The 68,163-nt window shown below is 46.1% G+C and overlaps 2 protein-coding genes across 2 annotated transcripts; both read right to left on the bottom strand.

Moving 5' to 3' along the window:
- Positions 1-46,219: 46,219 nt before the first annotated feature.
- On the bottom strand, positions 46,220-47,806 carry LOC124647656 (RHOMBOID-like protein 2). The gene is made up of 5 exons (XM_047187562.1): positions 47,499-47,806; positions 47,235-47,398; positions 46,980-47,143; positions 46,598-46,851; positions 46,220-46,507 (listed from the first exon to the last, which is right to left on the bottom strand). Exons 1-5 carry the CDS (start codon positions 47,804-47,806, stop codon positions 46,396-46,398), a joined length of 1,002 nt encoding a protein of 333 aa, XP_047043518.1. The 3' UTR covers positions 46,220-46,395.
- Positions 47,807-53,141: 5,335 nt separating this feature from the next.
- Positions 53,142-54,639, bottom strand: LOC124646964. The gene is made up of 2 exons (XM_047186989.1): positions 54,480-54,639; positions 53,142-54,387 (listed from the first exon to the last, which is right to left on the bottom strand). The coding sequence occupies exon 2, from the start codon at positions 54,340-54,342 to the stop codon at positions 53,236-53,238; it is 1,107 nt and encodes a 368-aa protein (XP_047042945.1). The 5' UTR covers positions 54,343-54,387; positions 54,480-54,639; the 3' UTR covers positions 53,142-53,235.
- Positions 54,640-68,163: the final 13,524 nt, after the last annotated feature.

Raw genomic sequence — 68,163 nt, forward strand, 5'->3', positions numbered from 1 at the left:
TTTTTACTGGCCAATTTAAAATCGGCCTCCATATCTCACTGCCCATCCTCCCACATGCTTGGGAAATACTTCTTGAGATGTTGGCCATTGACGTCCACTGGGAACTTCACACCATCCAACTGTTCAAGCATGTAGGCATTGCCCTTCGTAACCTGGATGACTTTGTAAGGACCGTGCCAATTAGGAGACCATTTGCCGTATGCTTTATCCCTGGTTCCTAGTGGCAACACGGCTTCCCATACTAGATCACCAACTTGAAACTCCTTTGGTCTTACCTTTTTATTGTATGCCCGAGCTACCCTTGCTTTGTTTTCTTTAATCTTCTCTAACGACCAAAGTCTAAGTTCCGTTGCATCCTCAATAGAGTCACTCATCAGGGTTGCATATTCCTCAGGTGTCAGGTCATTCTGAAACGTGACACGTCTCGATCCAGCCGTAATTTCCCAAGGTAATACGGCCTCCTGCCCATAGACGAGCTGGTATGGCGAAGTCTTTATAGCTCCATGGCATGACATGCGATAGGCCCACAAAGCCTCTGATAACGTCTCATGCCACACCCTGGGGTTCTCCTCGATCTTCCTCTTAATCAGCTTGATCAGGCTTTGATTGGATGCTTCGGCTTGCCCATTGGCTTGAGCGTAGTATGGAGATGATCGGATTAGCTTAATCCCCATGTCATCGCAGAACTTTCTGAATTCTTTAGAGACAAAAACCGAACCTCCATCGGTCGTGATGGTCTGGGGAATCCCGAACCTATGAATGACATGTTCTTTGACAAATTGGATAACATCTTCCGATTTTACTTTCTTCATGGGTACGGCCTCCACCCATTTGGTGAAATAATCTGTAATGGCCAGAATCCACTCGTGGTTTTTGCTTGACGGAGGATGTATCTTGCCGATCATATCCATGCCCCAACCTCGAAATGGCCAAGGTTTGATGATGGGGTTCATTGCTGACGCGGGTACCTGATGTCTACGGGAGCTTCTATTCTTGTAGACAGTGTTGGGCCTCCAAGAGCAGAGGTTTGTAGAACAGCAGCAAGTTTCCCTTAAGTGGATCACCCAAGGTTTATCGATCTCGGGGAGGAAGAGGTCAAAGATATCCCTCTCATGCAACCCTGCAACCACAAAGCAAGAAGTCTCTTGTGTCCCCAACACACCTAATAGGTGCACTAGTTCGGCGAAGAGATAGTGAAATACGGGTGGTATGAATAAGTAGTAGCAACGGCACCGGAAAAGTGCTTTGCCCGAGGACGAGTAAACAAGCGAGTAGTAACGCAGCAGTAGTAACACGAGTAAAACAAGTAAACAAGCAGCGATAGCAATATTTAGGAACAAGGCCTAGGGATTACACTTTCACTAGTGGACACTCTCAACATTGATCACATAGCGGAATAGATAAATGCATACTCTACACTTTTGTTGGATGATGAACACATTGCGTAGGATTACACGAACCCTCAATGCCGGAGTTAACAAGCTCCACAATAATGCTCATATTTTAGTAACCTTTAGTGTAAGATAGATCAAAAGACTAAACCAAGTACTAGCATAGCATGCACACTCGTCACCTTCATGCATATGTAGGAGGAATAGATCACATCAATATTATCATAGAAATAGTTAACTTCGCAATCTACAAGAGATCATGATCATAGCATAAACCAAGTACTAACACGGTGCACACACTTGTCACCTTTGCACACATGCGAGGAGGAATAAAACTACTTTAATAACATTGCTAGAGTAGCACATAGATAAATTGTGATACAAACACATTGCAATCATAAAGAGATATAAATAAGCACCTCACTATGCCATTCAACAGTGAATAAGTATTCTGTGAAATATAGCCTAAGAGACCCACACGGTGCACACACTCGTCACCTTTACACACGTGGGACAAGGAGTCTCCGGAGATCACATAAGTAAAACTCACTTGACTAGCATAGTGACATCTAGATTACAAGCATCATCATATGAATCTCAATCATGTAAGGCAGCTCATGAGATTATTGTATTGAAGTACATAGGAGAGAGATTAACCACATAGCTACCGGTACAGCCCCGAGCCTCGATGGAGAACTACTCCTCCTCATGGGAGCAGCAGCGGTGATGAAGATGGCGGTGGAGATGGCAGCGGTGTCGATGGAGAAGCCTTCCGGGGGCACTTCCCCGCTCCGGCAGGGTGCCGGAACAGAGACTCCTGTCCCCCAGATCTTGGCTTCGCGATGGCGGCGGCTCTGGAAGGTTTTCCGTATCGTGGTTCTTCGTCTCAGGGGTTTCGCGACAGAGGCTTTATATAGGCGAAGAGGCGGCGCAGGAGGGTCGAAGGGGTGGCCACACCATAGGCTGGCGCGGCCAGGGCCCAGGCCGCGCCACCCTATCATCTGGGGCCCACATGGCCCCCCTCTGGCGGCTCTCGGGTGTTCTGGATGCTTCCGGTGAAAATAGGAACCCGGGTCTTCGTTTCGTCCAATTCCGAGAATATTTCGTTACTAGGATTTCTGAAACCAAAAACAGCAGAAAACGTGAACCGGCACTTCGGCATCTTGTTAATAGGTTAGTTCCGGAAAATGCACGAATATGACATAAAGTGTGCATAAAACATGTAGGTATCATCAATAATATGGCATAGAACATAAGAAATTATCGATACGTCGGAGACGTATCAAGCATCCCCAAGCTTAGTTCTCGCTCGTCCCGAGCGAGTAAAACGATAACAAAGATAATTTCTGAAGTGACATGCCATCATAAACTTGATCATATTGTAAACATATGTAATGAATGCAGCGATCAAAACAATGGTGATGACATGAGTAAACAAGTGAATCATAAAGCAAAGACTTTTCATGAATAGTACTTAAAGACAAGCATCAATAAGTCTTGCATAAGAGTTAACTCATAAAGCAATAAATCAAAGTAAAGGCATTGAAGCAACACAATGGAAGATTAAGTTTCAGAGGTTGCTTTCAACTTGTAACATGTATATCTCATGGATAATTGTCAACATAGAGTAATATAACAAGTGCAATATGCAAGGATGTAGGAATCAATGCACAGTTCACACAAGTGTTTGCTTCTTGAGGTGGAGAGAAATAGGTGAACTGACTCAACATAAAAGTAAAAGATAGGTCCTTCAAAGAGGAAAGCATCGATTGCTATATTTGTGCTAGAGCTTTGGTTTTGAAAACATAAAGAGAGCATAAAAGTAAAATTTTGAGAGGTGTTTGTTGTTTTCAACGAATGGTAGTGGGCACTCTAACTACCTCATCAACCAGACTTTCAAGAGCGGCTCCCATGAAGGACGTTATCTCTACCCAGCAAGGTAGATCATCCCTCTTTCTCTTTTGTTTACACATGTACTTTAGTTTAGTTTTTCTTTATTTATGGATGACACTCCTCCCAACCTTTTGCTTACACAAGCCATGGCTAACCGAATCCTCGGGTGCCTTCCAACAATCACATACCATGAAGGAGTGTCTATTTGCAAAATTAAGTTGCTTACTGATGAATCGGAGCAAAACATGTGAAGAGAATTATTAATGCAAGTTAATTAATTGGGGCTGGGAACCCCATTGCCAGCTCTTTTTGCAAAATTATTGGATAAGCGGATGAAGCCACTAGTCCATTGTGAAAGTCTGTCAAAAGTAAATGACAAGATTGAAAGATAAAACACCACATACTTCCTCATGAGCTATAAAACATTGACAGAAATAAGAGATGATAAATTTTGAATTATTTAAAGGTAGCACTCAAGCAATTTACTTTGGAATGGCGGAGAAATACCATGTAGTAGGTAGGTATGGTGGACACAAATGGCATAGTGGTTGGCTCAAGTATTTTGGATGCATGAGAAGTATTCCCTCTCGATACAAGGTTTAGGCTAGCAAGGTTATTTGAAACAAACACAAGGATGAACGGTACAGCAAAACTCACATAAAAGACATATGGTAAACATTATAAGACTCCATACCGTCTTCCTTGTTGTTCAAAACTCAATACTAGATGTTATCTAGACTCTAGAGAAACCAAATATGCAAACCAAATTAGCAAGCTCTAAGTATTTCTTCATTAATGGGTGCAAAGTATATGATGCAAGAGCTTAAACATGAGCACAACAATTGCCAAGTATCAAATTATCCAAGACATTTTATCAATTACCACATGTAGCATTTCCCGTTTCCAACTATATAATTATTAACGAAGCAGTTCAACCTTCGCCATGAACATTATGAGCTAAGAACACATGTGTTCATATGAACCAGCGGAGCGTGTCTCTCTCCCACACAAGCATGATGGATCATATTTTATTCAAACAAAAACAAAAACAAAAACACACAGACGCTTCAAGTAAAGTACATAAGATGTGACCGAATAAAAATATAGTTTCAAGAGAAGAAACCTGATAATTTGTCGATGAAGAAGGGGATGCATTGGGCATCCCCAAGCTTAGATGCTTGAGTCTTCTTGAAATATGCAGGGATGAACCACCGGGGCATCCCCAAGCTTAGACTTTTCACTCTTCTTGATCGTAGTATATCATCCTCCTCTCTTGACCCTTGAAAACTTCCTTCACACCAAACTCGAAACAAACTCATTAGAGGGTTAGTGCATAATCAAAAATTCACATGTTCAGAGGTGACACAATCATTCTTAACACTTCTGGACATTGCACAAAGCTACTGGAAGCTAATGGAACAAAGAAATCCACCCAACACAGCGAAAGAAGCAATGCGAAATAAAAGGCAGAATCTGTCAAAACAGAACAGTCCGTAAAGACGAATTTTATTGAGGCACCAGACTTGATCAGATGAAAATGCCCAAATTGAATGAAAGTTGCGTACATATCTGAGGATCACTCACGTAAATTGGCATAATTTTATGAGTTGCCTACAGAGAATTAGGCCCAGATTCGTGACAGCAAGAAATCTGTTTCTGCGCAGTAATCCAAATCTAGTATGAACCTTACTATCAAAGACTTTACTTGGCACAACAATGCAACAAAACTAAGATAAGGAGAGGTTGCTATAGTAGTAACAACTTCCAAGACTCAAATATAAAACAAAGGTGCAGAAGTAAAATAAAACATGGGTTATCTCCCAAGAAGTGCTTTCTTTATAGCCATTAAGATGGGCTCAGCAGTTTTAATGATGCACTCGCAAGAGATAGTATTTGAAGCAAAAGAGAGCATCAAGAGGCAAATTCAAAACACATTTAAGCCTAACATGCTTCCTATGAAAAGGAATCTTGTAAATAAACAAATTCATGACGCATGATGCAACAAGCATATAAAGATAAAACAAGTGTAACTTCAAAATTTTCAGCATATAGAGAGGTGTTTTAGTAACATGAAAACTTCTACAACCATATTTTCCTCTCTCATAATAACTTTCAGTGGCATCATGAAGAAATTCAACAATGTAACTATCACATAAAGCATTCTTATCATGAGTCTCATGCATAAAATTATTATTACTCCCAACATAAGCATAGTCATTTTTATTAATTGTAGCGGGAGCAAATTCAACAAAGTAGCTATCATTATTATTCTCATCAAGTGTAGGAGGCATAGTATAATCATAATAAAATTTACTCTCCATAGTAGGTGGCACCAAAAGACCGCTATCATTATAATCATCATATATGGGAGGCAAAGTATCATCAAAGTAAATTTTCTCCTCAATGCTTGGGGGACTAAAAAGATCATGCTCATCAGAACCAGCTTCCCCAAGCTTAGAACTTTCTATATCATTAGCAACAATGGTATTCAAAGTATTCATGCTAATATGTTCCATGGGTTTTTTAATTTTCGGATCAAACCATCCATGTCTTAAATCAGGAAATAGAATAAGAAGCTCATTGTTGTCCATTATGCCAAACTAGTGTAAACAAGAAACAAAAAGATGCAATTGCGGGATCTAAAGGAAATAGCTTCGAGCACACACACACAACGGCGACAGAAAAGTACTTTACCTGGGACTGGAGTATGAGTGCCTTTTACCTTTCCTCCCCGGCAACGGCACCAGAAAAGTGCTTGATGTCTACGGGAGCTTCTATTCTTGTAGACAGTGTTGGGCCTCCAAGAGCAGAGGTTTGTAGAACGGCGAGCAAGTTTCCCTTAAGTGGATCACCCAAGGTTTATCGATCTCGGGGAGGAAGAGGTCAAAGATATCCCTCTCATGCAACCCCGCAACCACAAAGCAAGAAGTCTCTTGTGTCCCCAACACACCTAATAGGTGCACTAGTTCGGCGAAGAGATAGTGAAATACAGGTGGTATGAATAAGTAGTAGCAACGGCACCGGAAAAGTGCTTTGCCCAGGACGAGTAAACAAGCGGTAGTAACGCAGCAAGTAGTAACGCGATAAAACAATGAAACAAGCAGCGATAGCGATATTTAGGAACAAGGCCTAGGGATTACACTTTCACTAGTGGACACTCTCAACATTGATCACATAACAGAATAGATAAATGCATACTCTACACTTTTGTTGGATGATGAACACATTGCGTAGGATTACACGAACCCTCAATGCCGGAGTTAACAAGCTCCACAATAATGCTCATATTTTAGTAACCTTTAGTGTAAGATAGATCAAAAGACTAAACCAAGTACTAGCATAGCATGCACACTGTCACCTTCATGCATATGTAGGAGGAATAGATCACATCAATATTATCATAGCAATAGTTAACTTCGCAATCTACAAGAGATCATGATCATAGCATAAACCAAGTACTAACACGGTGCACACACTCGTCACCTTTGCACACATGCGGGAGGAATAAAACTACTTTAATAACATTGCTAGAGTAGCACATAGATAAATTGTGATACAAACACATTGCAATCATAAAGAGATATAAATAAGCACCTCACTATGCCATTCAACGGTGAATAAGTATTCTGTGAAATATAGCCTAAGAGACCCACACGGTGCACACACTCGTCACCTTTACACACGTGGGACAAGGAGTCTCCGGAGATCACATAAGTAAAACTCACTTGACTAGCATAGTGACATCTAGATTACAAGCATCATCATATGAATCTCAATCATGTAAGGCAGCTCATGAGATTATTGTATTGAAGTACATAGGAGAGAGATTAACCACATAGCTACCGGTACAGCCCCGAGCCTCGATGGAGAACTACTCCCTCCTCATGGGAGCAAGCAGCGGTGATGAAGATGGCGGTGGAGATGGCAGCGGTGTCGATGGAGAAGCCTTCCGGGGCACTTCCCCGCTCCGGCGAGGTGCCGGAACGGAGACTCCTGTCCCCCGGATCTTGGCTTCGCGATGGCGGCGGCTCCGGAAGGTTTTCCGTATCGTGGTTCTTCGTCTCGTGGGTTTCACGACAGAGGCTTTATATAGGCGAAGAGGCGGCGCGGGAGGGTCGAAGGGGTGGCCACACCATAGGCTGGCGCGGCCGGGGCCCGGGCCGCGCCACCCTATCATCCAGGGCCCACGGGGCCCCTCCGGCGGCTCTCGGGTGTTCCGGATGCTTCCGGTGAAAATAGGAACCCGGGTCTTCGTTTCGTCCAATTCCGAGAATATTTCGTTACTAGGATTTCTGAAACCAAAAACAGCGAGAAAACGAGAACCGGCACTTCGGCATCTTGTTAATAGGTTAGTTCCAGAAAATGCACGAATATGACATAAAGTGTGCATAAAACATGTAGGTATCATCAATAATATGGCATAGAACATAAGAAATTATCGATACGTCGGAGACGTATCAGTACCATCTGGATTTTCCCGAACATCTGACACGCTTGGCATCCCTTGTAGTAGTTGAAGCAGTCTTCCAGCATGGTAGGCCAATAAAACCCTGATCGCCTAATTAACCACTTCATCTTATGAGCCGATTGGTGAGTTCCACGAGCGCCTTCATGCACCTCATGTAAGAGCCGATTAGACTCAGTTGGTCCCAGGCATTTAAGTAGTAACCCTTCCAACGTCCTGTAGAACATATCATCTCCTATAAGGACATATTTCATAGCCTTGTATCTTGTCCTTTTGGGTGCCCCCCGAGCCGAATCCTTCAAATAATTGAAGATATCGGTTCTCCAATCATCTTGTTCCAGGAACTGCACCTAAACTTCTGACCCGTCGGGTATGTACCCTGATGCCATCTGTGCGAGATCATTGGCGTCGGTATTCTGAGACCTTGGGACCCAATTGAAATCGATGTACCGAAAATGTGTCATCAGCTCACGACACTCCACCCAATATGAAAAAAGTGATTCACTCTCGCACTTGTATTCGTCCGTGAGTTGAGAGATCACCAACTTCGAGTCTCCAAAAGCTCCACCGCTTCGCCCCGGCTTCCAAAAGCAACTCCATCCCCTTGCGCACTGCCTCATACTCGGCCACATTGTTGGTGCAAGGGGCAGATAGCCCGATGGCGAAAGAATATGTTGCCCCCGAGGCGACACGAGCGGAATGCCGATGCCACAACCATCGTCACAAGCCGATCCATCGAAGAACATAGCCCACGCACGTACGGATAGTGCCGCTATATTAGTATTAATCCGCTCAGCTATAAGATCGGCCAACGCTTGTCCCTTGACCGCTTTCGCGAGGCTGATACCGAAGGTCGAACTCCGTCAGCGCAAACATCCACTTACCAAGCCGGCCTTTCAAAACAGGGGCCGATAGCATGTGCTTGACAACGTCCGACTTGCAGATGACGATGATCTCTGCCGTCAAAAGGATGTGATGGAGCTTGGTGCAGGTGAAGAACAGGCAAAGGCAAAGCTTCTCGACCTCAGGATACCTTGTCTCTGCGTCCAACATCCGTCTGCTGAGGTAGAAGACGACCTTTTCAACACCCTCATAAAGCTGCACCACCACCGAAGCGATGGACGTGTCAGCTACTGACAAGTAGATATAGAACGGCCTGTCTTGTTGGGGTGGAACTAGCACAGGCGGCGTCGTCAGATACCGCTTAATCTCGTCAAACGCCTGCTGCTGTTCTACCCCCCAGTGAAACGCCATGAACGGCTCGATTCGTCCTGACAGGTTAGAGATGAATCGTCGGACGAAGTTGATCTTGCCGATAAGACGTTGGAGCTCTTTCTTCGTGGTGGGCGGCTGCATGGTACGCACTGCCTCCTGACTTTTCAGGCCGATCTCAATTCCCCGTTCATGAACCAAAAAACCTAGGAACTGACCGGCCTTCACACCAAAGGCACACTTCTTCGGATTCATTCTCAGTCCGAACTTCCGAGTTCGGTCTAGGATGCGTCGCAAATCATCCAAGTTTCCCTCCATGGAGACAGACTTGACCACCACGTCATCGATGTAGATTTCCACCAACTTGCCGATCAGATCGTGAAATATATAATTCATGGCTCTTTGGTACGTTGCACCAGCATTCTTCAACCCGAAGGTCATGACCACATATTCAAACAGGCCTCATCGCTCCTGGCACTCCGAATGCGGTCTTGTGTATATCTTCCGGAGCCATGAAAATTTGGTTATAGCCGGCGTTGCCATCCATGAAGCTCAACACCTTATGGCCAGCAGTCTGCATTGATCAACGTTTCCGCCACGGGCATCGGATATTCATCTTTTGGAGTGGCTCGTTGAGATCTCGGAAATCGATGGCCACACGCCATCGGCCGTCTTTCTTTTCTACGAGAACGATACTCGGAGATCCATTCAGCGTACTGCATGGCCTGATGAACCCGGCGACCAACATCTTCTCGATCTCTTTCTTGACTTCTTCCAGAATTTCGGCCTTCATCTGACGTGCTCGTTGTTGGAACGGCCGAAACCCTTTCTTAAGGGGAAGCCGATGTTCAATGATGCTCCTGTCCAACCCAGGCATCTCTGTGTAATCCCACGCGAAGCAATCTGGGTATTCTTTTAGCAGAGCTATCATCTGACCCCTAAGACGTGGATCTAACTTCTTGCTGATAAAAGTTGGTCGCGGCTTATCCCCAGGACCGATGTCGACTTCTTCTAGCTCATCAGCCGATGTAAACCCGTATCCTAGCTTTCCGTCCCCTGTGAGGTCGACACCAAATACGGGGAGAGCGTGTGGTACGGGTACTGCGGGCCGATCGCCGGCATCGGCCTTCATCTTGATTGTAACCAGGATTTTTTGGAGGTGTCGGGGCCGATCGCGTGGAACAGCTTCCTCCTTCTCTTCGCTGTGAGAGCAGCTACCCTCGTCATTGTCCTTGCCAGGGTGGTGCCCGAGCCCTATCATGTTGATGTTGAACGAGAATCTTGGCGGGCACCCTCCAGGGTAAGTGAGCCCCACCATGTTAACGGCGGATGCCGGTGAAGTCGGCACTTCTGGTGCTACCAACGCGACCGGCAGCGGTGGACGGGACTGGAGTGGCATCTCTCCTTGGTAAGTCCCCAGAGCTGGTCCTGACAGATACTGATGGCTCATGATTTCCTGGATCACGCGCAGAGCGACATGCTCCAAAGTGTTCACCAGGCTCTCCGAATGGCGGTGCAGTGAATGAGCCACCATGAAGTTGATCTCCTGATGCAGCGACCTGGTGCGTTCTTCTGACGGGGAGGACAGGTCCACTCCATCGAGCGCGCCTTCAGGTGAGAACCCTTTCCACCTGATGCCATGCGAGCGGGTTCTGTGGAAATAGCCGATGAGGTCGGCTTCGAGGACTGCTTTGATCTCGTCATGCTTCTTCTTGAGCTCCTCAGTCAGATCCTCGTACTTGACCGGAGTGCCTTCCGCCATCTCGGATGTAGATGGCGATGCGGTGGATGTAGGAGATTGTCCCACCGGGCGTGCCAGAATGTGTTGCGGTCAGAAACCCACCGGCGGGCAGCGACGGGCAACACCGTAGAGCCGGGAATCTCCCAGGACTGCGGCTGACCCTGGTCCCTCCGAGCGACGGCCCGCAAAGCCTTCTGCACACACGTCCGATGCTGATGCAAGGGCGTGCCACCTGACCTATACCTGGTCAGGAAGGTGTTGGATGATGCCTCGCTTAGTTTCCTGCATGGCATACACGTAAACGTTAAATACGAGCCTCGATCGGCTCTCAGGTTGTCCAGTGAATCGGCTCAAAGAGCCGATCCACCCATGATACGTACGAGGTGTACGATCAGATGGTGGTCCTGCTTGATCAAGATAAAGTTAAAGCGACCTACTACGATTTGGGGTTTTCACCGCATAATCGGAACATCCTACTCGTGATCGAGCCTGGCGGCCACGCACGGTGATCGTAAACCGACCCTAGACAAGGCCTAAAAACCAACACGAAGTTGATCCTCGGAACATCCTGTCTAGGGCTAGCAAACTACACCCTACGCGCCATCTGGATCCTTCGACCCGTTTGTAAGGCCTAACGATGCGGATATTAAACTAATCCTTGAAGAACAAGGAGCAATCATAACGGATCGGATCTACTAAACAATGATCAAGCGGGGTGCCGCCCTTACACCCAAGATAGGCGTAAGGGCGGCTAGATGCCTAAGGGTTGCACGACGATAGCATATGATACGAAGAACAATGCTAACCCTAAAACATCTATGATAACTACGTTGCTCGCCATAAAAAAGGCTTCGATACGAGCAACGCATGAACGACGAATAAACGTATGCTGCCTAGATCGCAAGATGCGATCTAGGCAGCATGGTGCTTACCGGAAGAAACCCTCGAGACGGGGAGTTGGCGATGCGCCGAGATTGGTTTGTGGTGAACGTGCTTGTTGTTTATTTCATAAACCCTAGATACATATTTATAGTCCGGCGGACTTTCTAATTCAGGCGTGCACCTAACCGTGCACGGGTTAAACTCTAACTTCTAAACGACACGTATCCTACTATGTTACAGATACACGGGCAAACTAGCCCAAACTTGATACATAAGGCCGATTCATGTATTTCTTCTATGTATATCCTTCAAGCCCATCTCCAATCGCGGCCCACCTCTGATCCGGTCAAATTCTGGTGATAACACATGGTTGTTCCATTGCGGATTCCATGGTGTATCTTGAAGGTTCTTGCCAATTCTTTTTCTCGCCCGACGGCTTCTTTTCAACCCATTGTTTTTTAGGACCTGCCCATGGCTGCGATCCGGTTTTTTGCCTTTGGCTTCCGCTGGCGCCGGTATTATCCTGCACCGCGGCTACCTGCTGCCCATACCTTCTATTCGGAAAATCTTCCCTTCTTTTGTTGTGCCGGTTATCCCGGTATTGCTCTTGGCGCTGCTGAGGCTGATTTGCTTGTTCCGGCTCAGCTTGTACTGCCGGTTGCATTGGATCTCCCAACGCATAGTTATCCGCCACTCGTATCATCTCTGCCAAAGTTGTTGGCATGTTTCTCTGTAGCTTTTGCCACAACGGAGAACCTCTTCTGCACCCATTGCAAAACCAAGCAATGGCTTCTGCCTCGACTACTCCTTCACAAGAGTTCCTTATGGAGTTCCACCGGGTCAGATAGTCCCGGTCTGTTTCATGCTGACGTTGCACGCACAAGGCGAGTTGCTGAGGCCTGTTTGGCCTCCGGTAGGTACTGCTGAAGTTGCTCACAAAAGCTTCCTCAAAGCCCAGCCAGCCATTTATCCTTCCTGCCGGCAAGTTGTTTAGCCAGATACGTGCCGGCCCTACCAGGAAAGATGGTACAATTCTCATGGCCCATCGCCGGTTTCCTCCACCGGTAACGGTTCCTCCGCCACCAGCAACATAAACTGCGGTCACGTAATCCGCAAGCCAATCTTCCGGCTTAGTGGTGCCATCATACGTTTTTGTGTCACGGGGCAACGTGAAGTTGCGAACCGGTGGTTCCTCTTTCATGATCCGTGGTCCAAAGCATTTGGGACCCGGACGACCTTCTGCCTCGACCATTTCAGATAAGTACATCCTATCCAGCCTGTGCCTCGCATCCTGGTCTGGTAGGCATCTTTCTCCTAACCGTGTCACTAAAGGGTTCCGGTAGACTGCAACTCTTTCAACTCCTGAATCAGCTTCATCGTAACGTTCCGGTACCGCGGCCCTTGCCTGCCGGTACCTTGGCGGAGGCATTTCTTCTTCCAAGTACGCCCCTCTTGGTGCACGATAGTTTTGCCCGCTTTCTTCTCTAGCGGCGTAGTCATTTCCGGCATAGCCTTTTCCGGCATAACCGTGAACCGCCCCTTGGCTTTTTTCTACCGGCCTCGTGTCGCCCGGCTTGTTGTTTTCCGGGAAGTACCGGATCATACACAGTCATTTGCTGCGCATTCACTTCTTTTTCTTTTCTTTTGTCCGGATGGGGGGATGATGCCTGCCCATGAGACTTGCTTCCGGCATTCTTTGTTGAACGCGCGGATTTTGAAGCTGCAGCCTTGTTCAACTTAGCAAGCTGCTCAGGATTTTGCTGCTCAATCATATCAAGCAACTCTCTAACACGCTCTTGCTGCTTTGCTAATGCATCTCCGGAAAGCGATTCACACAGCTCTACTGCAGCCTTCGCAGCTCTTATGGTTTTATCTGGACTGCTGTACTTAGGTTTCTCCACCATGCTCAAAGACACAGAGGTACTCTTTCCGGCATGAACTTCCTTAAGCAAATCATGATCTAGGTTGCGAGCTCTAAGCCGGTTCTCCGGTATCCTGGCAGCCTGAGCGCCAACAGAAGCAAAGCCATGGGCAGCGTTATACTCACGTAGGGTTAGGTTCAGCTCATGCTGCGCCCGGATGATGTCGGCGTCGTTCGCGAGCAGCTTCTGCCGTTGCGCCTCCAGCTCCGCCTGAGCCGCTGCCGGGTCGATGTTCTGCGCGATGGGCGTAGCCAGCACGCTCATGGCCGCTTGGAGAGGAGTCTCCAGTGGCGCCGCTGATGCACCCGCAACCACCTGGTCGCGCTCGGTCGGCGGCTTGGCCGTGCGCGTGCACTTCGTCGATCCTGCGCCTTCCGTCGCAGGTCCTTTGCCGGCGTCGCCCGCGCCAACGACCAGCACCTCGACGCTGCCGGCGGCGCGGCCGCCGTAAAGCGCAGATCTTTGCGGGTCCGGAGCCACCAGCACCGGCGAGAGGCGCTGGTGCTCGGGGACGGTGCCGTAGTAGATGCGGAGGCTCCCAAACTCGATGACGCGGCCGTTCTTGGGGAACTTAACTCCATTGGCGAAGCAGCCCATGTTATCGTTGATGAAGTCCAAGTCGAGGACGCGTTCGACGAGCGCGGTGACGACACGCTCGCCGGTGATGGTGAGGAGGCCCGCCCGAATATGAACTCCAGCAAGCGCAGCTGCTGGCCCCATGGTGGGCGCCAACTGTCGTCGTGGTGAACAGACAGATGTCATGGGATGGCTTAAGTTGGGGCCGGATGTGCGCTAGAGGATTCGGGTGAGGGTTTTGGTATGAATGAAGAGGTTTCCGGATGGATTCCTCAAGAACTTGGCCTTGGCCAGAGGTAGAAGAAGATGAACACTAGAGCTATTTCCTCCTCAGATCTTTCTATTCCTTGATCATATGAGGTTACATGTTTCTGGGTACAGCATCACACTTCGTACGTACATGCATACATGCCGGCGATGGGGTGTGCCCCCTCTCCTTATATAGGGGAGAGGGTGGCTTACAGGGGAAGAAACCCTAAGAAACCCTAATAGCATCTTTGACTAGACAAACTACTTTACAAAGCTTCTTTAGCTACCGGCGTCACCGGTATCTCTTTAATCAGGGAGGCTGACGTCCTCCGGTACCTTTTACGTCATCATCTGCTTTAGCTCCAGAGCTTCGATTAAAGCTGAAGTGCTTCGCTCATCTTTGTCATCTTGCTCTTGAGAGAATCTTTGACCAGTCTTGCCGACGTGCTACAGTGTAGCCTATACCGGTAATCCGGTACCTTCTTAACTCATTCCGGTATACCCCTCCTGGGATACCGGTATAGACTTACTTAGCCAAGAGCCTGGCTTCTCATTCCGGAATAACCTTTAAACCGGTATCTTGATGGCTCAAACCATCCGGTTTGGCATGCCTTCGGCATACCGGGGGTCATCCCCCCAACACTTCAACACCCCCTCTCACGTGTGACGGGAAGACGAGAAGACAAGTCAACACGTGAGAGAGGCAAAGAGGCAGCGGCAGGAGGCCGGGCGTGGCGGGAGGCCAGGGCGCGCGGCGGGAGGCCGGCGCGCGGCGGGAGGCCGGGAAATTTAGAATAAATTGTGAAAGCCAGGACTCAAACTTGAGACCCTGGGCTCTGATACCATGTTAGGGAAATATGCTTGTTGTATTACCAGGGGGCCAAAGGCCATAATATATAGTACATGTACAGGTGTAAATATGCAGGAAACCCCCTAATATATGGGGAAACTACAATATACAGATATATACTCTAACAGGGGAACCGCTTTAGGGGACACTGGAGATGCTCTAAAGAATGTCCTCCCTTTCTCTTTATATAAACAGTTGTGTATTATTCTTCACAGTATGAAAAACTCGATATTAATAAGAGGTATAGGAAATCAATGTCATTTAGATGTTCTGAAATTGAGTTTCAGATGTTCCATATCACTGAAAGAAGTAGATTTTGCATCCCTTTGTCTCTGATTTGTTGGCTGTAAAATTTAGAGTCTCGAATACTTCAACTTCTTTTCTGAATGTGTGTTCCTCGCCAAAACGAGGGAAGTTTCTGTGCACCAATTCTGGAAGGTTTCGTACACCTGTGTATCATTTCTGAATGTGTGTATCCCTTCCTTATTGCCAGCAGCCTGAATGTTCAATATGCTAGATCTGACTGAATTGCGGCTGGCGCTTACGTTTAGCTAGTTAGAGCATCTTCAGCGTTGGGCTCGCCATGCCAAAATCCGGCGCTATTTAGCGCCGGATGGATGTATTTTTTGGTCTGGGGAGGTCCATTTTCCCAGCGGCAAGCACCGGGTGCGTGCTGTCGCTCAACCACCCTGTAAAAAGCGACGGTGCAGTTACCGGGAAGAGGAACCGTCGAGTGGCAACCGCGTCCATCGACGTATTGAACCGCCATAATGGACTGCAAAGTGGCCTGGATCTTCCCAAATGCCTTGCCGGGAACCATCGCAATGGCCTCGAGGCGCGAACCTCCGGAGCACTAACTCCACCGAAGAGCAACCACCGCTCTCTTCGTCGATAGACCACTACATATACATTCTGCGATCTACCGGCCGGCGCCATTCATCTCTTCACCATCCTCTATCGTCGGACACTTCAGCATGAGCATTCTCTCTTTGCCATCGGACACAGACATCGAGGGGAAATCGCCTGGATGGCGCCATTGGTGGGACCGAGCTGCAACGCCTAGCAGCGACGATTCCCCGCCGTCGAAAAGCGACGATTCCCCGCCGCCGGAAAGCGATGATTCCCTGCCGCCGGACAGCGAGAACGAGGAAAAGGCTGAGGAGGAGGAGGAGGAGGAGGAAGCGGTGGCCCGGGCGCGAAGGCGAAGGCGCAGCCGGTGTGTGATACGTCTCAAACGTATCTATAATTTCTTATGTTCCATGCTACTTTTATGATGATACTCACATGTTTTATACACATTATATGTCATTATTATGCATTTTCCGGAACTAACCTATTGACGAGATGCCGAAGTGCCAGTTCCTGTTTTCTGCTATTTTTGGTTTCAGAAATCCTAGTAAGGAAATATTCTCGGAATTGGACGAAATCAACGCCCAGTATCTTATTTTTCCACGAATCTTCCAGAACACCGGAGAGAGACCGGAGGGGAGCCAGGGGGCCCCACACGCCAGGGCGGCTCGGCCAAGGGGTGGGGCGCGCCCCCCTATTGTGTGGCCCCACCAGGGCCCCTGCGAGGCTGCCCTTCCGCCTACTTAAGGCCTCCGTCGCGAAAACCCTAGACCAATAAGCCACGATACGAGAAAAGTTCCAGAGCCGCCGCCATCGCGAAGCCAAGATTCGGGGGACAGAAGTCTCTGTTCCGGCACGCCGCCGGGACGGGGAAGTGCCCCCGGAAGGCATCTCCATCAACACCACCGCCATCTTCATCAACGCTGCTGTCTCCTATGATGAGGAGGGAGTAGTTCTCCCCCGAGGCTAAGGGCTGTACCGGTAGCTATGTGGTTAATCTCTCTCCCATGTACTTCAATACAATGATCTCATGAGTTGCTTTGCATGATTGAGATCCATATGATGAGCTTTGTAATCTAGATGTCGTTATGCTATTCAAGTGGATTTTACTTATGTGATCTCCGGAGACTCCTTGTCCCGCGTGTGTAAAGGTGACAGTGTGTGCACCGTGTGGGTCTCTTAGGCTATATTTCACAGAATACTTGTTTACTGAGTTATGATTTGAGTTGGATGTCTCTATGAAATTGTGGTGTGTTAGTACCTCCTATGAATGCTCACAGTGATAGCGTCGGGTGTTTATTAGTACTTGGGAATACATCTTTAAGGTTTGCCTACATGATGAATTAGTGTTCGTTATCTTGCCAGAGAATAATTCAGAATAGCATAGTGAAGTGCTTATTTATATTCAATTATGATTGCAATGTTGAGAGTGTCCACTAGTGAAAGTATGATCCCTAGGCCTTGCTTCCAAGCATCAAAACTCCGTTTATTTACTGTTCTACTGCATGTTTACTCGCTGCCATATTTTATTCAGATTGTTATTTCCACTCATATTCATCCATACTACTTGTATTTCACTATCTCTTCGCCGAACTAGTGCACCTATACATCTGACAAGTGTATTAGGTGTGTTGGGGACACATGAGACTTCTTGTATCTTAATTGCAGGGTTGCTTGAGAGGGATATCTTTGACCTCTACCTCCCTGAGTTCAATAAACCTTGGGTGATTCACTTAAGGGAAACTTGCTGCTTGTTCTACAAACCTCCGCTCTTGGAGGCCCAACATCGTCTACGGGAATAGAAGCGTGCGTAGACATCAAGCTATTTTCACGGCGCCGTTGCCGGGGAGGTAAGGTAAAAGGTATTCACATCCTCCGACTACTAAGCTATTTCCTAGCATTGTTGCCGGTGTGTGAGTGCTCGAAGCTATTTCCTTTAGATCCTGCAATTGCATCTTTTTGTTTCTTGTTAAACACTAGTAAGGCATAATGGAAAACAACTGTGAGCTTTTTAAACTATTTCCTGAGTTAAGACATGGATTGTTTGATGCGAAAATTAAAAAACCTATGGAACCTTATTTGCATGCTGGTAGTAATATTAGTATGAACGCTTTGAACACCATTGTTGATAATGATATATAAAGTTCTAAGCTTGGGGAAGCTGGTTTTGATGAGCATGATATTTTTAGTCCCCTAAGCATTGAGGAAAAAAATTTCTTTGATGATACTTTGCCTCCTATTTATGATGATTATAATGATAGTGGTCTTTTGGTGCCGCCTACTATGGAGGATAAAGTTTATTATAATTATACTATGCCTCCTATATTTGATGATGAGAATAATAATGATAGCTACCTTGTTGAATTTGCTCCCACTACAATTAATGAGAATGACTATGCTTATGTTGGGAGTAGTAATTATTTTATGCATGAGACTCATGATAAGAATGCTTTATGTGATAGTTATATTGTTGAGTTTGTTCATGATGCTACTGGAAATTATTATGAGAGAGAAAAATATGGTTGTGGAAATTTTCATGGTACTAAAACACATCTCTATATGCTGAACATTTTGAAGTAACTTGTGTTTTATCTTCCTATGCTTGTCACTTTGCTCCTCATGAATTTATTTGTGTACAAGATTCCTTCCCATAGGAAGTGGGTTAGGCTTAAATTTGTTTCATACTTGCTTTTGATGCTCTCTTTTGCTTCAACTCTTGTTTCTTGCGAGTGCATCATTAAAATTACTGAGCCATCTTAATGGCTATAAAGAAAGCACTTTTTGGGAGATAACCCATGTTTTTATTTTACTACAGCAATTTTGTTTTATATTTGTGTCTTGGAAGTTGTTACTACTGTAGCAACCTCTCCTTACCTTTATTTTATTGCATTGTTGTGCCAAGTAAAGTCTTTGATAGTAGGGTTGATACTAGATTTGGATTACTGCGCAGAAACAGATTTCTTGCTGTCACGAATTTCAATAGGCCTCTCTGTAGGTAACTTAGAAAAATCTGCCAATTTACGTGTGTGATCCTCAGATATGTACGCAACTTTCATTCAATTTGAGCATTTTCATCTGAGCAAGTTAAGTGCCTCTGAAAAATTTGTCTTTATGGACTGTTCTGTTTTGACAGATTCTGCCTTTTATTTCGCATTGCCTCTTTTGCTATGTTGAATGGATTTCTTTGTTCCATTAGCTTTCAGTAGCTTTGTGCAATGTCCAGAAGCGTTAAGAATGATTGTGTCACCTCTGAATATGTGAATTTTTGATTATGCACTAACCCTCTAATGAGTTTGTTTTGAGTTTGGTGTGGAGGAAGTTTTCAAGGGTCAAGAGAGGAGGATGATACAATATGATCAAGAAGAGTGAAACGTCTAAGCTTGGGGATGCCCCCGTGGTTCATCCCTGCATATTTCAAGAAGACTCAAGCATCTAAGCTTGGGGATGCCTAAGGCATCCCCTTCTTCATCGATAACTTATCAGGTCACCTCTAGTGAAACTATATTTTTATTCCGTCACATCTTATGTACTTTACTTGGAGCGTCTGTGTGCTTTTATTTTCGTTTTGTTATTTTCATTCTCTGAATAAATTCATGCTTGTGTGGGAGAGAGACACGCTCCGCTCGTTCATATGAACATTGGTGTTCTTAGCCTTACTTTTAATGTTCATGGCGAAGGTTGAAACTGCTTCGTTCATTGCTATATGGTTGGAAACAGAAAATGCTTCATGTGGTAATTGGTATAATGTCTTGAATAATTTGATACTTGGCATTTTTTGTGCTCATATAGATCATGTTTAAGCTCTTGCATCATGTACTTTGCACCTATTAATGAATAACCACATAGAGCTTGTTAAAATTTGGTTTGCATGATTGGTCTCTCTAGAGTCTAGATATTTTCTAGTTAAGGTGTTTGAACAACAAGGAGACGATGTAAAGTCTTATAATGCTTGCAATATGTTCATATGTAAGTTTTGCTGCACCGTTTTATACTTGAGTTTGCTTCAAACAACCTTGCTAGCCTAGCCTTGTTTTGAGAGGGAATTCTTCTCGTGCATCCAAATCCTTGAGCCAAAAACTATGCCATTTGTGTCCACCATATCTACCTACTACATGGTATTTCTCTGCCATTACAAAGTAAATTACTTGAGTGCTACCTTTAAAAATTCTATTCTTTGTCTTTGCAATATATAGCTCATGGGAAAATATCCTTAAAAACTATTGTGGTGAAGAATATGTAGCTATGTATCTTATTTCTTAATAAGTTGCTTGTTGAGCGGTAACCATGCTTCTGGAGACGCCATCAACTATTACACCTTTGTTGAATATCATGTGAGTTGCTATGCATGTTCGTCTTGTCTGAAGTAAGGGCGATTTTCATGATCAAATGGTTTGAGTATGCATATTGTTAGAGAAGAACATTGGGCCGCTAACCAAAGCCATGATTCATGGTGGAAGTTTCAGTTTGGACAATCAATCCTCAATCTCTTATAAGAATTTTATCTGTTGTTGAATGCTTATGCATTAAAGAGGAGTTCATTATCTGTTGTCTATGTTGTCCCGGTATGGATGTCTAAGTTGAGAATAATAAAAAAACGAGAAATCCAATGCGAACTTTCTCCTTAGACCTTTGTACAGGCGGCATAGAGGTACCCCTTTGTGACACTTGGTTGAAACATATGCTATGCAATGATAATCCATGTTAATCCAAGCTAATTAGGACAAGGTGCGGGAACTATTGGTAATCTATGCATAAGGCTTGCAACTTATAGGATATCTTATACATAACACATATGATTTATTACTATCGTTGACAAAATTGTTTCTATGTTTTCAAAATGAAAAGCTCTAGCACAAAAATAGTAATCCATGCTTCCCTCTGCGAAGGGCCTATCTTCTACTTTATTGTTGAGTCAGTTCACCTATTCTTTCTATCTTAGAAGCAAACACTTGTATCAACTGTGTGCATTGATTCTTACATGTTTACCTATTGCACTTGTTATATTACTTTGTGTTGACAATTATCCATGAGATATATATGTTTAAGTTGAAATCAACTGCTGAAACTTATATCTTCCTTTGTGTTGCTTCAATGCCTTTACTTTGAATCTATTGCTTTATGAGTAACTCTTATGCAAGTCTTATTGATGCTTGTCTTGAAAGTACTATTCATGAAAATTCTTTGCTATATGATTCATTTGTTTACTCATTATCTTCACCATTGCTTCGAATCGCTGCATTCATCTCATATGCTTTACAATAGTATTGATCAAGATTATGATAGCATGTCACTTCAAAAATTATCTTTGTTATCATTTACCTACTCGAGGGCGAGTAGGAACTAAGCTTGGGGATGCTTGATACGTCTCAAACGTATCTATAATTTCTTATGTTCCATGCTACTTTTATGATGATACTCACATGTTTTATACACATTATATGTCATTATTATGCATTTTCCGGAACTAACCTATTGATGAGATGCCGAAGTGCCAGTTCCTGTTTTCTGCTGTTTTTGGTTTCAGAAATCCTAGTAAGGAAATATTCTCGGAATTGGACGAAATCAACGCCCAGTATCTTATTTTTCCACGAAGCTTCCAGAACACCGGAGAGAGACCAGAGGGGAGCTAGGGGGCCCCCACACGCCAGGGCGGCGCGGCCAAGGGGTGGGGTGCGCCCCCCTATTGTGTGGCCCCACCAGGGACCCTCTGTAATGTCCCAGGTTTAGAGACGATTGAGGGGTAGATTTTAGAAAGGGATGTGCATTGCATCGTAAATTCTGGGGAAATTTCGCGCTTTTAAAACAAAACTGCATCGAAGGGGGACAAGTTTCTCTCTCGACACCTTACAGGGTTAGGGTTTCGAGAGTGCGACAAACTTGCTCTTATTCAACTAAATTAGGGTTTTGAGAAGAGAGAAGAGACATTGCATCACAAACTTAAGTTGCATGATTGAATTCAAATTTAAGTTGCATGATTGAATTCAAATTTAAGTTGCATGATTGAATTCAAACCAAAGTTGAATTTGAATTTTAAATTCAAACATTAAATAAATACCCTATATTTCAATTGTGAGGAAATTCATTAAGTAAATAATAAATAATACACATTAGAGAAAACCTTGAGCTTTATTGATTATCACAGAATATACATTGTCTTTACAATATTCACAATTGAAATAAATACAACACATTACAAGAATTGGAAAAATAGAAAAAGAAAAGAAAAGGAAATTACAATTCAATGATTTATCCTAAAACTACAAGCTAATATTTATTTAGTCTTGAGCTTGATGAATTTCATGTCCATTTGATCATCTTGATCCCTGCACACAAACACAAAGAAAAACAAGTGTTATGCCAAGTGGCATAGCGACTTGGCAGGTTAGAAAGAAATTGAATTTGAGTAGATATGATCAACTCTACCGAGCTGATCCTCTCCAAGCCAAGTTCAAAGCATCAGGTACACACACACACAGGCAGCTCACACTGCATGTGTGCATGTTGAACAACACACAAGCACATAGAGGAGTCACCAAGGGTGGCCAGGCCAAGCTGTCGACCAGGAGAGCAAAGGAGGGTTCATATAAAACCTTTTCCACCGCCAGAACTAGCTCATTCATCGACAGGCAACTGGGTAAGTCACCAGCAAACCAAGAACACAAGAACAGGAAGAACAGCACTGCTGTTCAACTTGTCCAAAACCATCACAGCAGCAGATCAAGCACAAGCCACTAGGAGGAGCAGGGCAAGCACTGAAACCAACCAGAAGCAATCCTCTACAACAACAAAACCATCTAGGAGCTGGAGTGAGGTATACCAATAAATCATGAGCAAGCAAGGTTTTGCTCATACTAATCCAGAGATATGCACAAGTCACGAAGCAAAAGAGGGTAGAACCTCGCTTGTATCATCATCTGGCTACCTAGCCATTTGGTGCAAGCAAATGAAGAATAACCAGAAGGAAATCATCCAGGGAACACTGGTTGTGTCAACACAGTGACACAACCAGAGAAATCCAACAAGGATTTAATCCCTAATTAGCCATTCCAATTCACCTAGCACTAAATGGTTCATTAACCATCAGAGTTTAGACAAATCATTGTCTAATTGATTTCAACATCAAAAGCTACTGGCAATCCAACAAAAGGATCACCCAGAAAGCATCCAGTGAGTCACAGCTAGCCAACAAGGGAGGGAGCTACCTTAACAGCAAAGAATTGTTGTCAAGGCCACCTCAACCACTTAACCAATCCCAACAAAGAAGCCATGCACAGATATCATCCCCAGAAGGGTTCAAATGATGGAATAGGGTACACAACCAAGGGTTGGCATCCATCTAGTCTGCCACAATTAAAAGGATGATCATAACTGCAAGCAGTTCACATCATTTATCCATTCAGCCAAGCTAGTCAACACAGATAAATGAAATATACAAGGAATTGATGCTTAAGCCTGCACAAGCACAAAGCATGGTGATACACAACCACCAGGACAAGCACCAGACAGTCACATGTAGTAAGTTCAGGAAGCAATAAACCAGCAGCTGATGATCACTTGATCGCCAGAGCCTGCTACATCATGCTAAAGGCTGCTAGAATTACTTCTAGCATCAACACATGAACCAGATAATTAAACTGGCCATAGGACATGAACAATTGTATCACAGATAGTCATATAAACCATTTTATGATTGTATCCAGAAGCACATCAGCAAGGAATTGATGCATATGGACAACAATTAAGCAAAGCAGAGCCTACCATGAGCCAGAACACCTTAATCATCACACAAACAACACTGGCACTTGCAAATTTTCAAGAATCACACACAGTCAATAAGCCAGGGACCAATTAATGCACTGACAGGAGAGATAGTCTACACATAGCAACAGCAGGAGCCAACAAGATTAAGCAAAGCATCACAGTATGCTCATGAGCAAGAGCTCATGAGATGTACCATCAAGTTATAGGGAAGAGAAGCTCAAACCAGCAGCTAGGAACCATGACAGCAGCACAGCAGCAACAGATGCATAGCAGTAGGGCTAGCACAACGGCTAGCACAGCAGCACAAGCAGCATAGTAGCAGCACAGTAGCACAGCAGCACAAGTAGAATAGCAGCAGCATCACGACATGGCCGCACCTCTACGAGGAAAGGCAGGCCAGTGACCAAGCTAGACGAAGAAGAGGAGGAGAAGAAGTAGAATAGGCACAGAAGAGAGAGCGAAAGGTGGCGCACATACCCGGGGCGAGCAGACGAGCAGATGCGGCCATGGCGGCCACGGCGGCACGCGCCGAGTGCTCGGTAGCACCTGGCCAGGCCAGGCCATGCTCCCACATGCGCCACAGCGACCCACACCACCGCGGCGAGGCCCACGGTGGCGCCATCGCGCCTGGAGCCCAGGGAGCAGCGGGATCGCCACGATCCCGTAACCCTAGCCACCGCGAAGGAGGTCGAGGACGAGAGGGAGCAGCACCTGCTCCAGATCGACGCGGATGAGGTTGACCGCCATCGTGAGGCGCGTCGATTAGGCCCAGCGGCGAGGGCCAAGTCCGGCGGAGCTCGCCGGAATCGAGCGGGCGACGGTGGTGGCGACGCGAATCGCCGACAGGGGATTAGGGTTAGGGTTTCCTCGAAGCGGCGCGAGGAGGAGAGAGTGAGCGACCGCTCGGGTCGGTTGGACCCGAGCTGGTCTAACCCAACCCGCTGGGCCTCACTAACATGTGGGCCCAGGGGCAATTGTGTCATTTCACAATTCTATAAAATGCAGAAACTTTGAAATTGCACAATAAATGTTTAATAGCTCCAAAAAAAAATATGAAAACCACTCAGTATAAAAAAAACTCTATCATAATAAAATATGAAAGAGAATTTTTGAAGATAAACAAGAATAAGTTCAAATTTGATGATTAAAATAATCATTTAAATCACATATATTATTTTCAATAATGAAAATAAGTCCATAAATTCTTTTGGACTTTAAAAACACCTTGACAACATTTCAAGGTTGTATCTTACCCTAAATAGAGTATCCCTAAGTTATTCTTAATATCAACCTCTCACATGAAATAATAACGACATCGGAAGGGGGGAACAAACCCTAAAATTGGAATCATGCATCAATGCTTCTTTAACCATTGCCCTTATCGGACAATGATGCTATTTTTTCAGACAACGAGAGGACAAGGGTCAGTCCACACCATCCAACTGCAACACTTTGCAGTGTTCAGGCAAGTTCATCACTTGCTCATGTCATTCGAGTATTTTTATCAAATTACTTGCAAAGTACTATGTTTATCACTATTACATAAAAAGGCAAAACCACTATTTTCATAATTATGAATATGACTAAGTGGTGGGCAATGGAACCATGGATTGTGTTGATATGGTGGAGGTTCCATTGCAAGGGTTTATATCCATCTAGGATTAAACAACAAATGTCGTCCAGTGATTCTTGTGTCTGTAATACCCGTGTTAACCATAAGATCCGGAGTGGGACGAAGTAGTCAAAAGTGTTTCCACCTCTCGTACATCAACGGACGCGCTTACCGTAGACACTTGTATCTGTCGGGGCAAGCGGTAGGTCGGGAAGCCTTAAGTCCCCACGGCATTGTCCGTAGACACTTGTCGCCCGAGGAACAAGCGGTAGGCTGGGAAGCCTTAAGTTCCCCACGGTATTGCGGTCTATGATGGGTTGCAGCTACCGACGAAGGAGTTTGGTTAACGAGTCCCAAACTGTTGTCGTGGTCGGGGTCCACCCGTAAGTGGGAATAATGGGACCGACGAGGACCCAGGGTCGGGGTATGCAACAAAGGGTGGGTGTGCGAGGTAGCGGAGGAACATGATTGGCTAGACCTACCGGGCCTCACACTGAAGGAAGTGTGGACGGGAAAGCTGCCCGGTTGGCACCAAGGTTAAGATCTCTTATGGGTAAAGCAACACACCTCTGCAGAGTGTAAAGAACCGTGACCTGTCACTCCCTGTTCCGGGATTTGGAACTGCAAACGCTGCCGGAAAGAAACTCCATGAAGTTCTAGTAAACCGGTGAAGGCTGACGGACATAGCTCTTCGGAATAAAAGCAACCTCTTGAATTATCAAAACTTGCATTGATATTAGACTTTCTGTCTAGTATCGTAGCTAGTGCATTAAACACCTCTTTTCTATAATGAACTTGTTGAGTATGCTCGTACTCATACCACTCTTAAATCCCCTGCTTAGATTGTCTGAATCATTTGGAGGAGGACAACGACAACCCTGAAGGAGCCGACATCATCGGCTATGAAGAACCAGACCTCTCTGGAGGTATCTAAGGTGTAGACTACCTTATAGTCCACGGAACCGGGGAGGGTTCCGAAGGAGAACAAGCTTAGACCGATAAGTAGTAATAGTATCCGAGCAGTATGAACTTCTAGTACTTAACTGCTCGTTGGAATAAATGTATCACCTAGTAAGACTTTTATATTGTAAGTTAAGATGGGTTCGCCTCGAACCCAGGAGTATCCCTCTTAGGACCCAGGAGGAGCTCCGAGATGATATGTACATTATGTTTGTAATAATAAATGAATGAGTTGTGGACCTGCTATGTTCTGTTGTACTACTCTGAGGGATGTAATATTTGCGAAATGGTACTTCGTGAATGTTATATCAACGATTGGCATACTACAACATGCAGTGGTATGCAGGGTCACCACAGTTGGTATCAGAGCAAAAGCTTTGACCTTAGGTTGGAACCTAGTAAATGGGACAAAACGTTAGGAGTCAAATAGGATTAGTAAACAATTCTCTAAAAATATGGTGTATATTCACTTGAGAATAAAACAATCATATGTTTTAGTGCTATAATTCTTTATTATCACTATTATGATGCATTATTACTAATCTTATATTCTTTCTATTCTACAGCCAACTATGGCAAGTTCACGCCCGGGACGAAACGTGAAAGTGAAGCCGTCAAACTTGAGTGAATACGACGGAGGACTCGCAGATATTCTTCGTGCCATGTTGCTTGAATTTGGGTGTGATCCCCAAATCCAAGTAATGAAATACTGGTACTACAACGGACCAGTATTGGCGAAGTGTAGGGTAGGGCTAAGACTTCCAGAATCCCTAGGAATGAGCGTAGTGATGCCAGCAGGTGAGGCTAGGACTATCAACACAGCCTACCACATAGCCGTTATGAGAGCCATCACTGATATTCGGGAGCATAAGACGAAAGAGCTTATGGGTTCCGAATTCACACACATTCCTCATATGGAGGAGGAAGATGATCCTATGCTTAACCACTTCAAGTTTGCAAAACGCAAACCAGCGAAGCCGCTAAGTATATGGATAACAGCCGCAACCTACTGTCATTGTTCTATCAGTTGAACCGTCATTTGACGGGAGCAATTTATACAATGCTAGAGGAGTTCACTGAGCCCAAGGAGGAGACCAAGGAGAGTGCACCAATGGAGAATGAGGTTCACACGCCAGTTTATTCAGCTGGTGATTACATTAGTATCGATCATCCGAACAACAAACCACACCCATGACACCTAGGTACTTTCCTAGTAGTTCCCATGGAGGATATGAGGGTGGAGAGGAATCCGGAAACAATCAGCGTTCTGTGACTCCTATAGAAAACTCCACAGGTTGGCGTTGGGGATCAGATACTGGAACCCATAGTGGTTTAGTTAGATATGACGGGGAGATGAATGAGGACGCCACGACCCAGAACCAGAGTTATTCGCGTAATGGGGAAGATGATGGAGGGTATCCGATACAGGTTGAGTCGGATACGATTGTTGGAAATACCTATGGTGGAGTCACAGGGGAGTACACCCGATGGGTGGACTATGATGCACTGAATGACCAGTTCATGAACACCGATTTCTCCCTGGGATCATCATCTGATTCCGACTACCAGCCGACGGGGAGACCTTATGTTCCAGGTTTTGTCAGGAGGACTACACGTTCGACCGGATGGAAGCCTGGAATGTACCGGGAGTGAAGAACAACTAGTGACCACCAAGGGAGGCGAGACTACAATACATAAGTACCACATGTATTGTAGTATGTAATATTTTGTAGAAATTTGTACATATACTTCAATAAGTGAGTTTGCATACTCACAACATCACTGACTATTGTAATAAGACCGCTTATGTATGTATATACAGGGTATATGTTTTGTATGATTTGGATTTGCTTCTTGATTTCCATTGCGTGACTAGTTCTGTGCACAAAGTTGAGCTCAGAAAACTTGCGCATGGAGTAATTATGAGTACCACTTTGTGTTGCAGAACTAGGGGGATATGTCGGGACCGGTAGGTGAGGAGAGTGAAGCGCAGCGTATGGAGCGCGAAGCCAAGCAGAAGGAAGAGGCTGATGAAGCAGCCAGAAATCAGTTTCCACCACCACCACCACCCATGACGCAGCAGAACTTCCTCCAATACATGCAAATGTTGGAGGAAAGGCAACGTATAACATTGGAGCAGCAGAACAAGTTCTTCCAGGAGCTGCTTCAACAAAACAGGGTGGAAAGGCCCGAGAACCAGGGAGTCACCTTGTTTGACTTCCAGAACACTAAGCCTATATCCTTTGCATACGCGCCCGAGCCAATGGACGCGGAGGATTGGTTGATGGACACGGAGCGAAAGCTCAACACCGTTGGATGCAATGACCTGGAGAAGGTCAGATATGCAACACACTTGTTGTGTGGACCCGCCGCATCATGGTGGGACAATATAGTAGCCGTTTATCCGGCTGAGAAGGTATTTACCTGGGAGGAGTTTAAGAGGAAGTTCAGGGAATCCAATGTCCCTGAGAGCATAGTGGAACTGAAGCGTCGAGAATTTGAAAGTCTCGAGCAGAAGGATAAGGCCATCCTGACTTATGTCAGGGAGTTTTCAAAGCTGTCTCGGTATGCGGTTGAGGAGGTCAACACCGAGGACAAGAAGAAAAAGAGGTTCATGCGGGGATTAAATCCCCAGTTCAAGGTTCAGCTCAGGATGATGAGAGCGACTGAGTTCCAAGAGTTGGTGGATGCAGCCATCACTCTTGAAGATGACTTCAAGCAGCTGCAAGAGGAGAAGAGGAAAAAGGCCAAGTTTGAGCCTAAGAGATTTGTCAGTAACAAGCCCAATACCAGCTTGAGTTTCAAGCCAAGGTACAACAACAACTACTACTACTACTACTACTACAATAGCAGGAGGAACCAAGCGTTTCAGACTGCAAATCAAATAGTTTGCTGAAGCTGTGGACTCCCAGGACATTTTTCCAAGGATTGCAAGAAGCCAAAGATAATATGCTTTGGTTGTCGCCAGGAGGGGCACATGCTGAAGGACTGCCCCAAGAGAAATACTGGAGGAGGTCAGTCAGGAGGAGGAGGAAGTAGAGGAGGAAACACCGGAGGGAATTGGAAGAACAAGAAACCCTTCGGCAAGTTAAACTGCACCAGCTTGGAGGAGGTGGTTAACTCCGATCAGGCAGTGATAGGTACGCTCCAGATACTTACTCATCCTGGCAAAGTACTTTTTGATACTGGTGCAACTACATCATTCATTTCTCAACAATTTATCATCAAACATGGGATTAGTTGCACTAAGTTAGATACACCCATAACTATACTTTCCGCGGGGGGAACAATAGTAGTAATCCATACCAAACAAGGACAAGTCATTATGATCAATAAATGCGCATTTGACGCAGACCTGTTCATTTTACCGATGAAGGACATTGATGTCATTCTTGGTATGAACTGGTTAGAGGCTAATGGAGCATTGATCGACTGTGTGAACAAGACTGTATCTTTGAAAAGCCCCGATGGAAGTAGAATGATTTACCAAGGAGACAAGCATACACAGATTGAAGTTGAGCTACAATTGAATAGCATGAAGGAAGTGAAGTTGGAGGATATACCTGTAGTAAATGAATTCCAGGATGTGTTTCCTAAGGAATTACCTGGAATGCCACCAGATAGGGAGATAGAATTTACTATCGACCTAATTCCAGGCACAACTCCGATTGCTAAAGCACCATACAAGATGGGGCCTAAGGAGTTGAAAGAGCTCAAGGAGCAATTGGATGAATTAGAACAGAAAGGATTCATACAAGAGAGTATCTCACCATGGGGATCACCTGTGATCTTCGTGGATAAAAGAGATGGAGGTAGAAGGATGTGCGGAGACTACAGGAATTTGAACAATGTTACCATCAAGAACAAGTACCCACTTCCTAGAATACAAGATCTATTTGATCAAGTAAGAGGCGCGGGAGTCTTCTCCAAAATTGATCTAAGGTCCGGTTATCACCAGATAAAGATCAAGAAGGAAGACGTTCCGAAAACAGCCTTTGTCTCGAGGTACGGACATCATGAATATCTAGTAGTACCTTTTGGATTAACCAATGCCCCAGCAATTTTCATGAATCTTATGAATAAGATCTTCATGCCATATCTAGACAAGTTTGTCATCGTATTCATCGATGATATTTTGATCTATTCCAAAGATAAAGCTGAACATGCTGAACATCTGAGGATAGTGTTGCAAACACTAAGAGAGCACCAACTCTATGCCAAATTCAGCAAGTGTGAATTTTGGCTAGATCAAGTAGAATTTCTTGGTCATGTTATTAGCAAGGATGGAATAGCTGTTAACCCAAGTAAAGTAGCAGCAGTTTTAGACTGGGAAGCACCAAAGACTGTCAAAGAAATACGAGGATTCCTAGGAATGGCAGGATACTACCGGAGGTTCATTGAAGGATTCTCCAAGATAGCAGGACCGATGACGAAGCTGTTAAGAAAGAACACACCATTCGTGTGGTCGGAGGAGTGTGAGAAGAGTTTTCAAACTCTGAAGGAGCAACTCACCACAGCCCCGGTGTTAGCAGTTCCGGAAGTTGGCAAGGATTACACCGTGTATTGTGACGCATCCAAGCATGGATTGGGTTACGTACTCATGCAGGATCGGAAAGTAATATCCTATGGATCAAGGCAACTTAGACCTCATGAAGTGAACTATCCAACACATGACTTAGAGCTAGCAGCAGTTGTATTTGCACTTAAAACATGGAGACATTTTCTCTATGGAGCCAAGTGTGAGCTCTATACAGATCATAAGAGTCTCAAGTACTTCTTCACTCAGAAGGAACTCAATATGAGGCAGAAAAGATGGCTTGAACTAATCAAGGATTATGATTTGACCATCAATTATACTCCAGGAAAGGCTAATGTTGTAGCAGATGCCTTGAGTAGGAAGAGCACTGGAGGAGTGGAACAAGAGTTATCACCAGAGTTGAGGAAGGAAATAAGCCAAGCCCAAATACAACTTTGGGAGAAAGAAGCCCATGAAGGACTATCGGCTTTACAAGTGGCCGATGAACTAAGTATTAACTTAAAGAATGAGATAATGATGGGTCAATTGGATGATCCATTCATCGTGGAGGAGATGAGAAGGATTGACGAAGGTAGACCATCAGAATTCCACAAAGGAGAATCTGGATCACTATGGTTTCAAAAGAGGATTTGCGTTCCTGATATTGCTGAGATCAAGGAAGTAATACTCCGGGAAGCCCATCAAACACCATACTCTATACATCCGGGAAGTACAAAGATGTACATGGATCTTAAGGAGTTATTCTGGTGGAATAACATGAAGAGAGAGATAGCACAATACGTGGCGGAATGCCATACCTGCCAAAGAGTGAAGGCTGAACATCAGAGTCCGGCGGGAAAGTTACAACCTTTACCCATCCCAGAATGGAAATGGGAGGAAATAGGAATGGATTTCATCACCGGACTACCCATGACAAATAAAAAGAAGGATATGATATGGGTAATCGTGGACCGGTTGACGAAAAGCGCACACTTCTTAGCGGTAAATCAGCAGGATAAAGGAGAAAAACTCATTGATCTTTACATCAAAGAGATCGTGAGCAAACATGGAGTGCCCAAGAAGATCGTGTCAGATCGAGGATCCGTGTTCACATCAGCATTTTGGAAGCAACTACATGAAGCTTTAGGATCCAAGTTAGATTATAGTACCGCCTATCATCCTCAGACAGGTGGAAAAACAGAGAGAACCAACCAAATCCTAGAGGATATGCTTAGGGCTTATGCCCTAGACTTCGGAGGATCATGGGAGGAGCATTTGCCACAAGCAGAGTTTTCATACAACAATAGCTATCAAAGCAGCATCAAGATGGCACCATTCGAAGCTCTGTACGGAAGGAAGTGTAGATCACCGATATGTTGGTATGAGGCTGGAGCAAGCAAGGAGTTTAATCCTGATTATGTCAAGGAAAAGCAACAAATCATTGACATTATAAGAGATAGGTTGAAGATAGCCCAAAGTCGGCAGAAGAGTTATGCCGATCAGAAGAGAAGGACATGGGAGCCACAAGTTGGAGACATGGTATACCTCAAGGTGATCCCGATGAAAGGTCTTCAGAGATTTGGAGTAAAGGGGAAGTTAAGCCCTAGATACATCGGACCTTTCAAGATTTTGAGTCAGAACCGAGGGTTAGCCTTTGAATTGGAACTACCAGGAAGGTTAACCCAAGTTCACAACGTATTCCATGTGTCGCAACTCAGGAAGTGTTTAAAGACCCCAGATGAGCTAGTATCACATGATGAGCTCGAGTTACAACCAGATTTGACATATATCGAGAAGCCAGCAAAGATTCTCGAGGAGAACTGGAAACAACTCAGGAATCGAGCAATAAAATACTGCAAGATACAATGGAAGCATCACCCCGAGAGGGAAGCCACCTGGGAAAAGGAAGAAGACCTGAAGAAAACATACCCCGAACTCTTCAGGTATTACAACCACAACTTCGGGACGAAGTTTTCTTTAAGGGGGAAAGGCTGTAATGTCCCAGGTTTAGAGACGATCGAGGGGTAGATTTTAGAAAGGGATGTGCATTGCATCGTAAATTCTGGGGAAATTTCGCGCTTTTAAAACAAAACTGCATCGAAGGGGGACAAGTTTCTCTCTCGACACCTTACAGGGTTAGGGTTTTGAGAGTGCGACAAACTTGCTCTTATTCAACTAAATTAGGGTTTTGAGAAGAGAGAAGAGACATTGCATCACAAATTTAAGTTGCATGATTGAATTCAAATTTAAGTTGCATGATTGAATGCAAACCAAAGTTGAATTTAAATTTCAAATTCAAACATTAAATAAATACCCTATATTTCAATTGTGAGGAAATTCATTAAGTAAATAATAAATAATACACATTATGAATAATTTAAACTATAAGTAAAGCTCATTAGAGAAAACCATGAGCTTTATTGATTATCACACAATATACATTGTCTTTACAATATTCACAATTGAAATAAATACAACACATTACAAGAATTGGAAAAATAGAAAAAGAAAAGAAAAGGAAATTACAATTCAATGATCTATCCTAAAACTACAAGCTAATATTTATTTAGTATTGAGCTTGATGAATTTCATGTCCATTTGATCATCTTGATCCCTGCACACAAACACAAAGAAAAACAAGTGTTATGCCAAGTGGCATAGCCACTTGGCAGGTTAGAAAGAAATTGAATTTGAGTAGATATGATCAACTCTGCCGAGCTGATCCTCTCCAAGCCAAGTTCAAAGCATCAGGTACACACACACACAGGTAGCTCACACTGCATGTGTGCATGCTGAACAACACACAAGCACAGAGAGGAGTCACCAAGGGTGGCCAGGCCAAGCTGTCGACCAGGAGAGCAAAGGAGGGTTCATATAAAACCTTTTCCACCGCCAGAACTAGCTCATTCATCGACAGGCAACTGGGTAAGTCACCAGCAAACCAAGAACACAAGAACATGAAGAACAACACTACTGTTCAACTTGTCCAAAACCATCACAACAGACAGAGATCAAGCACAAGCCACTAGGAGGAGCAGGGCAAGCACTGAAACCAACCAGAAGCAATCCTCTACAACAACAAAACCATCTAGGAGCTGGAGTGAGGTATACCAATAAATCATGAGCAAGCAAGGTTTTGCTCATACTAATCCAACATATGCACAAGTCACAGAAGCAAAAGAGGGTAGAACCCTGCTTGTATCATCATCTGGCTACCTAGCCATTTGGTGCAAGCAAATGAAGAATAACCAGAAGGAAATCATCCAGGGAACACTGGTTGTGTCAACACAGTGACACAACCAGAGAAATCCAACAAGGGTTTAATCCCTAATTAGCCATTCCAATTCACCTAGCACTAAATGGTTCATTAACCGTCAGAGTTTAGACAAATCATTGTCTAATTGATTCAACATCAAAAGCTACTGGCAATCCAACAAAAGGATCACCCAGAAAGCATCCAGTGAGTCACAGCTAGCCAACAAGGGAGGGAGCTACCTTAACAGCAAAGAATTGCTGTCAAGGCCACCTCAACCACTTAACCAATCCCAACAAAGAAGCCATGCACAGATATCATCACCAGAAGGGTTCAAATGATGGACTAGGGTACACAACCAAGGGTTGGCATCCATCTAGTCTGTCACAATTAAAAGGATGATCATAACTGCAAGCAGTTCACATCATTTATCCATTCAGCCAAGCTAGTCAACACAGATAAATGAAATATACAAGCAATTGATGCTTAAGCCTGCACCAGCACAAAGCATGGTGATACACAACCACCAGGACAAGCACCAGACAGTCACAAGTAGTAAGTTCAGCAAGCAATAAACCAGCAGCTGATGATCACTTGATCACCAGAGCCTACTACAGCATGCTAAAGGCTGCTAGAATTACTTCTAGCATCAACACATGAACCAGATAATTGAACTGGCCACAGGACATGACCAATTGTATCACAGATAGTCATATAAACCATTTTATGATTGTATCCAGAAGCACATCAGCAAGGAATTGATGCATATGGACAACAATTAAGCAAAGCAGAGCCTACCATGAGCCAGAACACCTTAATCATCACACAAACAGCACTGGCACTTGCAAATTTGCAAGAATCACACACAGTCAATAAGCCAGGGACCAATTAATGCACTCACAGGAGAGATAGGCTACACATAGCAACATCAGGAGCCAACAAGATTAAGCAAAGCATGACAGTATGCTCATGAGCAAGAGCTCATGAGATGTACCATCAAGTTATAGGGAAGAGCAGCTCAAACCAGCAGCTAGGAACCATGACAGCAGCACAACAGCAACAGATGCATAGCAGTAGGGCTAGCACAACGGCTAGCACAACGGCTAGCACAGCAGCACAAGCAGCATAGTAGCAGCACAGTAGCACAGCAGCACAAGTAGAATAGCAGCAGCATCACGACATGGCCGCACCTCTACGAGGAAAGGCAGGCCAGTGACCAAGCTAGACGAAGAAGAGGAGGAGAAGAAGTATAATAGGCACAGAAGAGAGAGCGAAAGGTGGCGCACATACCCGGGGCGAGCAGACGAGCAGATGCGGCCATGGCGGCCATGGTGGCGCGCGCCGAGTGCTCGGTAGCACCTGGCCAGGCCAGGCCATGCTCCGACATGCGCCACAGCGACCCACACCACGGCGGCGAGGCCCACGGCGGCGCCATCGTGCCTGGAGCCCAGGGAGCAGCGGGATCGCCACGATCCCGTAACCCTAGCCGCCGCGAAGGAGGTCGAGGACGAGAGGGAGCAGCACCTGCTCCAGATCGACGCGGATGAGGTTGACCGCCGTCGTGAGGCGCGTCGATTGCGCCCCACGGCGAGGGCCAAGTCCGGCGGAGCTCGCCGGAATCGAGCGGCGACGGTGGTGGCGACGCGAATCGCCGAGAGGGGATTAGGGTTAGGGTTTCGTCGAAGCGGCGCGAGGAGGAGAGAGTGAGCGACCACTCGAGTCGGTTGGACCCGAGCTGGTCTAACCCAACCCGCTGGGCCTCACTAACATGTGGGCCCAGGGGCAATTGTGTCATTTCACAATTCTTTAAAATGCAGAAACTTTGAAATTGCACAATAAATGTTTAATAGCTCTAAAAAAATAATTAAAAATATGAAAACCACTCAGTATAAAAAACTCTATCATAATAAAATATGAAAGAGAATTTTTGAAGATAAACAAGAATAAGTTCAAATTTGATGATTAAAATAATCATTTAAATCACATATATTATTTTCAATAATGAAAATAAGTCCATAAATTCTTTTGGACTTTAAAAACACCTTGACAACATTTCAAGGTTGTATCTTACCCTAAATAGAGTATCCCTAAGTTATTCTTAATATCAACCTCTCACATGAAATAATAACGACATCGGAAGGGGGGAACAAACCCTAAAATTGGAATCATGCATCAATGCTTCTTTAACCATTGCCCTTATCGGACAATGATGCTATTTTTTCAGCAACAGAGGACAAGGGTCAGTCCACACCATCCAACTGCAACACTTTGCAGTGTTCAGGCAAGTTCATCACTTGCTCATGTCATTCGAGTATTTTTATCAAATTACTTGCAAAGTACTATGTTTATCACTATTGCATAAAAAGGCAAAGCCACTATTTTCATAATTATGAATATGACTAAGTGGTGGGAAATGGAACCATGGATTGTGTTGATATGGTGGAGGTTCCATTGCAAGGGTTTATATCCATCTAGGATTAAACAACAAATGTCGTCCAGTGATTCTTGTGTCGTAATACCCGTGTTAACCATAAGATCCGGAGTGGGACGGAGTAGTCAAAAGTGTTTCCACCTCTCGTACATCAACGGACGCGCTTTACCGTAGACACTTATATCTGTCGGGGGCAAGCGGTAAGCTGGGGAAGCCTTAAGTCCCCACGGCATTGTTCGTAGACACTTGTCGCCCGAGGAACAAGCGGTAGGCTGGGGAAGCCTTAAGTTCCCCACGGTATTGTGGTCTATGATGGGTTGCAGCTACCGGCGAAGGAGTTTGGTTAACGAGTCCCAAACTATTGTCGTGGTCGGGGTCCACCCGTAAGTGGGAATAATGGGACCGACGAGGACCCAGGGTCGGGGTATGCAACAAAGGGTGGGTGTGCGAGGTAGCGGAGGAACATGATTGGCTAGACCTTATACCGGGCCTCACACCGAAGGAAGTGTGGATGGGAAAGCTGCCCGGTTGGCACGAAGGTTAAGATCTCTTATGGGTAAAGCAACACACCTCTGCAGAGTGTAAAGAACCGTGACCTGTCACTCCCTGTTCCGGGATTTGGAACTGCAAACGCTGCCGGAAAGAAACTCCATGAAGTTATAGTAAACCGGTGAAGGCTGACGGACATAGCTCTTCGGAATAAAAGCAACCTCTTGAAGAAATGTTTATCAAAACTTGCATTGATATTAGACTTTCTGGTCTAGTATCGTAGCTAGTGCATTAAACACCTCTTTTCTATAATGAACTTGTTGAGTACGCTCGTACTCATACCACTCTTAAATCCCCTGCTTAGATTGTCTGAATCATCTGGAGGAGGACAACGACAACCCTGAAGGAGGCGACATCATCGGCTATGAAGAACCAGACCTCTCTGGAGGTATCGAAGGTGTAGACTACCTTATAGTCTACGGAACCGGGGAGGGTTCCGGAGGAGAACAAGCTTAGACCGATAAGTAGTAATAGTATCCGAGCAGTACAAACTTCTAGTACTTAACTGCTCGTTGGAATAAATGTATCACCTAGTAAGACTTTTATATTGTAAGTTAAGATGGGTTCCCTCGAACCCAGGAGTATCCCTCTTATGACCCAGGAGGAGCTCCGAGATGATATGTACATTATGTTTGTAATAATAAATGAATGAGTTATGGACCTGCTATGTTCTGTTGTACTACTCTGAGGGATGTAATATTTGCGGAATGGTACTTCGTGAATGTTATATCAACGACTGGCATACTACAACATGCAGTGGTATGCAGGGTCACCACACCCTCCGAGGCTGCCCTTCCGCCTACTTAAGGCCTCCGTCGCGAAAACCCTAGACCAATAAGCCACGATACGAGAAAAGTTCCAGAGCCGCCATCGTGAAGCCAAGATTCGGGGGACAGAAGTCTCTGTTCCGGCACGCCGCCGGGACGGGGAAGTGCCCCCGGAAGGCATCTCCATCGACACCACCGCCATCTTCATCAACGCTGCTGTCTCCTATGATGAGGAGGGAGTAGTTCTCCCCCGAGGCTAAGGGTTGTACCGGTAGGTATGTGGTTAATCTCTCTCCCATGTACTTCAATACAATGATCTCATGAGTTGCTTTGCATGATTGAGATCCATATGATGAGCTTTGCAATCTAGATGTCGTTATGCTATTCAAGTGGATTTTACTTATGTGATCTCCGAGACTCCTTGTCCCACGTGTGTAAAGGTGACAGTGTGTGTACCGTGTGGGTCTCTTAGGCTATATTTCACAGAATACTTGTTCACTGAGTTATGATTTGAGTTGGATGTCTCTATGAAATTGTGGTGTGCTAGTACCTCCTATGAATGCTCACAGTGACAGCGTGGGGTGATACGTCCCAAACGTATCAATAATTTCTTATGTTCCATGCTACTTTTATGATGATACTCACATGTTTTATACACATTATATGTCATTATTACGCGTTTTCCGAACTAACCTATTGACGAGATGCCGAAGGGCCGCTTGTCGTTTTCTGCTGTTTTTGGTTTCAGAAATCCTAGTAAGGAAATATTCTCGAAATCGGACGAAATCAACGCCCAGCATCTTAGAAATCCACGAAGCTTCCAGAACACCCGAGAGCCACCAGAGGAGAGCCACAGGGGGCCCACACGTGTGGGCGGCGCGGCCAAGGAGCCAGGCGCGCCGCCCTACTGTGTGGTGGCCCCAGGCCCCCTCCGACTCCGCCTCTTCGCCTATTTAAAGGTCCCTGACCTAAATCTTCGAGACGGAAAAGCCACGGTACGAGAAACCTTCCAGAGCCGCCGCCATCGTGAAGACAAGATCTGGGGGACAGGAGTCTCTGTTCCGGCACGCCGCCGGGACGGGGAAGTGCCCCCGGAAGGCATCTCCATCGACACCACCGCCATCTTCATCAATGCTGTTGTCTCCCATGAGGAGGGAGTAGTTCTCCATCGAGGCTAAGGGCTGTACCGGTAGCTATGTGGTTAATCTCTCTCCTATGTACTTCAATACAATGATCCCATGAGCTGCCTTACATGATTGAGATTCATATGAGCTTTGTATCACTATTCATCTATGTGTTACTCGGTGATGTTATTAAAGTAGTCTATTCCTCCTCCATGGTGTAATGGTGACAGTGTGTGCATCATGTAGTACTTGGCGTAGTTTATGATTGTGATCTCTTGTAGATTATGAAATTAACTATTACTATGATAGTATTGATGTGATTTATTCCCCCTTTCATAGTCTGTCGGTGACAGTGTGCATGCTATGTTAGTACTCGGTGTAATTGCGTTGGTCTATCATGCACTCTAAGGTTATTTAAATATGAACATCGAATGTTGTGGAGCTTGTTAATTAACTCCGGCATTGAGGTGCTCTTGTAGCCCTACACAATTAGTGGTGTTCATCATCCAACAAGAGAGTGTAGAGTGGTTTTATTATGTGATCAATGTTGAGAGTGTCCATAAGTGAAAGTATGATCCCTAGGCCTTGTTTCCAAACACTGAAACTCCGTTTATTTACTATTCTGTTGCATGTTTACTCGCTGCCATATTTTATTCGGATTGTTATTACCACTCATATACATCCATACTACTTGTATTTCACTATCTCTTCGCTGAACTAGTGCACATATACATCTGACAAGTGTATTAGGTGTGTTGGGGATACAAGAGACTTCTTGTATCGTGATTGCAGGGTTGCTTGAGAGGGATATCTTTGACCTCTTCCTCCCTGAGTTCGATAAACCTTGGGTGATCCACTTAAGGGAAACTTGCTGCTGTTCTACAAACCTCTGCTCTTGGTGGCCCAACACTGTCTACAAGAATAGAAGCACCCGTAGACATCAAGCACTTTTCTGGCGCCGTTGCCGGGGAGGTAAGGTAAAAGGTATTCACATCCTCCGACTACTAAGCTATCTCCTAGTCTTGTTGCCGGTGTGTGAGTGCTCGAAGCTATTTCCTTTAGATCATGCAATTGCATCTTTTTGTTTCTTGTTTACACTAGTTAGGCATAATGGACAACAATGAGCTTCTTATTCTATTTCCTGAGTTAAAACATGGATTGTTTGATGCGAAAATTAAAAAACCTATGGAACCTTATTTGCATGTTGGTAGTAATATTAGTATGAAAGCTTTGAACACCATTGTTGATAATGATATAGAAAGTTCTAAGCTTGGGGAAGCTGGTTTTCATGATCTTTTTAGTCCCCCAAGCATTGAGGAGAAAATTTTCTTTGATGATACTTTGCCTCCTATTTATGATGATTATAATGATAGTGGTATTTTGGTGCCACCTACTATGGAGGATAAATTTAATTATGATTAAAATATGCCTCCTATATTTGATGATAGCTACTTTGTTGAATTTGCTCCCACTACAATTAATAAGAATGATTATGCTTATGTTGGGAGTAGTAATAATTTTATGCATGAGACTCATGATAAGAATGCTTTATGTGATAGTTATATTGTTGAGTTTGCTCATGATGCTACTGAAAGTTATTATGAGAGAGAAAAATATGGTTGTAGAAATTTTCATGTTACTAAAACACCTCTCTATATGCTGAAAATTTTGAATTTGCGCTTGTATTACTTTTCTATGCTTGTTTCATTATGCCTACATGACTTGTTTATTTACAAGATTCCTTTCCATAGGAAGTGGGTTAGACTTAAATTTGTTTTGAATTTGCTTCTTTATGCTCTCTTTTGCTTCAACTCTTGTTTCTTGCGAGTGCATCATTAAAACTGCTGAGCCCATCTTAATGGCTATAAAGAAAGCACTTCTTGGGAGATAACCCATGTGTTTATTTTACTAAAGCAATTTTGTTTTATATTTGAGTCTTGGAAGTTGTTACTACTGTAGCAACCTCTTCTTATCTTTATTTTATTGCATTGTTGTGCCAAGTAAAGTCTTTGATAGTAAAGTCAATACTAGATTTGGATTACTGCGCAGTAAACATGATTTCTTGTCGTCACGAATTTGGGTATGATTCTCTGTAGGTAACTCAGAAAAATCTGCCAATTTACGTGCGTGATCCTCAGATATGTACGCAACTTTCATTCAATTTGGGCATTTTCATCTGAGCAAGTCTGGTGCCTCTTAAAAATTCGTTTTTACGGTCTGTTATGTTTTGACAGATTCTGCCTTTTATTTCGCATTGCCTCTTTTGCTGTGTTGGATGGATTTGTTTGTTCCATTAACTTCCAGTAGCTTTGAGAAATGTCCAGAAGTGTTAAGAATGATTGTGTCACCACTGGATATGTGAATTTTTGATTATGCACTAACCCTCTAATGAGTTTGTTTTGAGTTTGATGTGGAGGAAGTTTTCAAGGGTCAAGAGAGGAGGATGATACAATATGATCAAGAAGAGTGAAAAGTCTAAGCTTGGGGATGCCCTCGTGGTTCATCCCTGCATATTTCAAGAAGACTCAAGCATCTAAGCTTGGGGATGCCCAAGGCATCCCCTTCTTCATCGACAAATTATCAGGTTTCTTCTCTTGACACTATATTTGTATTCGGTCACATATTATGTACTTTACTTGGAGCGTCTGTGTGCTTTTATTTTCGTTTTGTTATTTTCATTCTCTGAATAAATGCTTGTGTGGGAGAGAGACACGCTCCGCTGGTTCATATGAACACATGTGTTCTTAGCTTTACTTTTAATGTTCATGGCGAAGGTTGAAACTCGCTTCGTTAATTGTTATATGGTTGGAAACGAGAAAATGCTGCATGTGGTAAATGGTATAACGTCTTGAATAATTTGATACTTGGCAATTGTTGTGCTCATATAGATCATGTTTAAGCTCTTGCATCATGTACTTTGTACCTATTAATGAATAACTACATAGAGCTTGTTAAAATTTGGTTTGCATGATTGATCTCTAGAGTCTAGATATTTTCTGGTTGAGGTATTTGAACAACAAGGAGACAATGTAAAGTCTTATAATAGTTACAATATGTTCATATGTGAGCTTTGCTGCACCTTTTATACTTGAGTTTGCTTCAAACAACCTTGCTAGCCTAGCCTTGTATTGAGAGGAATTCTTCTCATGCATCCAAATCCTTGAGCCAATAACCATGCCATTTGTGTCCACCATACCTACCTACCACATGGTATTTCTCTGCCATTCCAGAGTACATTACTTGAGTGCTACCTTTAAAATTCTATTCCTTTGTCTTTGCAATATATAGCTCATGGGGAAAATAGCTTAAAAACTATTGTGGTGAAGAATATGTACTTATGTGTCTTATTTCTTAATAAGTTGCTTGTTGAGCGGTAACCATGTTTCTGGGGACGCCATCAACTCTTTTACCTTTGTTGAATATCATGTGAGTTGCTATGCATGTTCGTCTTGTCTGAAGTAAGGGCGATTTTCATGATCAAATGGTTTGAGTATGCATACTGTTAGAGAAGAACATTGGGCCGCTAACTAAAGCCATGATTCATGGTGGAAGTTTTAGTTTGGACAATTAATCCTCAATCTCTTATGAGAATATTAACTGTTGTTGAATGCTTATGCATTAAAGAGGAGTCCATTATCTGTTGTCTATGCTGTCCCGGTATGGATGTCTAAGTTGAGAATAACCAAAAGCGAGAAATCCAATGCGAATATTCTCTTTAGACCTTTGTACAGGCGGCATAGAGGTACCCCTTTGTGACACTTGGTTGAAACATATGCTATGCAATGATAATCCATGTTAATCCAAGCTAATTAGGACAAGGTGCGAGCACTATTGGTATACTATGCATGAGGCTTGCAACTTATAGGACATTTTATACATAACACATATGCTTTATTACTACCGTTGACAAAATTGTTTCTTGTTTTCAAAATGAAAAGCTCTAGCACAAATATAGTAATCAATGCTTCCCTCTGCGAAGGGGCATTCTTTTACTTTATTGTTGAGTCAGTTTACCTACTTCTTTCTATCTTAGAAGCAAACACTTGTGTCAACTGTGCATTGATTCTTACATGTTTACTTATTGCACTTGTTATATTGCTTTATGTTGACAACTATCCATGAGATATACATGTTACAAGTTGAAAGCAATTGCTGAAACTTAATCATCCTTTGTGTTGCTTCAATGCCTTTACTTTGAATCTATTGCTTTATGAGTAACTCTTATGCAAAACTTATTGATGCTTGTCTTGAAAGTACTATTCATGAAAAGTCTTTGTTATATGGTTCGCTTGTTTACTCATTATCTTTGCCATTGCTTTGAATCGCTGCATTCATCTCATATGCTTTACAATAGTATGATCAAGATTATGATAGCATGTCACTTCATAAATTATCCTTGTTATCGTTTACCTACTCGAGGGCGAGTAGGAACTAAGCTTGGGGATGCTTGATACGTCCCAAACGTATCAATAATTTCTTATGTTCCATGCTACTTTTATGATGATACTCACTTTTTTTATACACATTATATGTCATTATTACGCGTTTTCCGGAACTAACCTGAGATGCCGAAGGGCCAGTTGCTGTTTTTGGTTTTAGAAATCCTAGTAAGGAAATATTCTCGGAATCGGACGAAATCAACGCGCAGCATCTTAGAAATCCACGAAGCTTCCAGAACACCCGAGAGCCACCAGAGGAGAGCCACAGGGGGCCCACATGTGTGGGCGGCGCGGCCAAGGAGCCAGGCGCGCCGCCCTACTGTGTGGTGGCCCCAGGCCCCCTCCGACTCCGCCTCTTCGCCTATTTAAAGGTCCCTGACCTAAATCTTCGAGACGGAAAAGCTACGGTACGAGAAACCTTCCAGAGCCGCCGCCATCGCGAAGCCAAGATCCGGGGGACAGAGTCTCCGTTCCGGCACGCCGCCGGGACGGGGAAGTGCCCCCGAAGGCATCTCCATCGACACCACCGCCATCTTCATCAACGCTCGCTGTCTCCCATGAGGAGGGAGTAGTTCTCCATCGAGACTAAGGGCTGTACCGGTAGCTATGTGGTTAATCTCTCTCCTATGTACTTCAATACAATGATCTCATGAGCTGCCTTACATGATTGAGATTCATATGAGCTTTGTATCACTATTCATCTATGTGTTACTCTGGTGATGTTATTAAAGTAGTCTATTCCTCCTCCATGGTGTAATGGTGACAGTGTGTGCATCATGTAGTACTTGGCGTAGTGTATGATTGTGATCTCTTGTAGATTATGAAGTTAACTATTACTATGATAGTATTGATGTGATTTATTCCCCCTTTCATAGTCTGTCGGTGACAGTGTGCATGCTATGTTAGTACTCGGTGTAATTGCGTTGGTCTATCATGCACTCTAAGGTTATTTAAATATGAACATCGAATGTTGTGGAGCTTGTTAACTCCGGCATTGAGGTGCTCTTGTAGCCCTACACAATTAGTGGTGTTCATCATCCAACAAGAGAGTGTAGAGTGGTTTTATTATGTGATCAATGTTGAGAGTGTCCACTAGTGAAAGTATGATCCCTAGGCCTTGTTTCCAAACACTGAAACTCCGTTTATTTACGGTTCTGTTGCATGTTTACTCGCTGCCATATTTTATTCAGATTGTTATTACCACTCATATACATCCATACTACTTGTACTTCACCATCTCTTCGCCGAACTAGTGCACATATACATCTGACAAGTGTATTAGGTGTGTTGGGGACACAAGAGACTTCTTGTATCGTGATTGCAGGGTTGCTTGAGAGGGATATCTTTGACCTCTTCCTCCCCGAGTTCGATAAACCTTGGGTGATCCACTTAAGGGAAACTTGTTGCTGTTCTACAAACCTCTGCTCTTGGAGGCCCAACACTGTCTACAAGAATAGAAGCACCCGTAGACATCATGGGGTGTTTATTAGTACTTGGGAATACATCTTTAAGGTTTGCCTACATGATAAATTAGTGTTCGTTATCTTGCCAGAGAGTAATTCAGAATAGCATAGTGAAGTGCTTATTTATATTCAATTATGATTGCAATGTTGAGAGTGTCCACTAGTGAAAGTATGATCCGTGGGCCTTGTTTCCAAGCATCGAAACTCCGTTTATTTACTGTTCTACTGCATGTTTACTTGCTGCCATATTTTATTCAGATTGTTATTACCACTCATATTCATCCATACTACTTGTATTTCACTATCTCTTCGCCGAACTAGTGCACCTATACATCTGACAAGTGTATTAGGTGTGTTGGGGACACAAGAGACTTCTTGTATCTTAATTGCAGGGTTGCTTGAGAGGGATATCTTTGACCTCTACCTCCCTGAGGTCGATAAACCTTGGGTGATTCACTTAAGGGAAACTTGCTGCTGTTCTACAAACCTCTGCTCTTGGAGACCCAACACTGTCTACAGAAATAGAAGCGTGCGTAGACATGAGCGTGCACCTTCGACGATGAGGAGGACACGAGTTCCTCCGAAGCGTCGACCGACACCGCCTCTTCGGAGGAGGTGACGAGCCGGAAGCGCAAGTGTGAGGACGATGAGGCGAGGCCATCATGGACGAAGTAGTTTACATTTTTTTCAAAGTTTTTATATGTCTTGATTATGTTTTTCCCAAGTATTTATATGTAATTTGTTAATGTTGCACGAGCTCGCCTACAAATTTCTTCTATCTATTAAATTAAAAACTTGCCCCAAAACACACGCGCATCGTATCTCCGGAAGACGATGCGAGGAGGACGAACATCGGCCTCTGTCGCCGACAAGTCGGGGCCACCAAACGATTCTCGCGCTATTGTTTCGTCCGGAGTCCCCGAGCGCTCCCGGGGGGCCGAGGATGACCTGAGCTCTACGGATGGATGAAAGCTCAAATCCGAGCGAAAACGATAATCCAGAAACGCGACTAAGCCGCTTTCGTCCATCCGGTCGTCGTAAAGATGGCAAAGATGGCTGGAGATGCTCTTAGCTTTGGTCGGCAAGATCTAACATTCGTTAGCCCTTTGCTTTCCTTCTGGTACAGGAAAAAAAACATTTTCCTAAATGAAGCCGCCTCTTTTGATACGGACCGACCACCTTTTCTCTTGGCTTAATGGAATCTTGCACATGTACTGATGTGAGTTGTACCGTGATAATCATTGGGCAAGAGTTGGATCTATTTGGCACACATATTTAAACTGAGGAGCAGCAGTGCTGTCATGCACATGCAGGTGGAAGGTTCGAGATATTCCATTTCAAACAACCGAAATCGACAGAACGAATCAATCATCGAGTAAATCCTGGGGTGTAGAGTAATATTACGTTATATACAGCATCTCTGCATCAAATTGCTACCAGTATGATAGTATGATGATACTAAACGAAGAGGTAGGTATTTGAGGTGTTTTTCATTTCCCACAGCTCCATTTGGCGGTCGGCACGCAGCTGAGGTAGTGGCACCACTGGCAGTGTTCGTTCCCGTTCACACCTTTGAAGACCATCGCCATCCCGATCGTCAGCCTGCGCATGAACAGACAACAGCTACTAGTATCAGTTAAGAAACAAAGCAGAATCCAAAACCTCAACTCGTCGCCCGGTTGGTATGCTTACCCGAGGACGGCTAGCACCGCAGCCACGGCGAGCAGAGCCCACTGGTAGGGCAGGTACTTCCTGCCGGCGTCCTTGACGGAGGAGGGCAGCACGTAGCGCTGCGACCAGGCGTAGTGCGGGCGCATGAGGAGCACGAAGCCGAGGAGGAAGCCCGTGAGGAAGCCGCCGATGTGGGCGAAGTTGTCGACGTGCGGGAGCATGCCGATCGCCAGGTTGATCGCGATCACCAGCAGGAGCGTCACCAGCGCCGCCGCCTGTGGGTTCCCCGTCATCAAGCCACATTGCCAGCGTCAGAAAATTCAGAATAATTGAGATGCCCTGTGCTCTCAGAACGGAATTAATCGGTACTGCTGCCGAAGAATTTTTGGGGGTTGGGACGCACCTTGTTGGTGTAGATTGTCCAGTTGGTGAAGAGCTCCGAGAGCATGGCGCCGAGGAGGCCGAAGAGGGCGCCCGAGGCGCCGACGGAGATGTTGTCCCTGACGAAGAGGGATGAGAGCACGCTGCCGCCGACGCCGGAGGCGAGGTAGATGACGCCGACTCTCGCTGCAACGGAACCATCAACGGGAGTGTCAGTCAGCAGTTTAGTCAGGCGAATAGTGGGCGTGGCCCGGAGACGAACACCTGCGGTACGTACCGAATCCGAACTGCTGCTCGAGCCTTAGTCCGACGAGCACGAGGCTGAGCATGTTGGCGAGCAGGTGGACGACGCCGGCGTGCAGCCAGATGCAGGTGAACAGCCTCCACCCCTGGCCCCCGTGCACCACCTCGTCCCACACCAGCGCGCCCAGCTTCTCCAATCTGGGGACGGGAACTCGGACGGTAAGAAACGACCGACAAATCTTCGGTTTCAGTTCAATCGGAAATGGGGAAACCCATCGAGGTTGATTTTGGCGCTTACGTGGCGGAGGATGGCCCGAGTAGCGGGTTCTGGCGGAGCGGCTGGAAGGCGAAGCGGCCGAGGAAGCCGGCGGCGACGCACCTCCCGCCGGCGCGGCGCGGCGCGTGCGCGGGGCAGTTGTTGGCGTACATGGCGACGGCGAACATGGCGACGTTGGCGGCGACGAAGATGGGGACGACCCACGGCACCCACTCCCTCTCCGTCTCGCGGGCCGCCGGGTGCTGCGCCTGCGGCGGCAGCGGCGGTGGGTACCCCTCCCACTTGCCCATCCCGGCCTTCCGGTCCGCGTCGTGCCCCGGGACAGCCATGGCGCGTCCCGATGAGCTGGTAGGCAGGCGGCGCTCTCGCTGTCGCGTGGTGGGCTGGCTGGCTGGCTCAGAGGTCTTGTTGCCTTTTGGGAGCAACGGCTTTAATTTGTTGGAGTACTTACTAGGATGGTAACGGCAACTGGTAGTGGGAGGCGAGGTGCCTGGGCAATAAATGGCGCGGCGGCAGGTGGTGCGTTGGTTCCGGCGCGAGTGGTGGACGCGGTTTAGGCTGGTGCCAATGTATCACTTCATTATAGCCTCACCATGTCAGCTTTTCCCTCACTCTCACCTCACTCTCACCCCACTGCGCGCGCGCACGGCCATAGTGTCGCGCTCTCACTCTCTCTCCTCCCTACCGCCTCCCTACCGCCCCCACTAGCACCGCTATCGCCTCCCTCTCGCCCCGCTCTCGCCTCCAACGCGGGCTATAGGCGGGCGGTACCGCGCCCTAACGCCGGGCGCCCGCGCCACCGCCCGACGCTACCGTCTCGCCCCGCTCTCGCCTCGCTATCGCCCCGTCACGGGCGGTAGCGCCCCTCCTAGCGCCCGCGTTGGCACTAGCCTTAGGCAAGGTGCCAATGCATCACCCCACTCTCATCTGCCACGTCAGATTTTACCTTCACTCTCACCCCACTCTCACCCCACGGTGCCAGTGCAAGGGCTATAGTGCCAGCTCTCACTTCTCTCTCCTCCCTACCGCCTCCCTACCGCCTCCCTACCGCCCTCACTAGCACCGCTATCGCCTCCTTCTCGCCCCGCTCTCGCCTCTAACGCGGGCTATAGGCGGCGGTACCGCCCCCTACCGCCGGGCGGTGGATCCACCGCCCGCCGCTAGCGTCTCGCCCGCCTCTCGCCTCCCTCTCGCCCCGACGCAGGCGATACCGCCCCGCCTCCAGCCCGCGTTGGCACCAGCCTTAGCACGGGCACACGGGCCGGTGGTGTGCGGGTTGGCAGCCGTAGGAGTAGCCCGTAGACAGTGAGTGGGGTGTGCTGGCCTGAACTGAAGGTGGGGAAGAAGGAAGAAGGAACGTGGGATTGTGTGAAGCTAGCCGTCCGCCGAGTTCGTGGTCGGCGCGAGCTCGACGCGGCGGTGCGGTTTGGAGCACCTTTGGTAGCCTACTAGTAATATTTCACGTGCATTGCACGCATTTCTAATATGGATTCACATATTCCATTGATTTTAACATACATAACACGATAGATTGTGTATCAGTCTCCATATCTTTCCAGCCTGATTGGTCAAACGATGAACACCAGCCGTCGTTGTATTTCCTCCACCAACACCAACTCCAGCACCTAGGGCCAGATTCAGGAGAGCATCGGCAACTTGCTGGAGCTGTGCAGCATCAGTCTCTGAATGAGTACTTATCCACTATTTCATAAAGGCAGTAGCAAGATAGATTAGATCACCAGGATTTTTTTTTAAAAAAAATCGTTTAAAACATGAACTGTTACGCGTTTTCAAAATCGTCCCTCAAATGGCTGCCATGCCGGCGATATGGACGTTGCGACTTGCACGAGAGAATTGTGGCATCCACTAGAAGAACTGAGCAAACGATCCAGGACGGGTGGAAGCACCCACAGTCATCCCCACCAGGCTCCAGACATACTTAGCTGCAGGGTAAGAAAAAAAAATATACAAAATAGTTTCATGTGTGGAGCAAAATTGACAAAGAGATCTCCAGTCCAATTCATTTTCAACAGATTATCTTTTGTGGCTATAGCATTGTGCCAAATCAACCATAGCCACACCTTGATTTTCAAAGGGATTTTATTTTTCCACAAATGTTTGAAAGATCTATCCAAACCATTTTTGCATAGCTTTTTTATACATGCTTTTTACCGTGAATTGTCCATTCTTAGTTCATTTCCATCTTGGTTTGTCCATCTCATCATCTTTCCGTCGCAGCTCGGGGCAGATCGCTGCAAGGAAGACAACGCCCCTCACACTGGATTTGACTGCTCTCCATGGTAGCCGTGTGCAGCTCCTCAAAGTCCAGCCTGCCCAAGTTTGTGCCAATCCCGGTTAATTTCCTTAGAGCATCTCCACTCGTCCCCCCGACGAGGCCTCCGAGCGACGTTTTTTCCATCCGGACGGCGAAATTCGGCCCAGTCGCGCCCCCGGTTCCTCGTTTTCGTCCGGATTTGGCCCTTAATCCATCCGGCGAGCCCACGCCACCCCCGGCCCCCGGGCGCGCTCGGGGACTCCGGACGAAAGATTTTGGCGCGAAACGGCGTGTGGACCCGCGTAGTCGGCGACCGGAAAACCAAATCCTGTGATTTTCCCTCCAATTTGCTTGCATATCCCCATTCCCTCCAATTTGCTTGCATATCCCCATTCTCTCCCGCCGAAATCCCCCAATCTCCTCGTCTTCCGGCTCCAGTTCCTGGCGGCGTCTTCTCGTCCACCACCACTCTCCTCCTCGTCTTCTCGTCCACCACAATGCCGCCGAAGGCGCCGGCGAGGAAGATGCGGAAGAAGAAGACGAAGCCGCCGGGCATGTCGAACGCCGAGTGGGCGGCGGACGAGAAACGGCGCGACGTGGAAACAAGCGCCGTGGCGGAGAGGGTGAAAAGAGCCGCCGCCAAGAGGTCGGCGGAGGCGGCCCAAGACGAACAATTGAGGTTAATCAGCATGGCCTATAGCGGCGGCATGTTCCCCGGCCAATGGCCGACGCAAGGTACAACAAGTTCCCCGTCTTCCTTCTCGCCTTCGCTGTACTCGCCGTCGCCGACCGCCGTGTTCCAAGAGGGCGCCTACGTCCAACCGTCCAAGCCCACACCGTCGCCGCCCGAGCTTGTCGTCGGCGGCGGCGGCTCTGTTCGAGGGCACCTCGCCGGCCCCGCGACGAGGGCCGCTCGCGTTCGGTGCGATGGCGGCGCCGAACGAAGAGGAGATCCACGAGATGATCACCTCCGGCTCCGCCGCCGCCGCTGCGAGCCCGGGGTTCTTCATGACCGCCGCCGCCGCGTGCCCGGGGTTCTTCACGCAAGAGGAGACGAGGGCGACGGCAGCCGTGGCGGCGCGCAACGAGCATCGGGAGGATGTTGCCGACGGAAGCCAAGCCGTCGAAGAAGAAGGCGAGGAAGAAGAAGAGCCAACCGAAGCCGCCGCCAACCTCGTCGAAGGGGAACAAGAAGAGGAAGAAGGACTCGCCGCCCGCCGAACCGCGTATCAAATGGACGCCGAAGGAAGAGGAGTGCCTCGCCGAAGCTTGGATGGCCGTGTCCACGAACGGCATAATCGGGGCCAATCAGTCGTTCGACACATACTGGTTTCGAGTGAGGCAGGCGTACGAGGAACGTAAGCTCGTCGATCCCTACTTCAACAAGACGAACATGAACGTGTACCGGGAGACAAGGCAATGGCCACCCATTGGGGGATCATGCGGACGGCGTGCAGCAAATGGCACGGCGTACGGGAGGAGATCGACAAACGGCCGATCAGCGGCCACGACTTGGAGCAAAGGGTATGCTCTGCCGGCCCTACACCACCGAGGTACATCGTCGTTAGCTGACCCGTATCGCCGTGCTCTTTTTCCCCAGCTGCGCCGAGCTTTGGACATGTACACGGACGACACCGGCCTGCGGTTCAAGTTCCTCAACGTCTACGCCCGCCTCGAGAAGTGCGAGAAGTGGAAGGAAGTTCGCACGTCCCTCTCGAAAAGCAAGACCGAGCAAGTACAACCCCGACGCTCCGGCGGCTTGCGCGGCGGAAGGGCGCCCGAGCTCGGCCGGAAGAAGCGGAAAGAGCTCAAACGGACGGACAATCCCGCCGACAGGATGCGGGCGTCGATGGACAAGTGCTGGGCCGACTTGAGATCGCACGCCGACGGGAGGAACGACAAGTTCGACGGCAGGTGGCGGGAGATGCTCGCCAACCAAGGCGCCCGGATCGCCCTCGCCGAAGACGACGGTGGCGGCGAAGAAGAGGAACACAGACTTGGCGTTCCTCATGGGCGGCGGCGACATGGAACCGATGGACGAGGAGACGAGGAATTGGTACCAGGGCCACCGCAACGACATCCTCCGAGCCACTACGTCGTCTCCGCCGGCTCCTACCTCGTCTATCTCACCATCTACCTCGTCGACTGCGGCTGCTTCGACGTCCACTGCCGCTGCTTCGACTGCGGCTGCGTGTGAGGAAACTGGTCCGTCGGACACCGCCGTGCCGGCCGGGACTGCCGACGAGCCTGTCTCCGTGTAATTTCCCTCCGATCGCCGATCTGTGGCTGATCCTTTTGCTCCTTTTGCCGATCAACTGGCCGTACTTGTAGCGCGGGACGGCAATTTGTTTGAATTTAAACTCTATCCGCCGAACTCCGGGTGGACGACTGGAAATATGGTACTCCCCACGCCTTAATTTCGTCCAATCCGGCGGTAGTTTCGTCCGGATTTGGGCGTGGGGAGCGCCAACGAGTGGGGATGCTCTTAGCTCTTTCCTCATTTGGTTCAGTATCACCAGATTCGGTCCGTGTGCAGTTCCTCATTATCCAGCCTGTGCCCAGGTTTGTGCCAATCCTGGTTGGTTCTGCATCGTGCTTAGCTCTTCCCTCCTTTGGTTCGGTATATCAGCAAATTCGTACCATTCATCCGTATACTGTCCTAGCATATGCATGAGAGCTTACTAACATGACGATGTGTTTATTAGTCCCCAATCTGTCCACAGGTAAATGTTATCTTCCTTTTTTATTTGTTCATATATCAGATTCCCATTATTTGCAACTGATTATATACTATTTTGTTCGCACCTGAATACTTCACATGCTTTCCTTTTAACGTACTGACGATGCCTAAGCATAGTCACTAGCTTACATAAGTGAGATTGGCTAAATGAAAAATCTTATGGGACTGAAGAATAGCACTGGTTTTTTTATTAAGTCAAAATATTTATATTAGCCAATCTCACTCTTTCTCATTGTGTGTTTCAGTTTTGCAGGCAGGCATTGGATTAGAAGTTTTCTACGAATTCATCACCCCTTATATTGTTTTCTCAGTAACTTTTAGCTTACGTTTCCATTACTACGTTATACACAAAGTTAATTTATTCATCCAGCAAAATGCTCAGTGGATCGATTGTTAGATTTCCTGCTGTGGATTCAGTGTAAATCTGATGTATAAGTATGGACCACCTTTTTTCTTCCCATGACATCTTTCCTTGTATTTTTTTATATTTTACGTATCTTTGATATTTATATTCCAAATGTAAAGTGGCTATGATTAAATAGTTGATGTGTCCATGTTCTAATCTAAGCTCTTCTTTGTTTTACTCTTTCATGCTATAGAAGATCATGATAACAATTACCAGTTAACTGATTTCTTGTGTATCCAGAAAATAGTCTAATTCAGTAAGGTAAGAAATAGTCTAATTGAATAAGATAAGGAAATGCTACAGGACAAAATAAGATAAGGAAAATACTGCTTCATAACTACATCCAGAATGCTACAGGAGAAAATGACACATGCTTAGACACTTGATAGGATTTAGTGGTGCGGTGGAAGGTGGTTTGCAGCTCTCCCTTAGGATTATAACCAAGGGCGAAAATGGTGATATGGAGCATGAATCCATCACAATCGCCACGGGCGTCCTCAAGCTCCAGACCGTCGCGTAACACAGATTCCACAAGGCAGAACTTGGTGTTACCCATGTACGTGAGGGTGGCACTACTCCGTCGGCTCTTGAGAAACATCTTCTCCCTGGCAATCTTCCAATCCAGCTGCCTGATACTTGCGCCGCTGCAGGATGGGACTTGGCAGGAGCAAATATAGCCATCCTCGTGAAGCCCAACCCATGCATCCAGCTTGCTGTCGAAGTAGCCTTGGCCTTCAAAAGGCAACACCCATTCCCCATGACACGTCCACTCAGACTGTCTGGTGTCAAAAGAGAATGTACGATATAGGCTCCTACTACCCGCTGTCATGAATATTGTGCGTCCATCCGGGTGCAAGGCATAGGAGGTGATCCTCTCATTGTTGGTGAATGGCAGTGGTGAGGGAATGCTTTTCCAGGACCAGTCCCTGCTTGGAGTTATTTGCAGATCCTTGAGGCCAACCGTGGACATCACCTCAAAGGAGTGCTCCCGTCGCAGGATGTTATTCTTCAAAGCATAGAGCTGCTCGTTGGCAGTAGCCACGAATATATGAACCCCGACGAGCATAGAATCTGAGAGGACAGGGCCAGTGGCAACACCCCCAGTCGCTGTGTCATAGACCATGGTTGCAGGATGTTTGTTGCAAGAGACAAAGATGTTGCTTCCCAAGGCAGTGAAGTTCATGCCATGGCCCGGTACAGGTGCAACAACCCGGAGGGCACAAGGCTCCAGATCCAGGTCCGTACTGATATCCAAGTTGCCGGCGTCAATCTTGCGGATGGTGAAGCCCTTTTCCCAGTCATCCAGCACCAGATAGAGATGCTTCTGCTCCTGCACAGGTCGCAACCTCTTGCCGGTGCGGCGGCAGTAATTTTCCTCCCCGTCTCGTTTCTTAGAACTCGCCCCTTGCCCAATCTCCCTGCCCGAACTGAATTTCTCGTACATCTTGTCTGCCCGATGCAACCCGGAGAATTCTGGACTGAGTTGGATCTGTCGATGCAGTCAGTTTATAGTACCATCATTGGGTATATCTAGGTAATCGAATTCCAAAATCGAATCGGTTTGCAGGATGAGTCACGTACCTCCACGGAATCCGATCCGGGGGCGGTCGAATCGGTGACAGATCCCGACCGCCAGCGCGCCCCCTCTCCTCCCTGTGTCACGCCGCCGGTCGTCCCTGCACCCCTCTGTGAGACACGAGCGGCTGCCGGCTGGGGTTATTAAAGGATACGTTTGGTTCATGCCCCGTCTTGCCCTACCAAATTTTTGGCGAACGAATCGGCCGCCCTCATCTCGCCCAGGATTTGGCTGAAAAATGAACTGCACCGCACACTTGGGCATGGGCTAGCCAAAATATTGGAAGCCAACCAAACAGGACTAGTAGACTATGGGCTTGCCAATTTTTTGGTAAGGCTATCGTTGGCTCAAAACCAAACGTAAGACACAGTAAAACGCATCGACCTAGGGCTTCACACAGCGTTTTCACGTTTTCGGGCCTGACCTGGGCCTCCTGCGGTGTCTCTTGGGCTGCTACTGTGCAGACCTACCGATCAGGCCGGAAGTACACGCCGGGCCGAGCCTAGGATGAAAAATAGCTTTTTAATGAGCGATTGATTCCTGACCTGCAGGCTGCGTTGGTTGAGGTGCAACATGTCGAGGACAACCCATTAGGTGGAGCTTTAGAAGGCGTGGTTGTTCCTGCAGACCTTGAGCGTGCTGATGGCGATACTCTCAGCGACGCCACGCTCCTCTTCTCCAAAACCTCATGCACGCTCTTCTAAGGAAGCCTTGCTCCTCCTCGGCCTATCGGACGCCGGCGATGTGACTTGGCGCAGCCACCCGATCATCGCTGCTTCTCATCCTGTTTATTTGATTTCATTGATCCTTCACATTTGTATACGTCTGATGACTGCTTGCTCTACTGTAGCTGCAAAGAAGTTGGAGAAAGCATCAGTATGCACTATGCAGCACCACTAGAAAAGCTCAAGCAAGTTGTTAATTTCTCCTCAGCAGCAGTAAGGTAATAGCCACCAATGATATAAATATATAATACTATAGAGTGGAATTACAGATGCTTTCATATCAACAAAAAAATAGCAGAAAATACAAATCTGGTTTTGTTGTATTTAACCACTCTCAATCACGTGGGAGAATTCTAAGAATTAATGATTTGATTTTCCATAGGCGCACCGCAGAGTTAAAGATTGTTGTATTTAAGCCACCAAGTCATACAAAGTACTTTTTTAAAGCCACCAAGTATTTAAACTACTGTTGTCATGCTGACCATGTCAACATAAAAAAGCAAGCCATAATTAGTAGTAGGAAGATCACTATAGTTAATGATGCATAGAATGCATGTTTTTAGGATTCTATAATAAATTTGTTTGCAAGTTAGTATCTGGATGGAGGGTTGATCTTGCAGTTAGTCTGAATAAGTGCATAATATTCAATTTTCTAGAAACAGGAGACAAGGAAGATGCAGTTGGAGTGCGTTACAAAATAAGCTTCACAACTTTCAAGAGAAAGATTAAGGTGTCTTGATAAAGGTTTGACAATCTGCTACCTTGAATTTAGAGGGTAAGATGAAGAAAAAGGTTCAGTTTTAGCATTGTTCATTCCATTCCCTTCTAAGTACAGGCGTGTCCTTTTCCAGGTTAATTTTTGAAATCTTCAGACAAATGAGAGAGGCAACAGAGGAATTTGTGTGGACTACAAATCAGCAGATGACTTTTTCTTTTACTCCATATGTGGATTACACCATTTTCAACTTTTCATGCATAACTTTTATGGAGCTAGAGTCGCTATTTTAGAGATTTTAATATACATCTATTTTGTAGACAACCTGGGCGAAAACGGAACAAGCCATATGTTTGACTTGACACTAAAACCTATCGTATTGATGCAAGCAATCTACTTGACTTGATAGTAAAATCTTCACAGTTTGCTTGGCCCAGACCTTCCATAATCTTATTTTTCTGCAAATTGACAAGGTTAAACATCGGTGAATCACTAATGCTAAGCTTGGTTGCACAACATATGAGAAGCTTAGCGCTGTGTTAGGCCTGGGTGTTGAATATGAGAAGTACATGATGCAAGTACAGTTTTATTTTTGCTGAACAGAAACACTTGGGAAGAGCGAATTAGTTAAATACGGAAATAACAACTACTCCCTCCGGTCTTTTTTAATTGACTCAAATTTAGTACAAAATTGTACTAAATTCGAGTCAATTAAAAGAGACCGGAGGGAGTAGGACTTTATATTCGAATCGTATTGTAAGCATTGTGAGGTGATTTTTTCATAGCATGTGGTACGTTACTGGAGAAAGAAAATAGTGCCTCTAGAGTACATTGGATTATTCTTATATTGATTCCATTATTCAAAGTCATAACATCATGGTAATCCTTTAGGCAAGTTCCCACCTTTTGTTTGATAACATTTTTCCTTCTAAGTAGTTAAATAATTATCCGAGTCTTCTAATGGTTGAAATACATGGTTCTTCCTGTAGATCATGTGAGATATAACCTATCTTAGTAAATGCAAACCTAAGTGAACATACTCTACTGCCCAGGTTACTTTTGAAATACTCTGCTCTTTGCAGTTTAAGTGACATGTTATTCCAGGGAGAAATGGTGCCTAGCTGCTATACCTCTATACATAGCACTCCTAAAAGAGTCATCAAGTTCCTGTGTGCACATAAGAATGTCAGAAACTCAGTATTGATGATACTGACTACAATATGCTAATGCAGGTGAAAGGCTAGCAATGTCTGAGTAGTGAGTCCTACCAGCAACTGCACCACGAAGCAGTGCATCCGGCAATTAACAATGCTACCACCCAGCAAGACACGACAATCCCCGCAAGAGCAATTGTGACGGTTCAGCGCAGTACAATCCCTGTAAGAGAGTCCTATAACCCAAACATTGGTATTTTGGAGAATTGTTTGGTTACAAACATGTACTATGTGCCTCACATGGTATAACTACAAAGGAGAAGTGCTGGACACGAATCCATGCATTGCGTAAAATCTTATATGTGATTAAGTATGGTTAATGCAACTTCATGTTTTTTCTTGGAAAAAGTTCTTCTCTCGCTGGGCTGCTTCCAAGTTTTAGTATATTTAGTTCCCCTTTTCAGATTGAGAAGTTGAGATATGAGAATCCACTAGCTAGGAGATTGAGCTTTGATCATTGCCTATGAATAATCCTTCCATACCTTCAAGTCCGTCCAGGTATTCATTAAACTAAGTAAGCAGATATTATTTATTTCCCACTGAAAGCAAATATTAAGCAAGATATTCAGTACTGTTTAGAGTGTTTCCACTCATTAGTAGTGAGATTCATGTTTAATCTCAAGTATTTTCTCCATATTGCATTTTTTCTTACATTTTTTTGTTAGAAAATACAACATCATAGTAAAAAAAATTGAGAACTTGCATGAGTTTGGCTCATTCTCTTTATTATAGCGAGACCTGACAAGGTTAGGTTGCACATGCAGCTGTCCGAATTAGAACACAAGTTAGATAACAAATTAGGGCATCTCCAGCGGGCCGACGCATTTCGGACGTCCGAAATGTCCGTTTGCGTCGGCCCGCGGACGCGATGTGGCCCAGGGCGACCGTTTGCGTCTTGGGTACCTCCAGCGGTGCCGACGCATTTTTTTACCGGGGACAGCGTCAAGGTCGCTAATGGCGTTTTACGTCCCGTCGAGGACTGCCGCCGGCGATTAACTGTTCCCGCGCGACGACGATCGTTCCCGCGCTTGCCCAATACATTGGCAAGTTTCGCCGGTGTTTCGCGCGCGCGGGAAACGCCCTGTGCGCCAACGCCGTTTCCCGCCCCGCCGTGGCTATATATGGTGGACACCAGCGGGGGCGACGGGCACTCCTCAAGCTACCATCCATCCATGGCCGACCACATGAATTGGGAGCGCGTTGTTCACATGTGCCGCCAGCTCCACCCGGAGGAGGAGGAGGACGAGGTAGCCTCCGCCGGCGTTGAGGCGCAGCAGCTGGACCTGGAGGTGGCGGCGGCGGAAGCGGAGGTCGCGGAGGCGGAGGCGGAGGCGGCAGAGCGCGCGGAAGGGCGCCTCGCGGCGACCAGGGCGGAGATCGCCAACGCCATGGTCGAGCTCGCCGACGCCAGGGCCGAGCTCGCGAAGGCGCGGGCGGCCATCGCGGCCCCTCCGGCCGACGCCGTCATCCACGACATCGCGGACGACGACGTCCCCGTGCCCATGCGCTTCGAGTGCGCCGGCGACCGGCGGATTCTCGCTCGCGTCCTTCGAGTCCCCGGGCCGGGGACGCCCGGCGCCGCCGGGCTTGGCCGGCGGAGGAGGAAGCCCACGGCTATGCGATGGCCATGGGCGGGGGGTTAATGTGCTCCGACCTGGACTCGCTCCAGCGTAGGGGCCCTTCTCCCGCGCGGGTCGAGCAGGAGAACCGCGAGCTGGAGGCCGCCATCGCCGCCAGGGACGAAGCGGTGGCGGCGGCGGCTAGGGACAGGGCCCGCATCATCGCCGACATGGCGGCGATCCAGGCGGCGGTCCAGGCGAACGAGGACGCGGCGGAGGCGGTCCAGGCGGCAGCGGAGGAGGAGGAGGCGCGGGCGGCGGCGGTCCAGGCGGCGGCGGAGGAGGAGGAGGCCCAGGCGGCGGCTGCCAAGGTGGCGGAGGCCCAGGCGCTGGCCCTGTGGGACAGCAGCCTGGCCTAGGCCCTCGAACGACGCAGGCGGCAGGACGAGATGTCCGTTCGCCGGCGTGCGCGGCGCGCGGATGCGCGAAGCGCTCCCGCTTCGATGACGGCGCCAACCCTTCCGGCGGCCAGTAGTAGGGCGCGCGACTGCGAGTAACCGAGGCCGGTGTAGGCCGCGCGACTGCGAGTAACCGAGGCCGGTGTAGGCCGCTCGACGGCGAGTAGGTACGGCCGTTGTAGTTTTAGGTTAACTCGACTAACCATCTCTGTAAAGATGGTCCTTTTGACCAATCAATAGTAATGAAAAAATCTTTTGCTTACCTAGTCACTGCCGACCGAGCCCGGATGTACCCAACGCGAACATTTTCCGCGACCGCCGAGCGTCCGCGGAGACGCAAACCTGGCGCATATTTGGGCCAGATTTGCGTCTTCGCGGACGGCCCGGTCACTTTGCGTCGCCCCGCTGGAACAGGCCCCAGACGCATTTCCGGTCACGGCGGACGAAAACGATCGCTCAGCGACCGTTTGCGTCACGCTGGAGATGCCCTTAGGGCTGCACTTTTAATTACCAAGATGTCTTGCTTAGTGCAGGTTTGTACTGCCATTTTAATTACCAACAGTCTGCTATTAATTTCTATTTTTATTAACACGTGTCTTGCTCAATGCAGGGACAGTCTTCTGGTAACTAATATCGCATTGGTGCTTTGGTTCGGATTGGGAGACACATCATCTCACAGATATAACTCAGCTCTTAGCATGTGGGGTGAACCAAATTCTCAGTGATTTGGATTTTTCCATTCGAAGGGAATCGTACAAGGTCGGCAGTACCCCTATAAATACTTCGTCAGTATGAAAAGTTCTTAATGTTAGTTGAGTACCCCGCTCCCCAATTGATTGACCCGATGGTAGCTGACAAAATGTTTATTCTTCAGCTGGAGTATATTATAAACTGTATTTTCTCTGATCTTCGGTAGCAGTTCATGTTAAAGAAGGGTGAAATTAATCCTGTAAAATTTTGTAACCTGATGCTATAATTATTTCGATTCAGCTATGGTGTGTAAATTTATCAATTGTTATGATTTTGATTATCTCAATTCACTGGTATGAGTTCAAATGCGTGGTTTTTTTGCAACACAAACATGCATATAGATATTATTTGAGTTTTACACGGGGCGCAACCAAGTAACCAACTACTCTGTGAGAACTGAGTTCTAACTCAGTGGTAAGGCAAGCGAGTGCGCAGCCAGTTCACCCGGGTTTGAATCCCCATCTCGCGGTAATTCGCAGAAGGGGAGAATTTTTAACCGGGATACTAGCGTTCATCCGCTGTGAGACTCTCATCTAGCTAACAACGTATAGCCAAGGGAGGGATCATTCCCCCATTGATCAACATTTTTTTTTTAGAATTTACTAAATCAGCACTACAGTCTGTTGCCTTTACTTGATTTCACATGTCATCACTGTGTGAATAACACATAAATTTGGTTGTGGAGAATCAAAGTCTATTAATAACGGAATAGAGGAATTAAGTTAATCCGCTGCTTTCAATAACAGTGAACTACAATATTGTAAAATAAACAAATTTATGAGATGAATCAAGCATTAATCACGAACAAGGTGGGCGAGGAATTACCATTCGCGAGACAGGTTGGAAGGAGCATCGATCATCCACTCCGGAAGGCAGAAGCATCTCATACATGGGCGCTCCGGTTCGCTCCAACCTGCCGGAGCAGGGCATCCTTGGAGGTCGCTCCGATTAACCGGCTAAACCAGCGGGAGCAGGTGGCTGGCTTGGTGGAGTAAGCGAACGCGCTGTGGTCGTGGCCGTGGATCCAATGGAGACAAGGTCTGCACCTTCTGCCTCCTGCTACCGCCTGGTCTTCGGTGCCTCTTCGGGCTCTCGGTGGCCGGAATTGACAATGAGCGACGGGGAACAGCTGTGATTTCACGGCTGCGCTGGCACTTGGCAGGTTGTCCCTCGTGCAACAATTATGAATGGATTAGCGGGAGGGGAAGAGAGTAGAAGAAGAAAGTAGCTTTTGGGAAGAAAGGGAGTCTTTTATAGGTCCAACCCACTAAATATGACCGCACCAGCCTATTTAAACCGGAGTCTCTGGTCTAGGACCGGAGCCTCCGTCCCCCCACCAAAACGTGAGAGTATGGGGGTCCCCCCACCAAAACGTGAGGGTATGGGGATCCGGGACTTTCCCGGTGGCTACTCCGGAAAGTCCCCGGCACCCCCGAGACCGCAATTTTTCGTCCCTGAAAAATGCTGAAACAGCTGAAACTGAAACGCCCATAACTAGTATATTTGGATTCCGATTTTGATGATCTTTGGCTTGTTTTGAAGCTAGAAATAAGCTATATAAGATCATGCAGAGAACCATCATAGTAGAGCCTGAAAGAGCAAGGTCTATACCCCGTGTTTTGTGTGTTTGACAACAACATTTGAATGAATTTAACCGTGTGCATAGATTGTCTTTGAAAGATTTGAGGTGCACGGTGCCCTCGCTGAACACGTCATGATCGAAAGACTGGAGCGTAGCTTATAGGTTTTCTGGTTTTATGTGTGTGTCGCGAGGTGACGTGGTTGGAGAGGGAAAGAGAAAAACAGCAAATTCTGCCTGACCGGTACTACCGGTACCAGTAGCGGTAGTACCGCTATCCTACTGGTACCGCCCTGAGGTACCGCTCTGGGTATTTGCACTGAAAAGTCTCACAGAGTGAGTTACGGTACCTCTACGGTACCATGAGCGGAAGTACCGGAACTACCGCTCTGGTACCGCTGAGGGACCGGATGGAGTCCAGAGCTCACAGAGATCCTAGCGGTACCATCAGCGGTACCGCCAGCGGTACTACCGTTGTGAGCACACATGGCAAATCAGTGGGGTTATTTCGAACCCAGAGCGGTACTACCGCTTCCCAAAGCGGTACTACCGCTTCCCAAATTGTGCGGGATCTGCACATAACGGTTGGATTTGGAGGGACCTATAAAAAGGCCCCTTCTTCTCCAGCTCGATTTTATCTCTTCTCCTCCTCTCTCCTCCATTGTTGCTGAGCTCAAACCTTGAGGATCTCCCCATCCCCCCAACCAATATTGCCCAAACTTTGTGGAGTGGTGGAGGAGGCCCCGATCTATAGTTCTACCAAGAGAGATTTCACCAAGACCAGCTAGTCCTTAGTGGATCTTGGAGTTAGAGTTCCTATGGTGGGATCTTGGAGGAAGTGCTCCTATGGAGGCTAGCTTGGAGTTTGTGCTAGCCCCATAGGGTGTCGGGAGCCTCCGGTGTTGTGGAGCTCGCCCCAACCTTGTGAAGGAACCGCCACCTCAACCGGCTACTTAGTGGAGAAGGGGAAGCTCCTTCGTGGGGCTTGATACGTCTCCGACGTATCGATAATTTCTTATGTTCTATGCCATATTATTGATGATACCTACATGTTTTATGCACACTTTATGTCATATTCGTGCATTTTCTGGAACTAACCTATTAACAAGATGCCGAAGTGCCAGCTCTCGTTTTCTCGCTGTTTTTGGTTTCGAAATCCTAGTAACGAAATATTCTCGAATTGGACGAAACGAAGACCCGGGGTCCTATTTTTCCACGGAGCTTCCGAAGACCGAAGAACACACGAAGTGGGGCCACGAGGTGGCCAAACCATAGGGCGGCGCGGCCCAGGTCTTGGCCGCGCCGACCCGTGGTGTGGGCCCCTCGTCGGCCCCCGACTCGCCCTTCCGCCTACTTAAAGCCTCCGTCGCGAAACCCCCGATGCGAAAAACCACGATACGGAAAACCTTACCGAGACGCCGCCGCCGCCGATCCCATCTCGGGGGATTCTCGGAGATCTCCTCCGGCACCCCGCCGGAGAGGGGATTCATCTCCCGGAGGACTCTACACCGCCATGGTCGCCTCCGGAGTGATGAGTGAGTAGTTCACCCTCGGACTATGGGTCCATAGCGATAGCTAGATGGTTGTCTTCTCCTCATTGTGCTTCATTGTTGGATCTTGTGAGCTGCCTAACATGATCAAGATCATCTATCTGTAATTCTATATGTTGTGTTTGTCGGGATCCGATGGATAGAGAATACCATGTCATGTTAATTATCCAGTTATTATACATGTGTTGTTTATGATCTTGCATGCTCTCCGTTTCTAGTAGAGGCTCTGGCCAAGTTTTTACTTTTAACTCCAAGAGGGAGTACTTATGCTCGATAGTGGGTTCATGCCTGCATTGACACTCGGGACGAGTGACGAAAGTTCTAAGGTTGTGTTGTGCTCGTTGCCACTAGGGATAAAACATTGGCGCTATGTCCGAGGATGTAGTTGTTGATTACATTACGCACCATACTTAATGCAATTGTCTGTTGCTTTGCAACTTAATACCGGAGGGGGTTCGGACGATAACCTCGAAGGTGGACTTTTTAGGCATAGATGCAGCTTGGATGGCGGTCTATGTACTTTGTCGTAATGCCCAATTAAATCTCACTATACTTATCATGTCATGTATGTGCATTGTTATGCCCTCTCTATTTGTCAATTGCCCGACCGTAATTTGTTCACCCAACATGCTTTTATCTTATGGGAGAGACACCTCTAGTGAACTGTGGACCCCGGTCCATTCTTTAATACTCGAAATACAAATCTGCTGCAATACTTGTTTTACTATTTTCTCCGCAAACAATCATCTTCCACACAATACGGTTAATCCTTTGTTACAGCAAGCCGGTGAGATTGACAACCTCACCGTTTCGTTGGGGCAAAGTACTTTGGTTGTGTTGTGCAGGTTCCACGTTGGCGCCGGAATCTCCGGTGTTGCGCCGCACTACATCCCGCCGCCATCAACCTTCAATGTGCTTCTTGGCTCCTCCCTGGTTCGATAAACCTTGGTTTCTTTCTCGAGGGAAAACTTGCCGCCGTGCGCATCATACCTTCCTCTTGGGGTTGCCCAACGAACGTGTGAAATACACGCCATCAAGCATATTTTCTGGCGCCGTTGCCGGGAGATCAAGACACGCTGCAAGGGGAGTCTCCACTTCTCAATCTCTTTACTTTGTTTTTGTCTTGCTTTATTTTATTTACTACTTTGCTTGCTGCACTTATATCAAAACACAAAAAATTTAGTTGCTAGCTTTACTTTATTTGCTATCTTGTTTGCTATATCAAAAACACAAAAAAATTAGTTTACTTGCATTTACTTTACTTGATTCATCATGTTTCCTTTTGATTTTACCGCAAAGAACATACCGGTAGGACAAGGGTCTATAATTGGGAGGAACAATATAGAAGAATTTTTCACCCATGTTAGTACCATTGAAGATTTCGAAGATAGACACTTGGTAGACCTTGCTCCCACTTATGAAATTGCCGTCGCTCGCTTTAGTTCGCCCGTTGGAAACTAAATTTGTTAATCTCAATCCTATAATCCAACACATGTTTCTTACACTTGGTGATATGGAAGAGGGGGAAAAGAAAGATTTTGTTTTAGAAACCCTTCTTAGAGAATTTGGAGGTCTAGCAAGAGAGGCTAGAAAAGTCTTCGCTAAATTTAATATGCTTGGTTCTCATACTAATTTTGTTGGTCTCCTTGAAAAAATGGATATGGATAGGATAAGGTACACTAATAATGTTAATGATGGTGGGGAGATCAAAGCACCAATACCATGTAAACTCCTAGCTATGAATGATGCACTAGAACATAACTATGCTTGGCTTGTTCCCGAAAATTTGTTTGATGAGAGTAGCAAGCCCAAGACTAATGAAAAGGGAGACGCTGAAACTTATGTATCTAATATACTATGCATGGTTGAGAAAACTCCAAACCCCGCTGTAGGTGCACCACCCTTTGATGTTACTTGAGATACACTTTCGCGCCTAGCCGAAAGGCGTTAAAGAAAAGCGCTTATGGGAGACAACCCATGTTTTTACTCCAGTATTTTTGTTTTATATTTGTGTCTTGGAAGTTGTTTACTACTGTAGCAACCTCTCCTTATCTTAGTTTTATGTTTTGTTGTGCCAAGTAAAGTCTTTGATAGAAAAGTAAGTACTAGATTTGGATTACTCGCGCAGTTCCAGCATTTCTTTGCTGTCACGAATCTGGGTCTATCTCCCCGTAGGTAGCTCAGAAAATTACGCCAATTTACGAGCATGATCCTCAGATATGTACGCAACTTTCATTCAATTTGAGCATTTTCGTTTGAGCAAGTCTGGTGGCCTAATAAAATCCATCTTTACGGACTCGTTCTGTTTTGACAGATTCTGTCTTTTATTTCGCATTGCCTCTTTTGCTATGTTGGATGAATTTCTTTGATCCACTAATGTCCAAGTAGCTTTATGCAATGTCCGAAGTGTTAAGAATGATTGTGTCACCTCTGAACATGTTAATTTTTATTATGCACTAACTCTCTAATGAGTTGTTTCGAGTTTGGTGTGGAGGAAGTTTTCAAGGGTCAAGAGAGGAGTATGATGCAATATGATCAAGGAGAGTGAAAGCTCTAAGCTTGGGGATGCCCCGGTGGTTCACCCCTGCATATATTAAGAAGACTCAAGCGTCTAAGCTTGGGATGCCCAAGGCATCCCCTTCTTCATCGACAACATTATCGAGTTCCTCCCCCGAAACTATATTTTTATTCGGCCACATCTTATGTACTTTGCTTGGAGCGTCGGTTTGTTTTTGTTTTTTGTTTTGTTTGAATAAAATGGATCCTAGCATTCACTTTATGGGAGAGAGACACGCTCCGTTGTAGCATATGGACAAATATGTCCTTAGGCTCTACTCATAGTATTCATGGCGAAGTTCTTCTTCGTTAAATTGTTATATGGTTGGAATTGGAAAATGATACATGTAGTAACTCTAAAATGTCTTGGATAATTTGATACTTGGCAATTGTTGTGCTCATGTTTAAGCTCTTGCATCATATACTTTGCACCCATTAATGAAGAAATACTTAGAGCTTGCTAATTTGGTTTGCATATTTGGTTTCTCTAGAGTCTAGATAACATCTAGTATTGAGTTTTGAACAACAAGGAAGACGGTATGGAGTCTTATAATGTTTACCATATGTCTTTTATGTGAGTTTTGCTGTACCGTTCATCCTTGTGTTTGTTTCAAATAACCTTGCTAGCCTAAACCTTGTATCGAGAGGGAATACTTCTCATGCATCCAAAATCCTTGAGCCAACCACTATGCCATTTGTGTCCACCATACCTACCTACTACATGGTATTTATCCGCCATTCCAAAGTAAATTGCTTGAGTGCTACCTTTAAAATTCCATCATTCACCTTTGCAATATATAGCTCATGGGACAAATAGCTTAAAAACTATTGTAGTATTGAATATGTACTTATGCACTTTATCTCTTATTAAGTTGCTTGTTGAGCGATAACCATGTTTCGGGGACGCCATCAACTATTCTTTGTTGAATATCATGTGAGTTGCTATGCATGTCCGTCTTGTCCGAAGTAAGAGAGATCTACCACCTTTATGGTTGGAGCATGCATATTGTTAGAGAAGAACATTGGGCCGCTAACTAAAGCCATGATTCATGGTGGAAGTTTCAGCTTTGGACATACATCCTCAATCTCATATGAGAATAATAATTGTTGCCACATGCTTATGCATTAAAGAGGAGTCCATTATCTGTTGTCCATGTTGTCCCGGTATGGATGTCTAAGTTGAGAATAATCAAAAGCGAGAAATCCAAAATGCGAGCTTTCTCCTTAGACCTTTGTACAGTCGGCATGGAGGTACCCCATTGTGACACTTGGTTAAAACATGTGCATTGCAAAGATCCGGTAGTCCAAGCTAATTAGGACAAGGTGCGGGCACTATTAGTATACTATGCATGAGACTTGCAACTTGTAAGATATAACTTTCATAACTCATATGCTTTATTACTACCGTTGACAAAATTGTTTCATGTTTTCAAAATAAAAGCTCTAGCACAAATATAGCAATCGATGCTTTCCTCTTTGAAGGACCATTCTCTTTACTTTTATGTTGAGTCAGTTCACCTATCTCTCTCCACCTCAAGAAGCAAACACTTGTGTGAACCGTGCATTGATTCCTACATACTTGCATATTGTACTTGTTATATTACTCTATGTTGACAATTATCCATGAGATATACATGTTACAAGTTGAAAGCAACCGCTGAAACTTAATCTTCCTTTGTGTTGCTTCAATACCTTTACTTTGATTTATTGCTTTATGAGTTAACTCTTATGCAAGACTTATTAATATTTGTCTTGAAGTACTATTCATGAAAAGTCTTTGCCATATGATTCACTTGTTTACTCATGTCATCACCATTGTTTTGATCGCTGCATCCACTACATATGTTTACAAATAGTATGATCAAGGTTATGATGGCATATCACTTCAGAAATTATCTTTGTTATCGTTTTACCCGCTCGGGACGAGCGAGAACTAAGCTTGGGGATGCTTGATACGTCTCCGACGTATCGATAATTTCTTATGTTCTATGCCATATTATTGATGATACCTACATGTTTTATGCACACTTTATGTCATATTCGTGCATTTTCCGGAACTAACCTATTAACAAGATGCCGAAGTGCCGCTTCTCGTTTTCTCGCTGTTTTTGGTTTCGGAAATTCTAGTAACGAAATATTCTCGAATTGGACGAAACGAAGACCCGGGGTCCTATTTTTCCACGGAGCTTCCGAAGACCGAAGAACACACGAAGTGGGGCCACGAGGTGGCCAAACCATAGGGCGGCGCGGCCCAGGTCTTGGCCGCGCCGACCCGTGGTGTGGGCCCCTCGTCGGCCCCCGACTCGCCCTTCCGCCTACTTAAAGCCTCCGTCGCGAAACCCCCGATGCGAAAAACCACGATACGGAAAACCCTACCGAGACGCCGCCGCCGCCGATCCCATCTCGGGGGATTCCGGAGATCTCCTCCGGCACCCGCCGGAGAGGGGATTCATCTCCCGGAGGACTCTACACCGCCATGGTCGCCTCCGGAGTGATGAGTGAGTAGTTCACCCCTGGACTATGGGTCCATAGCAGTAGCTAGATGGTTGTCTTCTCCTCATTGTGCTTCATTGTTGGATCTTG

The sequence above is a fragment of the Lolium rigidum genome, chromosome 4, assembly GCF_022539505.1.
Source record: "Lolium rigidum isolate FL_2022 chromosome 4, APGP_CSIRO_Lrig_0.1, whole genome shotgun sequence".
NCBI lineage: Eukaryota > Viridiplantae > Streptophyta > Magnoliopsida > Poales > Poaceae > Lolium > Lolium rigidum.

What these genes read in the sequence shown, in the direction of transcription:
- LOC124647656 (XM_047187562.1), bottom strand. Translation starts at nt 47,806, where the DNA reads ATGGCTGTCCCGGGGCACGACGCGGACCGGAAGGCCGGGATGGGCAAG. An exon ending in CTCGGGCCATCCTCCGCCAC is followed by an intron (nt 47,399 to 47,498) that starts GTAAGCGCCAAA and finishes TCCCGTCCCCAG; the next exon opens with ATTGGAGAAGCTGGGCGCGC. An exon ending in GCGGTGCTAGCCGTCCTCGG is followed by an intron (nt 46,508 to 46,597) that starts GTAAGCATACCA and finishes GTTCATGCGCAG; the next exon opens with GCTGACGATCGGGATGGCGA.
- LOC124646964 (XM_047186989.1), bottom strand. Translation starts at nt 54,342, where the DNA reads ATGTACGAGAAATTCAGTTCGGGCAGGGAGATTGGGCAAGGGGCGAGT.